Consider the following 60948-nt stretch of genomic DNA (forward strand, 5'->3'; position numbering starts at 1 on the left):
GAATTTCTGAACCTGTAATCCAGCCCCAAGTAAATGTTGTTTTTTTATAAGACTTGTCTTGGTCATGGTGTCCGTTCACAGCAGTAAAACCCTAACTGACAGACCATTTGCTTGGAAACTTGTTTTCTAGCCTTTTATTCTGAGGTGGTGTCCGTCATTGTCACTGAGGCAGGTTTCCTGTATGCAGCAAAATATTGGGTCCTTTTTACTTAACCAGTCTCTTAGTCTATGTCTTTTTACTGGGGAATTGAGTTCATTGATCTTAAGAGATATTAAGGAAGAAGCATTGATTTTTCCTGTTTTTTTTTTTTTGTTGTTGTTGTTGTTGTTAGAGTTGGAATTCTATTCATGTGGTTATCTTCTTTTAGGTTTGTTGAAAGATTACTTTCTTGCTTTTTCTAAGGTGTAGTTTCCCTCCTTGTGTTGGAGTTTTCCCTTTATTATCCTTTGCAGGGCTGGATTTGTGGAAAGATATTGTATACATTTTTGTTTTGTCATGGAATATCTTGGTCCAACTATGGTAATTGAGAGTTTTGCTGGGTTTAGTAGCCTGGGCTGGCATTTGTGTTCTTGTAGGTTCTGTATGACATCTGTCCAGGATCTTCTCGATTTCATAGTCTCTGGGGGCGGGGGGGGGGGAATCAGATGCAATTCTGATAGGTCTTTCTTTATACATTACTTAACCTTTTCCCCTTACTGCTTTTAATATTCTTTCTTTGTTTTGTGTACTTTGTGTTTTGATTTTTATGTGAGAAGAGGAATTTCATTTCTGGTCCAACCTATTTGGAGTTCTGTAGGCTTCTTGTATGTTCATGGACATTTCTTTCTTTAGGTTGGGGAAATTTTCTTCTATAATTTTGTTGAAGATATTTACTGACCCTTTATGTTGAAAATCTTCCTTCTAGTCTATACCTATTATCTTTAGGTTTGGTTTTCTCATTGTGTCCTGGATTTCCTGGATGTTTTGGGTTAGGATATTTTTGCATTTCACATTTTCTTTGATTGTTGTGTCAATGTTTTCTATAGTATCTTCTGGACCTAAGATTTACTCTTCTATCTCTTGCATTCTGTTTCTGATGCTTGCATCTATGGATCCTGACTTCTTTCCTAGATTTTCCATCTCCAGAGTTGTCTCCCTTTGTGATTTCTTTATTGTTTCTACTTCCACTTTTAGATGCTGGATGGTTTTGTTCAATTCTTTCACCTTTTTGTATGTGTTTTCCTGTAATTCTTTAAGGCATTTTTGTGTTTCCTCCTTAAGGGTTTCTACCTGTTTACCTGTGTTCTCCTGTATTTCTTTAAGGGAGTTATGTCCTTTTTATAGTCCTCCATCATCATCATGAGAAGTGACTTTAGATCCATATCTTGCTTTTCTGGTGTGATGGTGTATCCATCACTTGCTATGGTGGGAGAGTTGGGTTGTGATAATGCCAAGTAACCTTGTTTTCTGTTGCTTCTTTTATTACACTTGTCTCCAGCCATCTGATTTCCTCACGTGCTTCCTGCCCTTGGTATATCTGATTGGAGCCTGTCCTTCCTGTAATCCTGGTTGAGTCAGAACTCCTCAGCTGCCAGCTTTCTTTGTGATCCTGTCATTCCGGGATCCTTTGATCCTGAGATTCTGGGTGTGTCAAATTTCTTGGCAGTCAAGATTCCTCTGAGGTCCTGGTGTGACCAAGCCCCTGGGATCCTGGGGTCCTACAATCCTGGGTTTGTTAGAGTGCCTGGAAGTGGTACCTCCTCTGGGGACCATGGAGCTGACTCCTGAGTTCCAAACCAACGTAGTCCAGAGCTTTCCAGAAGGAACTCGAACCACTGGTTGGGGGAGAGGGGGGCTCCTGTGTCCCTGCTCCTGTTGGCTCCAGGCACTCCCAATTGTGTTGGAACAGATGTTGCATTCCACTCACCAGTGATCCTAAGATCCTGGGCATGCTAGGGTGCCTGGGGAATGGAGAGTCCTCTTGGGACCTTGGGACTTTTTGCCAAGCTTGAATCCAAGGTGGCCCTGCATTGGCTCTGACTGGAAGGATCCCCAAATGTATCATTTTCAAACTGCCATTCTACATATAACATTTCTAGTGCTGTGTGTCCTTTTGGGGAGTTACGAAAATCTTCAGAGAATTGGATCAGCTTAATGTGTGACTATTCTTTCACATTCACAATTTTAATATGGTATAACACACATGTGTAGATGACCTTGATTTCTGTTGCGATTTCTGGCCTGGATATGGGTTTTGACCTAGCTGCATCCAGGCCAGAAATTGCATTGGAAATCATTATTGATGCAGATCACTAGAAACCAAGCATAGTGATGACCTGTCCTATTTTTTCCAGTACAGCAAACTGATTAGTGTGTCATAGGGCAAGGTCAGGGATATTTACAGTAACATTTCCTTTCCCCCGTTCTTAAAATCACTTTAAATGTGTCAGCTTCTAACTGCTTTAGAATGGAAAGGCTAGACCAGTAACCAAAATCTACGAATGTGTTTCATACCAATCACATTGTGCCTAATGGCTGCTGCCTGGAGAACTTTATAAAGGAAAAATGGATGGGCTGCACATGGTTGTTCTCTCTCTCCATGTGCAAGGCGACCCCAACATGTTGGAAAGATAAATTTCTCTTGCTTTTTGCATCGATTTCCAGCTTTGCATTGTTCATTCAGTGAGTCCCCAGTAAGCTAAGGCTCAACAGAGTCTTACACTGGAACATGGCCTCCTCTTTATATCACATCTACATCAGATTTTACTACTTAAGAATTCCTCTTCACAAGTTGGAAGCTTAGCTGGGTGGGGTCTTGCCCTGAGGTCACTAGTCCTTTGATCCATCCGGGATCAGCTTTTTCTTTAAACTTCTTATCTCCTTGAGGATTTAGCTCTATTTCCTGAAAGTTCTTTTTCTTCTCAAACTGCACATTTTGTATTTTTTCTTGTTCAGCACATTCCTTTTCATTACTAATCAGTGAAAGGGTGACTATTACTAGCTATACAACAGAGTCAATTCTAGGCTGTTTTAAAATCTCCTCTGACACTGCTATTGTAAGAACTCGACCCTCAGTCAGTGGAACTTACTGTGAGATGTCCCCAAGTGAGACACCAAGAGCAGAGCAACAGATCGATGCAAAAGCAAGAGGTTTATTTTCTGGTGGTCGGAATCGACCTTCAATTAGTTCCCCAAGACAAGTGACTAGAAAGCGACCCCAAATGGCTAGTACAAGCAGTTTTTATACTTTTTAGGGGCACAGGTTACATCAGCAAGGTTTGGACTTATTGGCTAAGTATAGTGACCTTTAAATCTATTGGCAAGCAAGCATGGGCAAAACATGACATGCATTTGAACTCTACCTGGGACTTGCCAGAGGGTCAGGTGACTATCAGTCAGTACATTCTGCAGTTTTTCTCAAGAATATTCCAGCTCCTCCCAAGAACTGGGTGAAGAATGGAACTTGGCCTAGCCTTGATCCCAGGAGGGAAGAGAAGCTGTAGAGGTAGGGGAGTGTTAAGACTGGCAAATCCCTTAGGGCCCTTCATTCCCCTGTTTTTCTTTTCATACGAGAGATGACAAGATGCCAATATATAATATTTTTGGAATAGTCAGTAATGTCTTCTCTGTGTAAAATAAACTGTCTCAAATACACGGCCTTTTCACCTCTCTTCTTTTTTTTTTTTAACATCAATTGAAGATTAAATAATAAAAACCAAATTAAAAGGGGCAAAACATATCTCCCTGAAGTGGAAACTTCTAGTTTCTTTACACAGTTATGTCCAATGATGTTTTGCTGGGGCACACAGGTGAAATGATGTCTTGCTAAAAGCACAGGGTCCTGTGTCTGCTCCACCACCAAGCTCAGCCACCTGGGGAGGCAGGATGCACATGGGAGTTTTGACTGTGCTTACCCCACACTGTCTGGGGGTGACAGAGTGCAGTCTGAGGCACAGGACAGACAGAGATGGCACGGGTGCCCCTCAGGCCTGCAAGGAGGCTGGGGCCATCTGGTTCTCAGGCTCTGGGATACCCAGGCACTGGTAGATGCAGTGGAAGAGCTGAGGATGGAGTGACATCCCTCTCTCCTCTCCCCTCCCCCACTTGGGCTGGATCTAGAGAATCAAAAGAGGGGAGAGCTCAGGATGGTAGCTGGGAGCTGGCTGGATCCCTCCAGGAGTGTCTTTGGCTCATTGGCAGGCTGCTGGCTTGGCTTGGGCTTGGTGGCTGGCTGCTGTGGCTGGGAGTGCAGAGAGGCATTCTACTGGAGATTAGACAGCAGCTCTTGAAGCAAAGGCCTTCTCCATGGCTCACCATGGCAGATTTTGATGGAAACAGACAGACAGTCAGTGGTTTTAAGGCATTAATTGTCATGGAGGAAAGTGGATGAGTAAGACTGTACCCCACTTCTCAGGGCAAGCCTGAGGTTAAATATCTTTTGCAGGGAGGAATGTCTGGAAGGAGAGTTTATTGGCTAAGCCTCCAGGCCTTTAGGTACCTCATGAAAATGGAGATCTGTCTTGAGGCTATGGAGGGGCTCAGGATGTTGCCCTTATGACAGAAAGCCTTGTGCCAGGAGCCTGGTTCCCAGGGAGCTGGATGAAAATGCCTCTCATCCCTTTTAGGGTCACTGGGGTTTCTAGCCTTGGCTCAGACAGGCACCAGGCTGCCATTCGTGGTCCTACAGTCACAGGGAAGAATGTTTTCCTGAAGCAGACACAGGTGAAAGGATGTTTTCATATGGAAAACACATGATAGGACCTGGGACGAAGGAGTATAAATATGACCGCACAGATGGCGGGAGACGAGCACTGAGCATTGGTTTGGTTTTCTCCACCTGGCTATCTCCACTAATAACAAGCATGTGTCCATTCGCCTTACATAGAGTTGTTGATCCTCACTTGTGGTGACACCAGAGAGGAATCTCGCCCAGAAACTGCTTGTGAGGTTCCTGCAGCAGCTTCCAGTTTCTGTGGCCTTGCCTCAGTGTGGTTGTCGCTCCTGCCAGGTGTCTGCCTGCCAACAGTACTGGACTGTAGCTGCTGGTTCAGGCCTGGTGTCTGCTTGCAGAAAGGACTGGTCTGCAGCTGCTGGGTGATATTTATTGTTTGCTATAAGACTGAACTGCTGCCAAAGAAGATGGAGCTTGCCCCAAAGAAGTATTGCTAAACAGGTCCACTTCCCCCATAACCTAATGACTTTTCTCTTCCACTACTGCTGATGGAGGAGAACTTAGACCCTTATGAAAAGTAGGTTGCAAAAAACTTATGCCTACACCGCCCTATTCATTTTTGTACCGATTTCTTATTGAAATGACACATCAGATATATTGATTGGTGAGTCAAATAGAAAATGTATGAGTGGTGGTGCACACATTTAATCCTAGCACTTGAGAAAAAGAAGCAGGAGGATTTCTGAGTTTGAGGCCACCCTGGTCTACAGAGTGTGTTCCAGGACAGCATGGGCTACACAGAGAAACCCTGTCTCAAAAAACAAAACAAAACAAAACAAAACAAAGCAAAGCAAAACAAAACAAAACAAAAATAAGAAGGAGAAGAAGAAGAAGAAGAAGAAGAAGAAGAAGAAGAAGAAGAAGAAATGAAGAAGAAGAAGAAGAAGAAGAAGAAGAAGAAGAAGAAGAAATGAAGAAGAAGAAGAAGAAGAAGAAGAAGAAGAAGAAGAAGAAGAAGAAGAAGAAGAAATGTACGAAAATGTCTTTCACCATTTTTGTTAGGTTTCAATGTGCTTACTGGAAAATATACCATTATACTTAGTTTACATTTTCCTTCTATTAAATCACACTTTTAAAGAACGGAGACCTTTAATTAGGTTGATTGTTTCCAGAAGCAAACCTATTTATAACAGCATGCTTACAGAGAATTTCCCAAGAGCATTATGGAGTGGAATAGAAACTTGGCATCCTTTATCAATCAGAATTCTGTGCTTTTGTTAATTCAGAAATTATGCATTGCACTTGGAAAAGGGGACATGTACCAGCTAGTTGGTTAATTTTACATGGACATTAGTAAGTTTAATTCCAAATGGCAAAATGTCAGTTTCATATTAACCAAGGTGTACTGATCAGATTAATGTGAGCGCTACTCAGTCCTTTCTTAAAGACAGACCTAAATCCTAGCTGCTGATGTATAGAATTTCTACAGGTAGATAATCTGTATGCCATTACACCCAGTGAGATGTGGATCCAAGATGATTTTCTGAAGCTTACAAGAATTTTTTTTTAAGTTTATTGAAACCCACAGCTTAGAGAAGGCAATAGATTCAAACCTTTGTTGCATAGTAGCAGCTTGGGAAACAGTTTGGGGTTAACAGCAGGAACATTCTTTAGTTTGACTGCAATCCATGAAGGAAGGGCTTTTCTCTTCTCTATCCAGAAGACTGGGTGTATATACATTTAGAATAAAGAGAAGCATCATGGGTCTATACTTAAAAGGCAACCAAGGGAGCCTGTGAATAAGATATTATCAGAAATCCACTGATGGTGGATAAAGTCTCTGAACTTTATATAGTATGTTGTAGCAAATAATTCTGGATTTCTATCATTGTCAGGTAAAGTATTGAGACTTGTTGCTTTCTTAGTCTACAGGGATGTGTAATAAGAATTTTAAGCCATTGATTTTTAACTTTTCTAATGATATAAACTTTTTTAAATTTAAAGATGTTTAAAATCTCCTAAATGTGATATTGTAACATTAAGTACCCTTGTAAGAGTAAAGACAGAGAGCATAAACATAATTTTTTGCAGGGAAGAAAATCAAAATACAATTGATTTCTGGATCCACGTGACCCATCTGTGTCCTCTGTAATGTCTATTCCTCCAAAGACAATTCTTTTTTAGGCTCAGGTGATAACTTTCTTGGTGTTTTTGAGTGTGAATCCCCTAGTGAGGTTTGACATAAATTACTTGGCTTTCCAATGGTTAATCTGATTTTGGGCCGCAACCAGTAAGTCAATATGTGTCATAAGGAGACCATTGACAGTTGCTTGTTTCTGCTATTAGGGACAAACCAAAAAAACCATTTAAACACATCCATACAAAGGAACAAGAACACTAAGTTTTTGGCCAGCTGCATTGTTCTAAGCTATGTCATCTCGAGCTGCATCTCCATCAGCAAAACTCTGCCCATTATTCTTGTAATTCAGGTTTTGCAGTTGTGTGGCCCTTAGCTGAAAAGCTGCTAAGCAGCAAGTAGGCACACACTGACCAGCTCGGCCCTGGAGCTTTAACTTGATGACCAACTGCCACCCATGCCTGGCCTGGGGGATTGGCCCGCTCTGTGTTTTCAAGCCACTCACTTCACCTGTCAAATTTGGTGCCCCTGCCCCAGGCCAAGTCACATTTTTTGGGGGTGGGGGAGACTCAGGGCACATCCCTCTTGGGCCCAGGACTGTGTGTGCACTTGGGCTTTCTTGAGAGGACCTTTCTCCTCACTTTCCATGCCTTTTGGCAGTGTTCTGGCATTGCCTGTTTGGCAGAAGGGGACTTAGCAGCCTCTGGAGGAGGAGGGGGCCACATACCACTTCACCCCCACACCCTGGAAAGTAGACCAAGAGAGGATGGGTGACACATGTAGGGTGGTGGAAGTGTGCCACCAGGGCCCTGAGCAGAGTCTTGTGAGCCAGAGAGCAGGGAGACTCTGTCTCAAGCCTGTAGCCTGTGGAGGTGGGAGGTGTGTTCCTCTGCAACAACCTGCTGGCTGAGCTGTCAGGGTATGTGGGTAAGGGGGGGGAGAATAATTTTTAAAATGGCAATCTGATTTTGGGGCTATTCAGCCCCGGTGGGGTGGACATTAGTTGGAAATGCGTGGAATTCCTGACTCCTTGGCTGAGTCATGAATTAGGGGGGTTGGCTGAGTTAGCCATAAGATTAATTGGTTTTTTTCTCCACTTTTGACTAGGAGAGAAGTAGACAAGAGGTTAAAAGGCATTTCTTGTGAATTTTTTTTCAGGTGTCCTGGAGAGTATAGGACTGCTGGGGGCAGGGAGTTGTATAAAAGAGGCATGGGGAACCATGACCTGGCATGGAGGTTTGTCTAGCCTTGTATTGGAGTGGTGCAGAGAATGCTGTTGTGCCACTGGGGACTGGGGTGAGGAATCAGATGGGGATGAAGGCCCACTTGGCTTCTGGTGAGTTGCATTATAGGGGGTTTATAGAGGGTCCATATTTTTCCAATATGAGGTTTTTGTTTTTTCTTTTTGTTTCTCCCCCCCCTCCCCCGGTGATAAGATATTTCCCACGATAGAAAAGTAAAGAGAATACAGGTCCTTTGAAGAGCATTCCTGCATCCTCAAGGCTGTCACAGTATCCTGCAATGGACTAGAGGGCAGCATGAGTGCAGGTTTTAAGCTAATTCAGCCAGCATAGGTGGTATTAACTGGTTACTGTGTTAACCGGTTTTTATGTTTTAAGGAGAAATAGATAGCAGTTTTCTGCCAATGTGGGGGTGGGCCGTCAGGATTGAGGCAGAGGTTTAGGGACCTTTGTGGAATTTCCTCTACAGCTTCACCTGTGTGCTGGTTTGTATGAGATGTGTCCCATTGACTCGGACATTTGAATACTGTATCCCCTGTTGTGTAGATGTTAGAATGTCCTGGCTGTAGAAAACCAGAAGTCTCCCAATACTGTCTTGTTCTCATCGCCCCAACTTGTAGGGGTCAGCCACATCCTCGGAAAGGATGCACCTCTTTGGAAAGGCTGGGACTAAGTAGCTGTGACTGCTCTCTCAAGGGAAGGATGCAGTCAGTGGCTCAGTGGTGTGGTGGGTTTGGTTTGCCGAGGTGAAGTACTGGGTGAAAGGGCATCCTCAGCTAAGCTGAGTTAAGAAGAGTAATGCTGGGACCACAGTCTTTGGGAGAGGATGGTGTGGATCACAAGGAGACTTGCCTAAGAGGGCCTGTGATGTAATGTGCCTGAGTCTGGCTTTAGCCTCTGACTCGACTAGTAACCCCTGGAGACTCATTGCAGAAGTTGCAGAGATAGAGAGCCTGGGATGTCTGAGCCGGACACTGCGGTCAAGGTACGGGCTCATAGTATCCAACATCTGCCCGTTTTGTACTGTTTAGGGCCAGACTGAACACCCGAGGCCTCTGAGATACAGCCCAGGGCATTCTGCAATGGGAGCACCAATCAGAGAGAAAAGGACACAGGACCCTTCAGGCATGCACCCTAGTGTACACTTGGGACTGGTAGGTTTTCCTATCCCTGGAGCATTGGCTGTGCTCTGTTTGCGCAAGCTTACAGGAGCATCTCATCTTTGCACATGAAAATTCTTTTCCCTCACAGGACCCAATGGACCTCTCGCTGATGCACATTTAGGCCTCTTTCTGTTGCAGCGAATCAGAGATACTTACATAAGGAGATGGGCAAAATGGAGATGGATTGTAGCTGTGGCCCAATGAAATGAAGCCACGGGCCATCCATCACCAGGAAAGCAAATGTGAGTGGATGAGGCATGCTGGGCCCCTTGATTTATGCGCAGAGTGCTGGTACCCAGTGCGCGTGTGCAAGCTGGTACACCAGCCAATCAGAGAACATTATATCAGCCAAGGCCCGACCAAGTGGGATGAACCTCTGAGTGGAAGGAGGCTGCCTTGTGGAGAGGAGGGGACTAGGTGGGTGACGAGTTTTGCCGGGGGGTGGGGTGGGGGGGGGTGGGGACGTTCCACAGTGGGACTCCGCGGGTGGTTAGGAGGCACCCTTGTTGTCCTCGTCGTCATTGTAGTGGGACAGTGGGGTCACAGAATATGAGGGTCCCGGGAAGCCTGTGAGGTGACTTCCGGAGCTTTCTTTTACTGTAAGAGGCGCCAGAGCTGAGAATGAGAAGCCAGGAATGAGAAAAACTCCCAGTTTGGGGTTGTTTTTCGTTGTTCTTTGGTTTTGTTTGGTTTTTGTGGTGGTGGTGGTGGTTTTTTTTTTTTTTTTTTTTTTTGTTGTTGCTGGGTCTTGTTGTTGTTTGTTTGTTTGTTTTGGTTGTTTTTTTTTGTTTGTTTGTTTGGTTCCTGACTGCACACCTGGATCCTCCTGTGACACTTCCATAAGCAGTATCTGAGCAGGATAGTTAGTCTGAAGCGGAAGGGGGAAACCCTGGGCACTTTGCACAAACACATGGGCAACGACAGGGCCCAAGCTGGGAATGGGTACCTGATTGGCAGGCCTCACACCTTTGGGAGTACCTGTAGGCAGCCTCAGGCATGCCTGCACAGTAGTGTTTCTGATAATCAGAGACCTACTCCAGAATGTGGGGCCTCTATCTGAGGGGCGGGGGAAATAGCCTCTCAGAGGAATGTATTGAAGTGTGGTCACCTGGGTGAGTGACAGGGAATTAGCAGAGTCAGTCTTGAGCCTCTGATGGTGAGAAAGCTCTGTCAGCCTGGTGTATCTGGCCTTTTGGGGAGCAAAGTGGGGTCTTGAGGCAGAAGGGACCAGGTTTAGCTGTGATGAGATGTTTGGAAGACTTTGCACCTGGTAGTAAAATAGACCAGTGAGACCAGTTGATGAAAATGGTTCCAGGAGCGTTGCAGGTTTGAAGAGAGTTGGCTGGGACAGTGACTTGGAGAAAAGGAAGTAGTGACTCTCCCCTGTCCTCCAGGGGTCCTCAGTGGCCACATCTGGGTCCTGCTTCTTTGCAGCCATGGGCCTTGCCTCCCTCAACACAAATGCCTGTGTTTTTGTATGTTTTTCTCAAAGTGTCAAGATTTGGTCAAGATCTAGAATATTGGTGGGCCATAGGAGGTATTCCTAAAATCTGTGTTGAATGTTGAAGGGGATGGGCCAGGACTGGTCCCCTTCACCAAAGGACAGCATCTCCATCCAAATCCCACAAGTACTATACTAGCTGAAACCACTTAACCCTGGGTATACACACCTTCCCAGCCAGTCAGAGAGATGTGCACTGGGAGGTGGTTCCTACATAGGTATGACCAACCACCCTCTGAAAAGGAGGAGGCTCCAGGGGTAGAAGAGAACCCTGGGTGGATGATTGGCTATTGGGGAACTCTGTTTAGGGGCTCTCCAGTTGATACAGGGTTCAGAAAAGAGCCTTAGCTCGTGTGGTAGGGCAGTGGGATCACAAAGAGGCAGGTCCAAACCAAACCGGTGGGACCATCCTAGGACCTTCACTTTCCAAAGGAGGCCTGGCAAGGCCACAGAGGGCAAGGCAAGGGAGCAGTCATGGGGCTGCATGGATTGGGAGGGCTAAATGGGACAGCAAGTGGGCTGTGAGACATGGCCTCCCTGACTGATGAGTAGGACCTTAGTGAGTTGGAATTCCCAACCAGACATCATTAGGTCCTTGTATTATCAGGGTGAGGGTATAGGGGTAGGAGAGCAGCAGAGGGTACTGATCTAGAGAGGTAGTGTGTCTGGGAGCTCCAAGTCCCGATACAGAAAAGGGGCATGTCAGGACATTGGTGGCATGCTCTTGTCCTCATTTTGCTCCAGCACAAGTGCCAGGATACTCAGCCACACCCATGGTGTCCTGTTCCCTGTTCCTATTTCCTTCTTCCAATTCTTCCCGGTATCTCTACTTCCAGGACTCCTATCTAACACAAGAAGATTCTAGCTATGTCAAGCAGAAAAAGGAAGGCCACTGACACTGCTGGCAGGCACTCAAGGATGGATCCAAATCTCTCCTCAGATGACAGCCAGAACCCAGGTGCAGTCGCAGCAGGTAAAAAAACAGAAGACAACAACAAAACCAAAACAACATCATGAAAAAACCCACAAACAAACAAACCAGAGGGGCTGGCAGAGGGCTGTGTCCACCCCCAGCAGACATCCTAAAATCCCTTGGCAGGTGGCACACTGAGTGGATGTGGTGGTGTGTGGACATTTCCTTCTTGGACTAGTGGGGGGAGGTTCAGATGCAATTAACTGGTACTCAAGCTTGTTTGTGGCTTTAGCTTTCCCCACCTGAAATTCCCACCACACAAGAATCCTGCAAGGCTCATAAGACAGTTCTCTGCAGGCAATATGCAGTGTGCCTCTCTGGGAACACATGGGTCACATGTGGAAGGACAGTGCATATGCCTCCAACATCTGGTCCAAGAATCACTCAAGCCTAATGAATTTTGTGTGTGTCTGTACTTCTGTGTGATATTAATATTCTCTCTCTCTCTCTCTGTCTCTCCCCATGCTTTTTGTGCCCACTGTCACTCACTCTCTGCCTGCACGTGCTTGTGTGTGCTTGCATGCATGCATGCGTAAGAATGGGAGTGTGTGTGCATGACTTCTTTTAAAAGTGAAAGTTACTGTAGGTGGCTATTGGCTCTAGAAACCCCACCGTGAGTCAGTTTTCAATGGGAGATGATGGGAGAAGCTCACTTTGTCTCAAAACATTTTTCATCTTTGTCTTTAAATACAGCTAACAGAGAAGTCCTTGATGCTGGTAGGGAGGACATTATTTCCTCAGGAACAGAGAGGCAACAGGCCAGGTGATCACCTTTTTTGTTTGTTTGTTTCTTTCTCTCTCTATTTCTCTCTATTTCTCTTTCTCTCTTTTTCTTTTTCTCTCTATTTCTCTTTCTTTTCTTCCTTCCTTCTCTCTCCCTCCCTCCATCCCTCCCTCCCTCTTTCTCTCTCTCTCTCTCTCTCTCTCTCTCTCTCTCTCTTTCTTTCTTTCTTTCTTTCTTTCTTTCTTTCTTTCCTTTTGCCCACTCATAAACAATGTTTAGAAAAGTCAGGCTGGAAAGGTGGCTCAGTGAAAGGGTGCTCTATGTATAAACATGAGAATCTGAGGTCATATTCAGCCCCAACAGAAAAGGCCACACGTGGCCACTTAACACCTTTGAAGCCCAGAACTGAGGGCTGAGGTGTGGCAGAGAGCTTCTTTCTGCATGCCAACCTACCAAAAATAAACTGAGAGATAAACAAACAAACAAACAAACAAATGCAGTGGTGGGTAAGGTGTGTGAATCACAGGAATGTCCTGGATGCATTGAGTTTAAAGGCCACAACACATTTGTCCTGCAGTCCATCAGACGTTCAGTGTGTTACAAAATGAAAATCTCATGCTACCAGCAAACTACAAGTTCTGTCACAGAACTTGTCTGACAGGAATAAGGTGGAAATTGGTAGAGGAGGACCCCCTCCACACATACACACATATACATTACTACCTCTGATGGCTGCACACTTATACACATGCATTTCTGTTGCATACAGAGAAATCGAGAAGAATCAGTGTCTGCTCTTGAACTGTGAACTGTATTGAGGCTGTGTGGGGCACACTCTACTTCCCTGCTCATGCAACAAAGTTGGCCTTTGGTATACATTGAATTAAAGAGTTTATGTGATTTCTTTGCAGGAAGGAAAAACAGGATTTGGTCCAAGAATTCGAAGGTATGTTCTAGGAGACAATTCGAATTTGAGAAAATTGTTTGAGCCAAAGAAGTGCAAGGCAAGGGAGTTGTCACTTGGCAGAGAAGAGAAGTGGGCTTACTGCCTAGTTCTCAAACACACAGTGTGGAAATAGTGTTTATTACTCACCAAGTCTCTTACTTCACCTTAATTGTCCATGTGAAGATCCTGGCACCTGCAGTGGGACGATCCGTGCCTACTCTCTGTGAGATATTTACAAATTGGATGAACGTATCGGTCTCCCAGTTTTTGATTCACACAAGTGATGCATCTGTTTTTGATACCACATTTTACTTCTCTCATTTGTATTCTAGTCCTGTTCTTCTATATTTGGTTGGGGGCGGCAATGCTTGAAGAGGGCCAATCCTGGTTAAATAGCTGCCCACAATTTACAATGCAAAGAGATAGCACAGGAAGTGGAAAGCTGAAGTCAGTGCTGTTAGCCTGTGGCTCTAGTATGATCAGTTGAGTCCTGCATTAAATTGCTGTCAGAGGTTAGTCACATGAACTGTTAAACAAACTTATCAACCCGAGAAACAGCTGGGAGGTCTGCAGGCTTTTCTGATGTTGAGTTGCATCTAGAAACTATCCTGAACCTCAGGATAGGGCTGTAGTCATGTGGAGGCCATTGCCTCATATTGTTCAGGGCTCTGGGTTCCATCCCCAATACCACAGAGTTTTCCATGAGTCAAGTTTTCCCTTTCAATTATTCAGGATGTAGCCGGGCGTGGTGGCCCAAGCCTTTAATCATAGCACTCAGGAGGGAGAGACAGATGGATTTCTGAGTTCAACACCAGCACGGTCTACAGAGTGAGTTCCAGGACAGCCAGGGCTACACAGAGAAACCCTGTCTCAACCCCCCCCCCCAAAATTTTAGGATGTCTACCTTATCAAATTTGTCAAATAGCCTCAAGTGCTACAATGGTTACTGTATTTTTCATCTCACTGTCCAGTGATCTCTGAGCCGTTGGAGATTGTTGTAAATGGACATTTGTACTTTGCATCAAGCAGCCCAACAGTTCCTCCTAGCATGTTCTAGGACTGGAACACTCTTAGTACATTGATTACATTCATACTTTATAAATGACATCTAGTAAAGAAATTACACAGTGACTTGATACCCTTTTTGTAAGTCTTGTTAAGGCCCCTCTGTTATGTTTTGTATGTAATATCTAGACACTGAAGTCCAACTGTCCAATTTCATGGTCAGGTCAGAGCCACTGAAATTCTTAACGGAAAGAAAGGAGGCAAATAACCATTGCATTGTCAGATCATCTCCACCTATTGATAGCAAGTGTCTTTCCAGTACCCTTGAGGGACCTTCACAGTAATGCCTACAAGATTATGTCCCCTTACAGAGCCACCTAACAAAGTTCTTCAGGAAAACAGAGAAAGATTCTCAAGGATCATGACCTCATCTTTCAGTGCCATGGAGGTCAAAATTAAGGATGTTCTGAAAACCCACTGTGAAGAGAGGTAGGGTTGTTGCTTCTTGTCACTTTGATCCCAGAGCTGTTGACAGTTGGTTTGTGAGCACAATGAAGGGGGAATAGCCAGTGGCCCCACTGGCTAGAAGCTTTGTTGGCAAGTGAACTTGCCTTGATTTTTCTGTAGGACAGACTTTGTTTTGTCTTATACCCTCCCGTTGTACTGAAGTCAGTCAACTGCGTTTCCTAAGGATGAACTAAGATGTTTTGACACAGGGCAGTTGAATCAGTGTAACAGTAAGTAAGGTGTGCGCATTGTGTGAAAGTTCTGGGTACATTGAGCTTGAAATCCTCAAATCATCCATCCTGGAGTCCTTCATCTCTTCAGTGTGAAATGAAATGAAAATCTCTAGCCTCCAATGTTGTACAGGTTTCCGGAGGAGCCCAGTTCACCATACAGGTATGCTGAAATCCTCACAGGTACAGTGATGAAGAGTGGGTAGGCGTCCACAGAATTCTCTGATGGTTGTGGGTGTGCATCCTCATTGGACCTATCTTTATAATGGGAAAATTAAGCAGGGGTTGTGCTCGTCAGAGAGACTAATACTTGTGGAATGCTACTAAGACAATCCTGAGTTTTCTAGCACTAAGAGCTGTGAAGTGACTCCTGTCTCGGCCAAGGAGGAACACATGCTATTAGCCTGGTAGGAACTAATCCACCTCATTTTCCATTTCCCTGTCAGAATATTTTAGATCTCCTTTCCCAGTCTTGCATTTAGTGAAGGAAAGTCAGTCGTGCTGTGTTTGAATGGGCTTTCTTCATGTCGAGAAGGAATATCACAGTGTTCACGTTGTCTTTTACAGGCAGAAACTTTGTCAGGACTATTCTCTTCAGTTTACAAATTTGAATAGGAAGTTAACTTCGGATGCATACAAACTCAAGAAACATGCCGAAACACTCTCTGTGAGTATCAGGCTTAGATTTAAAGGAATCCATTTCCTCAGCATCAGAGGTAGCAACACAGGCTTCCTGCAGCAGGTCTGGAGGGAAGGGACAGGACATGAGCTCTGGGAGACAAGGAGGGTGGTTGATGTGGAGGGGAGAGACTGGTCATCCTCCCTGACTTGGTTTTTTATCCCCCTTCTGTGGGAAGATGACAAGGGTAATGATGGGTTAGGAGTCTGCATGGTACAGGCCTGGGGGGATGAGCAGGTACTGTCTGCAGAGTGCAGGAGGAGGTATGGGATTGTATCCTGAGGGGGGACCCTTCAGGATCGACACAGTGCAGATGCCAAAGAGTAGGAGGGCCCCACGTAGCCTTCTGACACAGTGATCAGGGATGCGGAGTGAGAGCAGTTCATGGGGCTGTGGAGAAGCAGGTGGAGACTTAGCTGCCAGTGTGGTTGGAGTTCAGACCGGCCCTGTCCCAGAGGAGAAGAGGGAAAGGTTCCCATGCAGTGATGGGTGGACCTGAGATGGTGACTGAGTCAACTTTAGCCTGGAGATGAGAATGGGCTTTGGGGGACTGGTAACTGGACTCAGTGCTGTCTCTGGGGGCTCTTTCTTCCTGGTGGAGGATGGAGCTGCTCCCTGGGGATTCTGACTTCCAAAGGTGGGGAAGCAGAAGGGGAACTACTGAGGGGTATGGAGATACTGTCCAGCCCAGCTCAGGTCAGGAGCGTGGACTCTGGAATCCCACCAAGTGGATCACAGTCACCGTCTTTCTTTTGCTAGTTATGCTAACTCAGAAAAATAATTTACATCTGTGCCTTAGTTTCTTGGGAGTGGAAGGAGAGAAGAAGTCCATACGTATCTGAAAGAATATTGTCAAAGATTTGTTTTAGATGTGTATCCTTATATTGGTACAGGGCAGTATCTGAAGTCAGTCTTAAAGAATATAACCCTGTTAGTGTGGCACTGTGTGCTCTACTCTTACTGGAAAGGCCAAAGTGGAGTGGGTCCCTATGTGGAGGAGTGACAAATGATGGGGATAACTCAAGGTAGGTTCTAAAAATACAGAGAGTCCAGCAGATTTGAAGGCCTCTAGTAGGTAGGTTTTCAAGACTACAGGAACTACTAGCAGTGTTTTGAGTACTGTTAAATAGGAACCCTCCCCATTCAATGAGTGAGCTTCACATAATGAAGGTTATTTTTCTACTATTAGGTTACTCCTGTAAATGTGGTCACTGTTTTAATTGAAAACAATTGTAAATGTTTTTCACTCCATCTCTTTTGCATAAATAAAATAAAAAATTGCCTTTTATGAGTTTCCTGTCCCCCCCCCCTCACTTGTTCTTACATCTTACACTGCCTTTGTTTGTAGAATATGTTTATGGAGCAACAGAAGTTTATTCATGAAAGTCTCACTCTTCAGAAGAACAGAATGAAGGAATTTAAATCACTGTGTGAAAAATACTTGGAGGTGTGTTGAACAACCTCTACAGGGGACACTGAATATCCTGGTATTCTTTCTGTGCTTTGGATAACAGCTTATGAAAGTTACCTGCAAACACCTCCCACCATTTCCTCATGCTCCATGTAATCCTAAGTACAAAGTCAGTTTAATTTTAGCATTCACTCATGGTTAGGAGAATCATTCAAAGCAGGACTTGCTGCCTTGGTCATTTCATCTGGAGCTGTTCATATTGTACAGGGCACTAATGCTCTTCAGCTCATCCCATCTTGACTCACAGTACATTTTTTCATTGGGTAAGTATGTGTACACATGCACACATGCGTACTTGTCTGTGCATGGGTGTGTAGATGTCGGAAGACAACTCTTACAGACACACTTCATCATATCCTTTTTTTCTTACCTCTAGCTTTTTGTTTGTTTGGTTTTAATTTTGACACAGAGTCTCACTGTGTAGCTCTGGCTGTCCTGAACTCACTATGTCGACCATTCTGGACTCAAACTCACAGAGATCTACCTGCCTGCCTCTGCTTCCTGAGTGCTGGGATTACAGGTGTGCACCACTGTGCGGGACTCCCATGATACCCTTTTGAAACAGGATGACTCCCTGGACCTGGAACTATGGCTAGGCTGGCTGGCTGCTCAGCAGTTCCTTTGCTGCCACAGGTCGATGTGTCACCATGCCTGACTTTTAGTATTTATGCTGAAGGGCTTACGTTGGCCTTTTATGCTTATGGAGCAAGCTCCTCCACTACTGCTGCATTCTTACCCCCCAAGAATTACTTTTACACACTGCAGCTGTCGTCCTAGACCCTCTCGTTCCATCTTTAAGCAGACTAGTTACAAGAATATTTGCACTTACTTCCCTTGCTCAGTCCATTTACATTTCCTATCATTGTAGGACTGAAACATGGCTTCATATGGCCAATTAGAACCATAAGACAGCTGCCAGGTATAGCCCTCAGTAAGAAAGTAAGTGGAAGACAGAGAGATTGTGAATTGAGAGTTGTCCTCCATAATAGTGTCTGTAAGTTCTTGCTAGGCATGTTGATTGTCCTATGCTGTCTTCAGGTTTGTAGCTCTCTACAAGACAATTAAATACTGGACGCTCTACTTTTGTTTCAGACTCAATGTGAATTGGCTTGTTCAAGTTGCAGTTAAAATTTTGTTCATCCAGAGTAATTCAGATGACCCAAAACAACCAAGTTGACAGAATTCATCCTTGCTTTCTTAATGCCTGTCTCCTACAAAAAAACCCTACCCCCGCACACACACACACACACACACACACACACACACACACACACACACACACACGGGGCAGGGGTTAGGGGCCAGTGTGTGTTCCTGATGAAAGATCATTCTTTAAGTACTCAGTAGCCTAGAAACTTGCTCAGCCATTCCAATGTTAAGATCTCTGTGTTGTTCCAGTTTCTGTGGTCACTGAACAAGATTATGGAAGAGGTCCTGCCAAGTTTTATAATGACTCCACAGTGTTTAGCAAGACTGTAGATGTAGTGTGTGCTGTTTCACTCAGTGCCAAAGGGAATGTGGAGGTGGAAACCTTGAGTTTTAAGTTCCTGGTGCACAGTGGTCATAGTACGGGACAAGCTATTCCATCTTGCTAAGAAGTGGGCGAGTGGCAATGAATGGGCTCATGCTTCATGCTCTGTTTGCATTTGGCTTCATGGGCTTTCATTTGTGCTGTGCATGGAGAGTTATCCCAGACTCTCAGACATGGTAGGCAAGCACCCTTCCCCTGGGCCACCCCTATAGCTGATCCCTCACAATTTGACCATTCAGCAGTGGGTTGAGAAGTGGCAAAGTCGGTGTCACTTTGGTGGATGTTTTGATCTTCTTCTTGTACAGGGTGCGTGCTCGCTGCTTTTGGAGTAATTTTTGGAGTAATTAAACCATGTTTTTTTTACCACACTTGCTCCCTTTGAAATGTTGATGTTCCCATTTGAAAGACAAGATGACCAGGGCTGATTTCCTCACATGTTTTTTGCTTCAGAAACTGGAGGTACTGAGGGATTCTCGGGGAAATTCCATCGCTGAAGAGCTGAGACGTCTCATAGCCACCTTGGAAATCAAACTTCTGATGCTGCATGTAAGTACCTAGCCTTTCCCATAGAAAATGGGGATAAGGCCAACCTTGAGTGCTATTTATTTTATGCCCATTTAATATTTTCATTACTTAACAGAACCAGCAAAAGACTGCTGCTCCTCCACAGTCTCTCCTGGATGTGTTATTCTCATAAAACTTTGGAGCACAAAAGCCGATATGAGGGGAGCAGTATAATCATCTGGGTGAAGCTGCTAGTGCTGATGATTGCAGCTTCGGTGCCTGGATCTTCTCCTGTCTTCCTCCTGTTCCTGAAGATGCCCCGTTCTGTTAAATCCAAATAAACCCTGGGATTTGTGTGACAGCAGTGCAAATATGTCTGTAGGGAACTCCAGCCCTCGGGTAGAGATGGCAGGCTTTCCTTGGTAGCATCGCAATTACTGGTTAGCACACATTGGTGTTGATACAGTAGATTATCATACCTGAACATCATCTCCCCAAATTGGAAGGCACACAAGTGGGCTATTGTTGTCGTGTCCAGATAAATAATTAGAGAAGATACAGGCTTTCTTTGACATTCTGCTCTGAAATGTGTTCAGTGATGGAGCCTATGAAACTGACCTTCAGCCTCCAAAGGCAGTGTGCTCTTAATAGTTAAAGTAGTAGAATTCATCAAACCTCCCGAGTAAGAAAGATGTGAGTAACGTGGCTTGAATCAGTGGAAATGCCATTTGCAGACAACATTTACAAGGTCTTTCAATTAAATGAATCTGTCACACTAAGAGGTGATTCTGAACATGAATACAGCTTAATTCACCATGGTTTATTAATCCCTCACTTGTATGGATAGGAGTAACTTAGAATGTTTTGTTTGTGGAATTTATCGCACATGTAGTATGGGATCATCAGGGATATTATATATGAGGTCTCGTGTACAGTTAAAGCTCGCGTCCTGTGATTTCCTGTATGGATACCCTGGGAAATCCTTACTTGGGAACGTTTGATTTAATAAACATGAAATAGTTTCAGACTTGTTGGCATGAGTCATTTAATTGCATTCTCTTTCTGACATCCCTGACGTTTCACCCCTTCTCAGACAGACATGGCCCCATGCCATGTGGAGGTGTGCTGTCACCTGTGTTCCTGCATGGGGCCAGTGTAGTCCAGGCCACTTGTCTCATTGTGTCCCGTTGTGTAGAAGCATTGAAAACAGGCTGTGTTCAGCCTCCCCCATTTTCTCCAAGTTGAATTGCATTCCTCCAGACTGAATGAGGGCTTCCCTGCTGGGATCATTTTACTGTCTAAAGTTTGCATTATCTAGAAGAACTTCCCCCTTTGTGCAAACTACCTGTAACCCTGTGGGCCTTTAGTATTATTTCTTTAATAATCATTAATCATAATAAAATGTTGTATTATTAGCAGCTTTGAATGTCTCCTACTTGAAATATTCTGCCTATCTTTACCATATATGGATACTGTCCATAGTGTTTCTCCAGTGTTGAATTCTATTTTATTTCTCTGTCTCTCTGTCTCTGTCTCTGTGTGTGTGTGTGTGTGTGTGTGTGTGTGTGTGTGTGTGTGTGTGTATAAATGTTCGTTTATGTGAGTTTTGATTTTACCTGATTACTGGGATTTGTGACAGCTAACCAGGGGGTGATGGCTGGGAATAGGAGCAGAATCCACAGCAAGAGATGTTGGGTGGTCGATGCAGGGGGACCATGGAGACCTTGGGGGCAGGGAAACGGTGTTACTAGAACACAACCAGCGCTAGTGTGGGTTGCTTTCACGCAACAGAACAACAACAACAACAACAACAACAACTAAGACTTCTCACCTCCCTGAGCACAGGACTTGGCTCTAACATTAAATTTCTTGGTGATCTTTTTCTCCTCAAACTGTACATTTTATGTCTCTTTTAGTCCCGCTTGTTCCCTTTCCTTGTAGATCTGTATACCAGTGATTATTAATGACATATCACAGTCAATACTAGGTTACCTTGAAATCTCCTCTGGCAAGAATGTTAGTCTAAAACCCCTCAATTTATCCTCTGGTACTTTTTTTTTGACAAGGGCAGAAAGCTGTGACACTCTTTGCCAACATATCAAGAATGGTCTCCACAGCATATGCTATTGTTCCTCTCTGAACCTCTTAAACTGATCCTGCATAGTCTATATTGCACTAAGCACTGCTGTATTCTGTGCTCCTACTAGGATAGCCTATTAAGCCTCACAAACTCATCCCCAAGCTATACCTGACTAAGACTATTCCTTTTACTTCCCTTGCTTCCAATGCTTCAGAATCAAAACACAGAGAGAACTAGCAGAGTTGAACATCCCTGTAAACTACTATTCTTTATTCTAAGCCACAATAAAAGCTCTCAGACTCTGATAAAAAAAATCCAAGAATCAGGTCAGTCATAGGTGTTGCAGGAGAGAGAGATGAGAGAGAGAGAGGGACAGAGAGAGAGGGAGGGAGGGAGAGAGAGAGAGAGAGAGAGAGAGAGAGAGAGAGAGAGAGGAGTTCATTAAGAGGACAAGCCTTCATTTTCTAAAGGGACAGAGGGGTTCAGTCTTCTTGAAAAGACTGACACCCAGCTAGCTCACTCTAGTCACTTTTTTCAAATATCATACAATGTTAATTGGGGCTAGGAATAGTTCTAGCTGCCAAAGTTTTCTTGCCCTTGCTGTCCATGAGAGCAGACAACAACACAATCTCAATACCCCTTGGCCATGGCAAGCCATAATCAAAAGTAAGAACTCCAGGTTTGCCAGGAGTGTTTTAGGAACAAGGTTAGTGCATTGCAAGATCTCAAGTAGCACCAAGTGCATATTCTCTATAAGGCAACACTTCATCGAGGTTCAAAAAGTCTCAAAATGATTTCTCAGCCTCTACTAATGGATCCAAACTTTTGCTGAAACATTGTACTCAAAACCAGGCACAAAGGCTTTAGGAACCATTTTCATTCAAAGCCAGACATAAAGGCTTACTATACATTATCACTACAAGACTCCTTAGTGATAAGTTATTTCTTTGCCAGTAAAATGAGTCCATTTAAGCCAGATTAGTGTACACATAAAGGCAGGTTTATTGGCAACCTGCTTGTGCTCACTGGTCTGAAGAAAAGAAGCCAGGAAAGTCACCATGAGGAGGGAGACAGATGAGAGGGGGAAGAGAGAGAGAGAGAGAGAGCATGCACACAGAGGGAGAGAAGAGAGAAGGGAAGAGAGACAAAAATGTCTGGCTTATATAGGAAAGTGCCTCTGGGGTAGGGGAATCGCAGCCCCTGGTCTAAAACATTCAGGGTAGAGAGCAGGGTATACCAGGTACGGACTGAGGGATGCTGCGAGAACTTGGAGGCCAGGTCCACTTTAGTATGCTAAATATGCACCTCAGCTGTTTGTCCAGGGTCTGAAACCCAACACTTAGCAGCAGGCAAACTCCAAAATAGGAGAAAGCTAGATCTCTAGACATCAGAAAAAGGGAATTTCAACTTTATTTGGAAAGGTAAATGTTGTTTCTGTGACAATCAGTACATTCTGGTCAAACACACAGCAAAGAAACTATTTGACTATGCCTCAAGAATTAGACAGCAGACATTATTAGAGTCAAGACAGATGGGTTTCAAGGTCCTTATAAGATCTCCTTGATCATATCTATTGTCACACCATTAACTATTTTGAGTCTTGCATCTTAGACCCTTTTCTAATCTGCCTCTAATTCAATTCAACCAGAACAATGTCCAGCATGCTCCACAGACTCGTGTGGATCACCTATTTTATGAATACAAAATACCAGCTCATGACTCAAGAATCAGCAACTGACCAATTTTCAGGAGATGAAGTGGGAAGAAGGCTTGAAAATGCTCCAATTCGGGAGGAAGCAGCAAAAAAAGAAAAGCCAGGTCACAGATGCTGCTGTTGCAGGGTGTGTTAGCTAAACCCCTCTGCAGCTTTTTTCTCCTACCAGGTATTGAAGATAAGCTCTCAGATAAGGTACGGCAACAAGATCAGCTTCCTGCCACCCAGTTTCAAGGTAATCAGATTAATGGCCATATATCCTATGTAATACCTTTGCTAAGCTCCTAGCATGTAACAGCCCCAAAACACATGCTCCTTCTAGTAAGGCCTTGTGCCTAGTCAGACACCATCCCTTTTAAAGTCTATAAAGGTAAGGACTTTCCTTTGTTCTAAAGGTTTTGTTGGATGGATATCCTATCCCAGCTTCTTCTGCTGTTGGTGGCCTATGTTGTTAATGGATATTTCGGCCTATGTTGTTAATTGATATTTCACCTAAACAAACAAGAAAAAAATAATAAATTACAGCATATGATGTTGAAAATGTAGGAAAGGAGGACCATATATACACTACTGTTCACCATTTAACCACTATGAAAGTTGGTAAGGAGGTTTTTAAAAAACGTACAAGTATCTCTGTCACAGGACCTAGCAATATGATACTTTATCTATATTCTGAATGATGTGGTTGATTGAAGAAAGAGGGTCACTTTAGGATGTAATTAAGCACCAGCGAGGAACAGTCTCAATGAACTGAACCTCAAACAGCCTCACAAAAGTATATTTATTGATTGTTGCCACGGGCCACCCCAGTCGGGTGTGTAGGGGGGTGTCTCTGGAATGAGGATCCTCGAAGCTAGGTGGGTAAGGATTTGGCGGTGACAAACAGAAACAAACACAGAGGCAATTTGAATCTGAGTTTATTTTGCAGCTCTCAAGCAGGGGTTTTTATACATAAAGGAAACAAATATTACAACTCTTAGAAGATGTGTTCAGTGAAACAGTCACAAATACCATCATTATCATTTGGCACAGTAGCACACAAAAGTCAAGCAAACATTACAACTCTGAGAAGATGTATTCAGTGAATCACAAACAGAACAGGTAACATCATTCATTATTAATAGGAATCATCCAAGCGTTACAACTCTAAAAGGATGTATTCAGTGGGGCAGTGTCTTAGTCAGAATTTCTATTCCTGCACAAACATCATGACCAAGAAGCAGTTTGGGGAGGAAAGGGTTTATTCGGCTTACACTTCCATACTGCTGTTCATCACCAGGGAAGTCAGGACTGGAACTCAAGCAGGGCAGGGAGCAGGAGCTGATGCAGAGGCCATGGAGGGATGTTCTTTACTGGCTTGCTTCCCCTGGCTTGCTCAGCCTGCTCTCTTATAGAACAAAGACTACCAGCCCAGAGATGGCACCACCTACAAGGAGCCTTTCCCCCTTGATCACTAATTGAGAAAATGGCTTACAGTTGGATCTCATGGAAGCATTTCCTCAACTGAAGCTCCTTTCTCTGTGATAACTCCAGCTGTGTCAAATTGACACAAAACTAGCCAGTACAGGCAGTCATCCAAGGCTAGTGGCATATTTCTGAGAGCAGGTTAGTAAATCTTTATGGTCAATTGTTGTTTAACATCTAATGCCTGACTTTTTAAAATAAATCTTCAACGCATAAATGTAAACTATTTTAATTCCTTCTAATTAAGGCTTTCTTTACCATATACCAAAGCCCACTTCCGATGACACACGTGTAGTCATATGAAATTTTATTGTTGGGAGAGTTTTTATCTAGCATAATACTATTATATAATTTTGTAAATGATTTATAAAGTAAAGCGTTGGTTTCCCCAGAGACAAGGTCATGTTAGTGACCCCATCTCAAGGGATGGTTTCTTACCCATTATTCTTGCTAAAGATCGTGGCCTAGGCTACCAGGAACATGTTGTAAAGAAGAAAAGGAATAAGAGAAAATAAAACAGATAGATTGCCATGAAAACTACGGCTCAATATTTTGCTCTGGCCAAGAGCTCCACAACCGGCTCCAGGAGGCCTCCTTCTTTTGTAATTCTCTCCTCAGTCTGTGGAACTTGTCACGCAGATTCTACTGGGGTTGGTGTGGCAGATTGTTACACAAAAGTTGTTTGGGGGCAGAGATAGAACAAGTTCTTCATACCAAAGCCCCTAATCTAAGCTACATGTTTCCCGAAGGAAAACATTACAGCCCAGCAACATTAGTCCTTATTGTGCACTGTTTGCAGTACCCAATAATGCAAGACATCCCAAATGTGCTAGGCCAGTCTTGTGACCAAAGTCATGCAAACTCTGTAAAGCCCCTTCAGAAAAACACCTCTATAGATAACAGAAAATAATCACTGTTTTCTAAAATGATTTCTTCACGGTCAAAGTACTTCTAGAAAGTAACTATCCATTCCAATGTTTATCCTAGACACAGTGAAAAACTATTTCATTCTAATGTTTACCCTAGATGTAATGATTCTACTAGAGTTCCACTATGACACCTGAATATACATCTAAGGACTCTAAGTCCTACCACCACAGAAATACTTGCACATAAATCTTTATTGCTACATTAATGATATTAGCCACAAGCTGGAACCAGCATAGATATCAACCAACAGTTTAATGGATAGAAATGTGTAAAAACACAATGGGATTTTAGTTATCCAGAAGGAAAATAAAGTAACATTTCCAGAAAAGTCGATAGAACTGGAAGTCATTCCTTACACAAAGTAAACCAGATTCAAAAGCCCCATTTACCATATGTAGAACTCATTTGCATTTGCATATATGTGTTTCTGTGCCTGTGTGTGTGCACACATGTACATGTGTGTAGGTCATTAAACTAGAAGGGGTGCATTTGAGGTAAAAGGAAAGTGTTAGGGGGAAAATAGGGGAAAGTAAGAGGTAATAGAATACATGGGAAAGACAATAAGAGACTCTTAGGGAAAAGGGAGGGAACAGCTTGAAGGAGATCAGGGTTTGATGAGGAGCAGCAAGGAAGGAGAGACGAATAAGAACAAAGAATTTTGAAAATACCTCAATGAAACTAATTACTTAATATACTTAATATAGTACGTCTTAGTCAATGTTCTATTGTTGTAAAGAGACAGACACCAAGACCATAGCAACTCTTATAAGATAAAACATTTAATGGGGGAGGTGTTGCTCATGGTTTGAAAGGCTTAGTCCATTATCAGCCTGGTGGGAGGCATGGCATCATGCAGGCAGACACTGAGCTGGGGAGGTAAGCTGAGAGTTCTGCATCTGGATCTGCAGGCATCAGAAGTAAATGCTACACAAGGCCTGTGTCGAGCTTCTGTGACCCTCAAAGCACACCCCAAGTGACACACTTTCTGTTCAAAGTAAACCTGAATGAATCTGGTTTGCTTGATCTAACAACAAAGCCATGTCTACTCCACCAAGGCCACACCTCCTTATCCTTTCAAATAGTGCCACTACCTAGGGACCAAATATTCAAATCTATGAGCATATGGAGGCCATTCTCATTCAAACCACTAGAGTATCTTGTTTTCTTTCTCAAGAAGCCATCACACTATACCCATAAACCTTCAGAATTTAATCTCTGTCTTTTCTGAAATGCACAAAGACAAACACAGGATAGCACGTGGGAAAAAAAATCTAGAAGTTGACTAAATGATACCAGTGACTCTAGGGTATTATAAGTTACATACTATTTCATATTATCAGGGAATTGTAAAAAACAGGAGGACTTTTAAAAAATAAACTAAACATGGGATGGGGACTTGGGCAAAGTGCTTGCTTCACAAACATGAAGATGAGCCCAGATACCCAAAACTCATGCAAAGCTGAGTATGGTTGCATGCACCTGCAATTGTATCACTCCTGTTGTAAGATGTAAGATGGAGAAAAGAGCTTCCCCAGAAGCTCATGGGCCATCTATTCTAACATATGCAGAAGTGAACAAGAAAGAGATGCTCTTAAATAAGATGGAAGGCAAAGTTGTGTTCTGACCACATGTGGTCCACCGTTCATATATGTTCTCCCACATGGCGCACACACAGTATATACACAGAGACATGCATACATATATATCATACACCCAAAATTGTCTCCGCAAACTAAATGTACTAATGATGTGGAAGTAATGAGGTTGGAAAACTGAATTTCCACATGGGAAGGAAAAAACAGGAATTGGGTCTCTACAAGACATCAGGAACACAGGTGTAGATTAGCAAAGAATTGAAAATTAAAAAAACAAACAAACAAGAGCTGAACACATTAATTACAAAACATAATTTAATGGCTTTATTACTTATTGAGAGACACACAACTTCATTTTGTAAATATTGTTTAATTTTAAGCATTTTCCAAGTAACCTGTTGATATGAAGGATCCATACGAACTCAGAACCAGATTATAAATCTTATCAAATTGGAGAGAGAGAGAGGGGGGGGGTAAAATATGGAGTATGTAAAATAACAAATCAAAAAGTGCTGTTAAAATAGTGGGAGTGGGTAATTAGAAGCTATGTTTAGGGGTGCTGACTTTTAAGCAATCTGTAGGCTGCCATTTTGTCCTAATAACAGTGTCCTTTGAGTTACAGAAGCTTTTCAGAGTTACTATAGGAAAATACCCTCTCTGTTAGATAATTGTATAAGATATGTATCCTTTCAATAACCCTGAGAATTAAATCCTATTTTCTTAATGTTGCAGAAAAAAGAACAGACTTATAAGAGTTTTGCATGTGCAATCATACAGACTAGAATGTAGGAAAACTTGGATTGGGACTCAAATATAAAATACCTCTTCAAACACAATGATGTTGAAATACATACACTTGGGAAGCTTTGGCTTCCTCTAATTCTATATTCCTGTAACTTAAATTGATCAATATGACCTGAAAAGAGCTAATAATTGTGGCCAGAAAAAAAATCTCTTCCTATAGACTAATGGACTAATTGCTAATTTCAAGATTTCTAACTATGACGGAGGGTATTAATTAATATGAATCAGAAACGTATCAAGTAGATATAGCTAATTATTATTTTCATTTGGACATGCCTTCACATGGTGAAGAATATTAATTTTTCCACTTCAGAAATGCTGGTGATTAAATAGCATAGTATAGTCAGAGCTACTTTGGTACCTAGGGAAAATATATATAATATATAGAGAGAAAACAAAAAAAATTATATAAGAATAGAAAACAAACAAACAGAAGAAAAAGAGCAGAAGAGAGGCACAAGAATCAGAGACCTACATGTTCCCACATTCAGGAATCCTATAAATACACTAAACTGGAAGCCATAATACACACACAGAAGACCTGGTGCAGCCCCTTGTGGCCCCTGTGCATGCTGCCTCCATCTTTGCAAGTTCATATGAGCTTCCATCACACTGATTTGGAGGGCCTTCTTTTATTGGTGTCCTTCATCCTGAGCCTCTGGCTTTTAAAGTTTTTCTGCCCCCTCTTCCACAAAATTCCCAAATCCCTGAGGGGAGGGAGTTGATGGAGACATTCCATTTAACTGAGAGTTCCAGGGGCTCTCAATCTCTGCATATTGTCTGGCTGGGGATGGGGGTGGGGTGGGGTGGTTCTCTGTATTTGTCCCCATCTGCTACAGGAGGAAGCTTCTCTGATGATGGCTGAGCAAGGCACTAATCTATGAGTAAGGCCTTTATTGGTGTGTTTTTGGTTTGTGTGTGTGTGTGTGTGTTATTTTTGTTTGTTTATTTTTAGAACAGTAGCATTGAGTTTTACCCTAGGTCTCTGGGCTATCTAGTCTCAAGTCTTTGGTCACCCAAGCAGTGTCAGGTATGGGTTCCATCTTGTGGAGTGGGCCTTAAGTCAAATCATATACTAGTTGGTCAGTCCCACAGGCTTTGTGCCACCATTGCCCTAGTGTATCTTGTAGGCAGGACCCACTGTAGATCAAAGGGTTTGTGGCTGGGTTGATATTTATATTTCTTTTAGTAGTGTGCAGGGGTGGCGTTTACATTTCTCCTTTGGTAGTGTGCAAGTACCTTTCTGTACTGAAGACACTAGAACGTAGGAATGATGAAGACACCAGGTAGGCACCAACTCGGCTTCTCCATGTTCAGTGAGTTGTGTAGGTATTGCCTCCAGCAGAGGAGTCTTGCCATCAGTTTGTGGAAAGCAAACTATATAGTCTTGGCAGTATCTTGGGTTTTTTTTTAGGGATTTCTGTGGGACTCCTTTGTCCAACAACTCACTTAGATGTGACATAATTTTGGGATTGGAACCTTCATTTGGAGACAAGAGGTGTTCAGTTGGGGCTCTGTCTCAAACATTATTTCATTTAGATTTCCTCCATAGATGTATATATTTTAGGAAGCTTCAACTCTATTAGTTCTCCATACTACCCCTCAAATGGCCCTTAATTAGAGTTCTCTCTTCCCACATCCCCTTCTACATCCCCTCTCCTACTCCTCCCCACTTGATCCCCTAATTCCAGCCCCTGCATCTATGTATAACTATTAATTTTATTTTCTTTTCCTATTGAGATCTATCCATACTCCCCAAGTCCCTTACTCTATATGTAAACTCTGTGGTTCTATGAATTGTGGCTTGGTTGTCATTCATTTAGCAGCTGATATCCACATGTAACTAAATATGTATCATATTTGTCTTTCTGGGTCTGGGATACCTCCCACAGGATCACTTTTTTTTTTCTAGATCCATCAATTTACCTGTGAATTTCATGATTTCATTATTTAAAGACTGAGTAATAATCAATTGTATAAATGTATCATATTTTATTTATCCATTCTTATACTGAGAAACATCACTAGGCTCTTTCCAAGTTTTCACTATTATATAGAGAGCAGCAATAAACATGGATGGGCAATTATCTCTGTGGTAGAATGGAGCATCCTGTGGGTATATGCCAAGAAGTGGTATAGTTGGATCTTGAGATAGATTTATTCCCAATTCTCTGAGAAACCCTCATATTGGGTTCCAAGGTGGTTGAACAAGTTTGCACTCCCACCATCAATGGAGGAGTGTTCCATGTGTTCCAGTCTCACCAGCATGAGCGGTCACTTATGTTTTTGGTCTTAGCCATTCTGATGAGTATAAAATGGAATCTCGGGGTCGTTTTGACTTGCATTTCCCTGATGGTTAAGGATATTGAACATTTAATCATTTCTCAGCCATTTGAATTTCCTTTAGTGAGAATTCTCTGGTTAGATCTGTACCATTGAGTTGTCTGTTTTCTTGATATCTACTTTTTTTATTCTTTATATATTTTGAAAATTAGCCATTGGGTGGGCACATAGCTTCTTAAATTGAAGACGATTCAATTCATCCACATTGGCCTTTTAATATAAAGGAAGAACAAGTGGGTAACAATCATAACAGAAGATATCAACTCAATATTATTAGAGGTTACAGAAAGGATGCAATCTGATATACTGACTCAGGCAAGTCTGTTTGAACCTTCCCACAAGTAACCAGTGTTAGCATTCTGTGCAAGCTCTGCCCCCAGTTACCTGGCAACATCCAGGTGTGCTCTGCCCCACAGTTACCTGGCAACATCCAGGTGTGCTCTGCTCCACAGTTAGCTGGCACCAGCCAGGTAGGCCTGACCCATTATAAAAGGGACTGCTTGCCTCCTTTTTGTTCTCTTGCTCTTGCTACTCTCTTTCTCTTGCTCTTCCCTTCCTGCTCCCTCGTCCCCATTTCCTTACCTGCTCTCTCTGCGTGTGCTCATGGCCAGCCTCCACTTCCCTCCTCCTCCCCCCCCACCCTCCTTCTTCTTCCTCTCTCTCTCACTCTCTCTCTCTCTCTCACATTCTCTCTCTCTCTCTCTTTCTCTCTCTCTCTCCCTCCCTCCCTCTCTCTCACACTCTCCCTTCCCCATGTCCTGAATAAACTGTATTCTATACTATACCATCCTGTGGCTGGTCCCTCCAGGGGTAAGGGATGCCTCAGCATGGACCCACTGAAGCACCATTTTCCCCAGATACCTTGCCAAGCCTCCATAGAACATCCACCCCTTTACCTTTTTATAAACACACAGACCAGTGCTTTGTCTTTCTTACTTTTTAAAAAGTATTTATTTTATGTAAACCTGAGCAAATGTGTGTGCACCACATGTATGCAGAAGCCTGAATAGGCTAGAAGGGGCGTGGAGCTCCTGCAACTGGAGTTACAGATGGTTGTGAGCTGCTATGTGGGTTCTGGGAACTGAATTCACAACCTATATAAGAACTACAAGTGCTCTTTACTACTGGGTCATCTCTCCAGCTCAGGAAAGGGACTTTTAAGACAGGAGGACTAAGCGGTAAAGCGATTCCTGTGGCAGGAAGTGTGGTTTAAAGGAGAATGCAGGAGACAGGTACTGTCCCATTTATCAATAGAGAAGGAAGCGTGGGCCGTGGGCTAGTCTTGTTGTATTCCTTGTCCTTGGATCATGTGCCAAACTGAGAGTCTGTGAAGACTCGTTACAGAAAATCTGGTGGGCAATAGGCATGTAAGACTACAGCAATAGCGCCTAATACCTCAACTGGGGGCTGGGGTTGAGCAGGCGAAGTCAAGTCAGCCTCAAGGGCATGCGCACTGTCCCAGCCAATCAGAGAGGCATATGCGCCGGAAGGCAGGGCCTAACCAAGAAGGGGCTTTTTTCCTGGGAGGTAAAGGGTTCTGAGGAGATTGTGGTGAGGCAGTGTCAGAGGAAGGTGACGCGGAAGGGAAGTACTAACCCGAACGAAGGAACGAAGGGACGCTGTGGTAAAGGACCCTGTGTTCATCAAAGTGAGGAGGCTAAGGGTTGATTCAAGGCCGTTGTAAAGGTTCTAAAGGAACCCCCGGGTAATCCAAGTGAGGCTAGAGTTGATTCAAGGCTGTTGAGGGAGGAGGTGAGAACCAGGCTAACCTGTGAAGTGATGATCTGGACTCTCACTTCCACCTAGGACTGGACAAGCCCCCGAGGGTGGTTGGGAAAGGTACCCGAGGGCCAACGGTCCCGGGAGGACTGAGCAGGACAGTGTGGAGGGTGGTAGGTGAAGTGTGTACCTACAATTCGTAACCCTTTGCCTGTCACTAGCTTTCATGGATCGCTGGGTGCCCTGAGGTGCACCTGGAATCTACTTGGTGAGTACAGCTCTCAAACGGAAGTGCCGCCTACAGGTAAGAACAGGTCATTTTCATACAGTGACCCTGTTTCTGACCAGAAATATCTGGAAAGAGAGGGTGGGACCCTGGCCTGTGTCACCTGAGCAGTGAGGAGCAGAGGCGACTAGGGTTTGGGGGTGGGGGAATAGAGTAAGCCCCAATTTTAAGCTTGGCACGGGAAGGATGGAACATAAGGGGTGGGACTGGAGGCACTTGGGGAGGGGTGTTGTTTGTTTGTTTTTCTTTTTTGATCCCTTCCAGTTCGTTCCTCCAGGACAAGTAGAAAGGGACACTCAGGCCCAACCCTGTGGAAACCTGATGCCTGTTCCTGTGGCTTTCATTAGCTTCTTGTATCTTTAATATGTCTTTGCACATACAATGTTCAGGATTCCTGTCTAGTGCAGGGAGACTATAGTCATGGCTTCCAAAATCAAGGGCAGACCTCCCAAGCAACCAAAGGTGACTCCTGCTCTGCCATCTAATGATTCACAGCAGCTTCATGAAAATAACCCAGGTAAAACACCACAGGGTGAGGTTGGGGGTGAGGGAGTAGGCCCCAAGAGTGGAGATCAGTTCCCTAATATGCAAGAAGCTCCCAGCATTGTATAAGACCACATGTGGTAGTCTAAGCCTCTAATCCTCAGGAGGTGGAATCAAGAAGATCAGAATCCCAGGGTCATTTTCACCTACATGGCAATTTCAAGACCAACCTAGACTATGTGAGACCTTGTCACAAAACACAAAACGTCAAGATGCTTGCAAGATCATTTCTGCCCTGTCCCCAAAGTATAGTCTGATGCATTTAGGTGGAGCACAGGTAATTTCTTGAGAATCACATGACATTTCAAACATGAAAACTATTTTCAGAATGTGTTTGTGGGACTTATGGTTCCCAAGTGGTGTTCTTACCATTAGTGGAGCTGCAAGGATCATAGAGCCTCTCCTGGCCTGTGCCAACATGTCTCATAGTAAGGGCATGGTTTATAATGATTAGAAACTGGAGGTCTTTTCCATAGTTATCCCCAGTGTCTCATTGTTTCTCACATACACAAACATGATTCAGTTTATATGTGTTCTAAAAACTTTGATGTATATATACATTTAGCACAAATCCCTTAGTGCACATAATTTCTTCATGTACGATGATCAAATTGGCAGACATAACGTGAAAGTTATTTGTTTTTTTCTATTCAATGCAGGAAACAATCTGGCCCTTGAAACTTGTGGGGAAAGCAGTTCTTCCCATGGAACAGGTGGACCAAAGCCAGGTGATGTGAAGGGAATTTTCATTGTTGGTAACGTACTTCAGAAAAGCACACTTCTGCTCCTGTAACACATATTCCGTGTAAATTCTGAGACAGAGGACACTCCTTTCCACAAGAAACATGGTGTTTTATCTACATTGAATTCAAAGCCAGTAGGAATGCTTTCAGGCTAAAAATAAAGAAAATGATGGCAAAAAAAAATATCCTGGTGTATCTTTAAGGGCCATTAGTAGTTTTAGAAAGTTGTTTAAAACTAAAGTGCTTCGATACCAGGAAGCATTATTCATCAGTAGGTAATAGGAGTGAGTTTCATAACTTGTTCTTATATACGCCCTGTTTCAGTGCTCTTTACTAATTCATTTGAGAGATTTTGATTGAGCATGCAAGGTGAGGAGTATTGTGCTTACAAATGGTGGCAGTTGCTTTGTTTTGCTTTGCTTTGCTTTGCTTTGCTTTGGAGACAGGGTCTCACCATGTAGCCCTGGCTAACTCAGTATCAGACCAGGCTGGCCTATTGATTCACAGGGATCCATCTGCCTCTGCCCTGTAAGTGCTGGGTTAAAGTCATGTATCATCATGGCCAAAAGTGGTGCGGTTTGTTTTGTTTTGTTTATTTATATACTGTAAAATCTTAGAAAACTGGGTGAAATTATCTATATTCCAGATTTTGTCAAAAGTAAGTGACAAAATCTGTTTGTTTGTTTGTTTGTTTGTTTGTTTTTTTACTTTTAAAATGTCAGTTATTGTAAGTGCTAATCTCATTTCTTTGTTGTGTGGTGGGGTAGTGAGGACCAAGGACTCTGAAACAGCTCACTACTGTTTGCTTACATTGTATAAATAGCACACACAGTGCATGCAGAGTTAAAGTCAAATGTTAATATGTGAGCACTGTATAATCAGAATGAGTTTGGCTCTGACCTGCTATGTCAGATGATCTGTGGTAAAGGTCAAACTCAGAACTAATCTAGAGTTTTTGATATGATAGACCTCAATTTAGAAATTGTCCAGGATTTATACAGGGTTTTAGCTAAGTAGGAAAGCACTTGCCTACTATACTCAAGGTTCTGGTTTCTGTCTTCAGGTTGGCAATAGAGTTATCCATGAGTCAGTTCATTTTGTTCCTTAAACAGTTCAAATGTCTAGATTTCTGTTATGTTTTTCTAAAAACCTCAATGACTACGTTAAATACATCATTTCTTTTCACCCTGCAATAATCTGTGAACATTTGAAGACTATGTAAATGGAATGCTCTCACATTTTTCATAAATCAGCCCAACAGTTCTGTTTAATGTGTCCTTGAACTGGAGGATACTTTGTGCATTGATTAAATTGAGGCTTTAAATGATTTCTTGTAGAGAAATTAAGCAATACTTTTGAAAATATTTTTGTACATTTTGGAAAATCTCTCTAACTGTGTTATACATTTAAAGTACAAGTATCAGGTTTTCAAATTACAGTGGTAGCTGCTATAAATTTCCACTAACAAGAAGGAGTGGAATACCCTTGGTTTTTTAAAGGGTGGCTATATGTTGGTACCAAAGATTTTTCTAACAGGAGTGCAGTAGTATTTACCTTATTAACTGAACAATAAATATTTATAAGGATTTTCAATACAGGGCCCAGTAAGAAAACTCTAAATGAAAGGAAGAGAAAGTATGGGGTGAGTGTAAATAAAACTGTCCAAAACATTGAGTGGAATGTTGACCACTTCTTGAAAGTCCAGCATGAGCGAAGGTAAGACTCTGGGCTTTCCTATTTTATACATTTCTTAGTACTTGGGAATAAACCAGTTGCTAAGGACTAGCTGATATTTTCTGTTTGTTGGAGCCTCTGGTCAAAACTTCGTACGGCTTGGGTACTCCTTTTAGCTTATACTGCCACATTATAGCCAGAGTAAGCTGTATTGCTTAGCTGTCAGTAAAGATGACCTTTTTTTTTTTTTTGGTCTAGTCAATGTAATATATTTGAATTTATTCACCATAAAGAATTTGTGTGCCACTCTTGAATGTGATACCCGGGTTAACACTGAGTATCTCAAAACACATTCCATATAGCAGATACTCAATCATATGGAAAAAAGAGATGAATCTTGTAGAAGAATAATCTATACATTTATGGAACAGAGTTGACCCTTTTGTAAATTACAAATATGCAAAAGTATGCTCTGCCTTAAAGTGAGGAAGAGTGGGTAAACCTCTGCAGAATTCTCTGATGGTCATGGGTATGCATCCTCACAGAACCAATTCTTCAGCAGGAGAAAATAAAGGAGAAGCTGTGCTTCTCAGGAAGATGAATACTTGTGGAATGTTACTCAGATACTAATTAATTACACTTCTCCCTAAGATTTATAAACCTAAGGTATTTGAAGTGACTTCCTTCTAATCCAACAGGAAACAGAAACTGTTAGTGTAAAACCACAAAATCCACCTATTTTCCATTTCCCTGTCAGAATATTTTAGGTGCCCTTTCCTAGTCTTCCCTCTGAAGCTTTAGTGAGGGCAAGTCAGTTATGCTTGGTTTGGATGGGCTTTCTTCATGTCGAGAAGGAATATCACAGTGTTCACCGTTGTCTTCTACAGGCAGGAACTTTATAAGGACTATTCTCATCAGTTTTTGACTTTGGTTATGATGTGGAATATAGATGTAGACCAAATCAAGAAACAGGCTGGAAAACTCTCTGTGAGTATCAGGCTTAGCTTTAAAGGAGTCCATTTTGTCAGCATCAGAGGTAGCAACACAGGCTTCCTGCAGCAGGTCTGGAGGGAAGGGACAGGACATGAGCTCTGGGACATAAGGAGGGTGGTTGATGTGGAGGGGAGAGACTGGCCATCCTCCCTGACTTGGTTTTTTATCCCCCTTCTGTGGGAAGATGACAAGGGTAATGATGGGTTAGGAGTCTGCATGGTACAGGCCTGGGGGGATGAGCAGGTACTGTCTGCAGAGTGAAGGAGGAGGTATGGGATTGTATCCTGAGAGGGGACCCTTCAGGATCGACACAGTGCAGATGCCAAAGAGTAGGAGGGCTCCACGTAGCCTTCTGACACAGTGATCAGGGATGCGGAGTGAGAGCAGTTCATGGGGCTGTGGAGAAGCAGGTGGAGACTTAGCTGCCAGTGTGGTTGGAGTTCAGACAGGCCCTGTCCCAGAGGAGAAGAGGGAAAGGTTCCCATGCAGTGATGGATGGACCTGCGATGGTGACTGAGTCACCTTTAGCCTGGAGATGAGAATGGGCTTTGGGGGACTGGTAACTGGACTCAATGCTGTCTCTGGGGGCACTTTCTTCCTGGTGGAAGATGAGGCTGCTCCCTGGGGATTCTGACTTCCAAAGGTAGGGAAGGAGAAGGGGAACTACTGAGGGGTATGGAGATGCTGTCCAGCCCAGCTCAGGTCAGGAGCGTGGACTCTGGAATCCCACCAAGTGGATCGCAGTCACCGTCCAGTCTTTTGCTAGTTATGCTCACTCAGAAAAATAATTTACATCTGTGCCTTAGTTTCTTGGAAGTAGAAGGAGAGAAGAAGTCCATATGTATCGGAAAGAATTTTGTCAAAGATTTGTTTTAGATGTGTATCCTTATATTGGTACAGGGCAGTATCTGATGTCAGTCTTAAAGAATATAACCCTGTTAGTGTGGCACTGTGTGCTCTAGTCTTTCTGGAAAGGCCAAAATGCCCCCCCTGCTTCTATGATAGTGCTCACCCACTCACCCACTCCTGCCTCACTGCCCTAGCATTCCCTCATATGAAGCGAATCAAATGTCAAAATGTCAAAAATACTTGTTTCAAACTATCGTGTCTAGATGAAATATGGAATTATTTTTGCTAAGCTGCCATTTTCATGAAATGTCCTGTATTGCTTTATGTTTGTAGGATATACTTGATGAGCAACAGAAGCTTTTTCAACAATTTCAAAGTATTCATATGCAGAAAATAGAAGAATTTAAGGAGTTATGTGATCGACACTTGAAGGTGTGTTGGTCATCTTCTTGTGAGAGCAAATAAAAACACTGGCTCTCTTTCCTTCCATACTGGGGTTCATTGATAGTGTTCATACCTTTAAACGTCTTCTTTCTTTTCTTAGTGTTACCATGTCAGGTAAACCTAACTACTAAATGAGCGTCTCCTTTAAGGATTCATTCATGGTTGTGGGTTCCTTTCAAAGCAGGAGTTGGTACATTGGTAACATTGCCCAAAGTTATACTTACTGTTTTGGGGGAAGTTCTGATTTTTATAGCATGGCTTTCTCCCATAATCAGATTTCTTTTGGACAGTGACAAATCAATGTAGGAAGTCTATACGCCCTTTGTTTCTTGACTCCTTGTGCTTTCTGCATTATTGAACTGTAATTATTCTTTTCCCCTGTGGACAATTACAATGGTAAGACAAGGCCCATCAGCATGATGAGGCAAAACTGTAAGTGAAGATAACAGTATATTGAGAATTAGCTACTGTTTTCAATGCATCCTATCCAATTCTTCTCAGCCTCTTTGAACTTGGCCAAGTACATTTATATAGTTATTCTGGAATTAATTAACTGTTGTACGCTCAGATTCATTTTCTGGGTTGTTGTTTAATGCCTTGTGTTCCTGTTGAATTTCCTTCATCCAGGCTAATTGATATAGGTCCAAACAGCCGCGTGGAAAGAATTTATTCCATGTTCTGTAATACTTGGTGTACACTGGGATACATGTATGCAGAGCAGCCAATTTGAAGTGCTTCTGAGTCGTGGGTATCAGGCTGTAGTCCTTGTGGGGGGAAGCTTTTCAAAATCACACTGCAGGTTTGAGGTAGCTGTTAGTCTAATCCTCAGTCAGGGCTGCACTTCCTGAGTACTCTCCATTCTCTGTGTATGGTAATACTGCAGACTGCTCAGACATCTCCCCCGCCCCTGTCTTCCTCCAACTTTCTGTTCCTCCCTCCTCTTCCTTTCTCTTCCTTCTCCTCTGTCATCATCTTTAACTTCTTCATATTTTCTTCCTTTTCCCCTTCCTCCCCACACCCACTCCAATGTGTACGCATTTCCTATTCTGCCTATAAGATTTTGTTATTATATCCAGATTGCACAGTATAGCATCACCATACAGTCATGCTTCTCCAGTCTCTTCTTTTGTTTTCCTACCAAAATATTAGTCTTTCTACTGAGCCATAGGCATTAAGATTCATTTCACTTGCATAGCTCAGCAAGTTGGTCATCAGTTCTAATGCTAAAGTTTTGGGCTGTTTCTGGTTCTGCATTCACTTAAAGTTATTGAAATATGAAAGAAATAATTAAATAGTTTTATCATTTTTCTATACCACATGTCACAAGAGTTTGTTTATAGCAAGTATCTCTCTCTCTGTGGCCCTGGCTAGCCTGGAGCTCACTATGCAGTGGCTTTACTTGAACTTGCACTGATCCTCCTGCCACTATTTTGGAGTGATGGAATTACAGGTACATTTCACCAAGGTACTCTGCTTAGTGCAACAGGTTTGATGTAGTGTGTCCTAATCCATTCATTGTTGAACCTTCCGTCATGGTCATAAACATTTCTCATCATGATCACACAAATTTCTGTATCTCCATTTGTAGCAATATTGTACTCAGCAATGCAGTTCCATATTTCTGTGGTGGATGCTCTGATTTTCATATAGTATACAGTGTACTTTTACTTTAGATTAATTACTGACCATTCCATTTATTGTAATACATACTGATTTTGAACTGTAACTGTTCACAATTGTGAACCAAGATGGCTTCTAATTAAACATGGCTTTTGGTTTTAGAATCTACAGGCTATTAAGTGTTGTCGCCGAAAAGCTATTATTGAGGAAGCCAGAAAGCTAATGGACTACTTGGAAAAGAGAGTTACTGAAGAAACTGTAAGTAGAATATTTTTAAATGGAGTATTAGGATTAATTTGAGCATTAAATTTCTTTCCTAAAATATATGTCGTATATATACACACAAATATTAATTAGATGTTTAATACCACCAAGGTTCACGTAAACAAGCAGGAAGCAAAGGATGGTGTTCAATCATCACTTCTATCCCTGCTAATCTCGTAACACCTGGAAGAAAGAAGCTCAACCACCATGAAATGACTTCATGATATTTCTAAATCTATGGTGACATGACACTGCTATTGTAGTGATTATCAATTCCTTGTTCACATCTCTGAGGGGTCAGAAAAACTTTACTGAGAATGTTTTGTTTGTGGAATTTATCGCACATGTAGTATGGGATCATCAGGGATATTATATATGAGGTCTCGTGTACAGTTAAAGCTTGCGTCCTGTGATTTCCTGTATGGATACCCTGGGAAATCCTTACTTGGGAACGTTTGATTTAATAAACATGAAATAGTTTCAGACTTGTTGGCATGAGTCATTTAATTGCATTCTCTTTCTGACATCCCTGACGTTTCACCCCTTCTCAGACAGACATGGCCCCATGCCATGTGGAGGTGTGCTGTCACCTGTGTTCCTGCATGGGGCCAGTGTAGTCCAGGCCACTTGTCTCATTGTGTCCCGTTGTGTAGAAGCATTGAAAACAGGCTGTGTTCAGCCTCCCCCATTTTCTCCAAGTGGAATTGCATTCCTCCAGACTGAATGAGGGCTTCCCTGCTGGGATCATTTTACTGTCTAAAGTTTGCATTATCTAGAAGAACTTCCCCCTTTGTGCAAACTACCTGTAACCCTGTGGGCCTTTAGTATTATTTCTTTAATAATCATTAATAATCATAATAAAATGTTGTATTATTAGCAGCTTTGAATGTCTCCTACTTGAAATATTCTGCCTATCTTTACCATATATGGATACTGTCCATAGTGTTTCTCCAGTGTTGAATTCTATTTTATTTCTCTGTCTCTCTCTGTCTCTCTGTGTCTGTATCTGTCTCTCTCTCTGTGTATATATAAATATTGCTTTTTGTGTGTGGTACTTATGTATATGCCTTCATGTGTATAGGCAGAGCTGTGTGTGTGTGTGATTGCACACATGTACCTTTGCATGTAGGGGCCAGAGATACTTCTGATATCTGGTTTATTTTATGAAACAGTCTCTCTCTCTCTCTCTCTCTCTCTCTCTCTCTCTCTCTCTCTCTCTCTCTCTGTCTGTCTCTCTTTCTCTCTCCCCTTCCCCCTCTCCCTCCCTCTCTCTCTCTGTCTCTCGACACAGTGCTCATCAACTGGGCTAGGGTCTTAGATCACTGGGTTCTAGGGATCCACCTGTCTCTGCCTCCTAGTGCTGCTGGTACACACACTCACTGCTGTGCTGAGATTTTTCTTTAAAGTTTTATTTTGGTTATTATATATATGTGGATCTGCATGTGTCTGTCTGTGTTTCTGTCTGTGCCCATGCATTCAGATGCCCACAGAGGGTGTCAGACCCTTAGAGGTAGAGTTCCTGTGGGCCACCTGATGGGTACAGCGATTTGAACTCAGGTCTTCTGCAAGAGCACCAAGTGCTCTTAACTACTGACCCGTGTCTAAAGCCCCTGTGCTGAGGGTTTTAAAAGGTTTCTGGGCATCTGTACTCAGAGTCTCAGGGCTGTTCAGCAAGCTTTTCACCTGCTGAGTCATATCTCCCTGGTGCATATTTGTTTCTTACGAGTTTGAGCTCAAATATTTGTTGTTGTAGTAGTAGTTGTTGTTGTTGTTCACTATCCACCCTGATGATGCATAGGAACATACCCTGTGACCCTTACTAATACATTGTGCAGAGTCTAAATGTGTACATAGATGTGTGTCTGCCTCCCTGGGCGCACCACCACTCCTATCACAGTGTCCCACTCTGCTGGCAGCACCAAGGTACTTCACCCACAGGTCTCCAGGGAAACCAGGAATATTAAGCAAGCAGGGTTATGGTTTCAGTGGAAAAGATGTAAAAACCTGTCCTTGGGTCCGAAAAGCTGGAAACCGGAAGTGATAAAAAAGCCTGCTCATCTGAGTTATGTGTTGGGCCTCCACATCTCCCACAACCAGGACTGGAAATACCTAGTATTCTAAATGACCCTTTTGCTATCTGTACAACCAGGGGCTCCCCCCCCTAGCTCCCACAACCAGGACTGGAGATACCTAATTGTCTAAATGACTGTTATACTACCTGCAGAGGCACAGGCTCACCCATGCTGCCACAACCAGGACTGTATATAAGTAATAGCATAAATGACCTCTAAGCTATCTGTGTGGCTCAGACCATGAGGGATCCTTCCTGAAGCCCTAAAGCTAGCACAGACAGCCTAGCCTCAGAACCCATCTTCTTGGAAGAAATGACATGTGCCCTGGGTGGCATTTTGGTGTAATTATGCTTCCTTGTGCACTGGAGATTGCGGTACACCAGGAAACACTTTTCCTACTTATACCGTGTTGAATGTGCTGGCAACAAGCGCCTGGCCTCTGGTCCACTGAAGTTTGATCCCAACTGACAAAGTGGATCTCAAAAAGGTGAGTTTTTATTCTCACCTCTTTGCTGAGCATTTCCCTGCTTGTGGTGACACCTACAGAGACCACACACACACACACACACACACACACACACACACACACACACTCTGCTGTACAAACCAGTCATGCTGCATATCCAGAGGTGTAGTCATAGGCAGTAGGTGAAGGGCATGTGAGTTCGTGAGTTTTCCAGCTCACAAATGACAGAAAAATAATTACTAGGTCATGAAGGTTGAGTTGCCAGGGTGCTTCCTGGGAAACATGAAAGTTGTGGAGTCGGCAGGAAGGAAGTGTCAATTCTGCCCTTGTAAGTGACATGAGATGTAACATGGTCATGGGGTCGCGACATTTTTTTTTTTCTGGAAGCACAATTGGATTGTTTCTGGGTTCCTCCAAAATATACTACAACCCTACAGGTTTTTAAGGCTTCTAACCCCTATCATTTCCAGTGCATGTGCCTAAAAGCAGGATTGCCGTCACATGTCAAAACCAGAAGTGAAGACATCCTGTAGGACACAGGGGCATTCTGAATGTGGGAGATGATGGGCAATGGGAAACACAGGCCCATATAAAGTGGGGATAATATTGGCTCTGTTTTCCTGCAATCTTGCCTTTCTCATATGCACCAAGGCATGGGGTATGAGTCAGCTGAGTTTGTGCACTTTGGTGGGGCAACTCAGTGTCTGGTTCTTGTATGGTGGCCTCTTTTCCAGACCATGACTAGATGACCTGAGCCTTCTGGGCACTAACTTCATTTGAAGCCCTGAGGATTATAGGAAATTGGTAAATAAAATCAGTTTTGCCTATGAAATGTTTGGTGTGTGTGATTTCATAAGGTCAGAAACCACTGTTTATGCAATAATTAGAAATTTGATATAGTTTTTCTCCATCTTTCTTTTTTTAAAAGATTTATTCATTTATTATATACAAGTACACTGTAGCTGTCTTCAGACACAATTACAGTTGGTTGTGAGCCACTATGTTGTTGCTGGGATTTGAACTCATGACCTCTGGATGAACAGTCAGTGCTCTTAACCTCTGAGCCATCTCTCCAGCCCCTTTACCACCTTTCTGTTCACAATAGAATGTACTTCATCAGAAAGTACAAATTCACCTGTGTTTTTATTATGCTGAGTGGTTAATGATACTGTGTTGGCATGATATTCAGGTCTCTCCGTGGTGATTTTCAAATCATCTAATGAATATATGTGTTTTTAATACTGGTTAAAAGAAAATTTTCTTTTAAATGACAGTATCTGAAATGATATTAGAATTTTAATAGTACTGAGGAATACAAGGACTTAATCGTGGTCACACTGTTTATTAGATTCATTTTAGTATTCATTTTTGTTGACTGTCTCTGTGTGTAAGTATGTGCATTGGATTCATGTGCATGACAGAGAATGGCCTTGCATTAACCTGGAATTGTAGTTGCAGGTTATTGTGAACACATGAAGTGGGTGCTGAGAACTGAACTCGTGTCTCCTGCACTCTTGTAAGCACTCTTAACTAAGGAGCCATCTCCCTGGTTCCCAAACTATCACCTGTTTTGTATACAATGGTATAAAAGCTTTGGTAAGCCTTCCATTCTCTCTGAATTTTTATTACATATTTTTCTTTCTATATTTGTCACCTGTATTTTTAGGATGATTTTCAATTTGAGATTGTTCAGCAAAACTTTGTTGACAGAATTGCGGGTTGGTGGATGAATTTATAAAATTGCCACAAGATTAAATTTTTTGAAAAGTAATTCCTTAAGATTTTTATAATGAGGTTTTACAGTGTGATTGAGAAATATCTATGTGCTTATGGTATTTGTCAACACAAAGAAAGCATGTTTAGAAAATCTATTGTGGATAGGGAAGATGGAAATATTTGTGTTTCAAACATTTGGCTCACATCTCCAACCTATTCTCATATTGCTAATATGTGTAATACAAATTATATAGTTATATTGCATTGGGATGCTTGTGCTTGTTGAGATCTCGCACTGAGAACAAGAGAGGCCCTCTTATCTCAGACTTAAGCATGTTTATGTCAAGTGTCATCTGAGACCCTTTATTTAGACAGGTTAACCCCTGCCTTTTTGACAGCGAGGGAGGAGAACAACAAACAGCAAAGGCTGTTTAAAAGAGCACATCTTTAAGACAGCTAGAAGAGGGATCATTTCCGACAAAGGTTATTATTATTACAATAGTTGACCCCATGCTATAAAACTGCTTGATGGAAATGAGAAACTGGAAAGTGGTCTGTGAAGAAGTTGTTCTGCCCAGGACTGGAACTCCAGCCCATCTCAGTAGGTCTTTCCAGTCATTACACTGGATGTTTTAAGTGCCCAATTTAATGATGTTCCCTTTGTTCTCTTAACTAATTAAGCTATCTTAAGTCTTTTTGGCTAAAGGTTGTAAGTGCCTGGTTTGATAATACTTTGCTGCCTGCCTCTTCTATTTATGTGCTGTATTATGTTGTTTATTGTTTTACATTTGCTTGCAATATACATAAATGCACTCATTTGAAACCTAAAGTACATATGTGATATATCACTGTTCTATGGGATAGGTTGTCATTTAAGAGAGAAATTGGTATACTGGCTTTTTTCAGAGGGAGGGAGGGCAGGAGGGCAGGAGGGATGGAGGGAGAGAGAGACAGAGAGAGATTGATCAAGACATTGATGGTTTTTAAAAATTATTTCTTTATGTGTCTGTGTGTTTTACTGGGAAATGAACTCAGGTCCTCTGCAAGAGCAACAAATGCTCTTAAGCAGTAAGCTTTCTCTCAGGCCTCCATTGATGCTTTTAAATGATAGGTCTGCTATGCACAATTCTATTTTTTGGTTCACGATAAGAGTAGAAAATTAACACATCCTTTATTTGCTGAGTTCATTTGACTTTTGGATCAATGGATTGCTTTTTTAGAATTTGGAGGATAGGATCCAAGTGTATCACACCATGAAAAACTAAGGAGAAGACAAGAGAATTTGCGAAATGAAAATTAGCTTCTGTTGTACATCTTGACAAATTATTTTCAGGCACGTAATTCTCTACTAGGTGCAAGTATATAATCCTTTATATATAAATTTAATAATGTACACTCCCCCCTTTTGTTCAAGTTCTGGTAGGTAATCATTTGGACTAATTGAGATAGTTCAAAATAAAGTAAAAGGAATCCCTTCTTTGTTTTTAAATACTTGGTATAAATTGAAACACATGCATGTACAATAGCTAATTTAAAGTGCCTTTGGTAGTGCATGTCCTGCTAAAAATCCTTCATGAAAACTCTTTCAAAATCAATGTGTATATGATTGCAGGTGATATGTATATCAATGTGTATATGATTGTAAATAAGCTGTAAACTAGCAAAGGCTCCCACCATGGCAGGACCTGTACTAGCTTGCTCAGTCAGGTCTCATGTTTGTTGAGGAAGTGAGGGGTACGATGCTAATCCTGGCAGCAGAGAAATCCTTTGCATATTTGACTGGCACTGGACCCGCCCCCTCCATTTGCGTCACTCAAGCCCCACCCCCGCAGAATTTAATTCCATACGGGGACTGTTTGGGTAGGCACCCAGCCCTTCTTCCTTGATTGGCTTTTATAGTCCTCCATATCCCTCCTTCAACAGCACTTTGCACATCACTGTGGCTACAGCAGAGCGCTGGGGCGCCTGAGGCGGAAGCGGAGGTGATGAATTGTGATCCCATTGTGGGCTAGGCGCAGCGTAGCGTTAGTCATAGCTGTTCCCCCTCAGCCCTCCCTCAACCGGAAGTAAGGCGGCGCGGCTAGCCGGTCAACATGGCTGCGGGCTCTGCGTCCTCCTTGGGCGGCGGTGCCTGGCCAGGCTCAGAGGCTGGGGACTTCTTGGCACGCTATCGGCAGGTGTCCAACAAGCTCAAGAAGCGCTTCTTGAGGAAGCCGAACGTGGCCGAGGCCGGGGAGCAGTTCGCCCAGCTAGCCCGGGAGCTGCGCGCCCAGGAGTGCCTGCCTTATGCTGCCTGGTGCCAGCTGGCTGTGGCGCGCTGCCAGCAGGCGCTCTTCCATGGGCCCGGGGAAGCGCTGGCCCTCACAGAGGCGGCCCGACTTTTCCTGCGGCAGGAGTGCGACGCGCGCCAACGCTTGGGCTGTCCCGCCGCCTACGGGGAGCCTCTGCAGGCGGCCGCCAGCGCCCTCGGCGCCGCTGTGCGCTTGCACCTCGAGCTCGGCCAGCCTGCCGCCGCTGCTGCACTGTGCCTGGAACTAGCTGCTGCCCTTCGCGCAGTGGGCCAGCCGGCCGCTGCTGCCGGTCACTTTCAGCGGGCTGCCCAGCTGCACCTGCCCCTGATGCCACTGGCCGCACTGCAAGCGCTTGGTGATGCTGCCTCCTGCCAGCTGTTGGCGCGCGACTACACAGGCGCCCTGGCGCTATTTACACGCATGCAACGCCTGGCACGGGAGCATGGGGGCCACCCGGTACAGCAACTCGAGCTGCTGCCGCAGCCGCCTTCTGGGCCCCAGCCACCCCTGTCGGGACCCCAGCCGAGACCTGTCTTGGGCTCGACCTTGCCCCTCCCGCAGCCCCCGGACCACGCCCCAGGCTCTGTTGCGCCTTCACCTGGCACACTCGGTGCCTTTGCTGACGTCCTAGTCAGGTGTGAGGTGTCCCGTGTACTGCTGCTGCTGCTCCTGCAACCACCACCTGCCAAGCTGCTGCCCGAGCATGCCCAGACCCTGGAGAAGTACTCCTGGGAGGCTTTCGATGGCCATGGCCAGGATACCAGCGGCCAGCTTCCTGAGGAGCTGTTTCTGTTATTGCAGTCTCTGGTCATGGCTGCCCAAGAAAAGGACACTGAAGGCATCAAGAAGCTGCAGGTGGAGATGTGGCCACTGCTAACCGCTGAGCAGAACCACCTCCTCCACCTCGTTCTGCAGGAAACCATCTCTCCCTCTGGACAGGGTGTCTGATAAGTCACCTTCTTACCAACTTGTTTTATCTTTGGGGACAGGTGATGAAACATGTGATCTAGCTTCTGTTTTTTTTGTCTGTTTTTGTCTTGTTTTTCTTTTCATTTCTATTGCTGCCATGTTAATTTGGCTTTGTGTGCCTAGCAAGTTACTTAAATTAGTGCCCTCCAATTCCATCCATTATTGCCTCGAATGAGAAAACTTCATCCTTAAGGCTGGAGGAGATTCTACGGAGTAATCTTTCTTTATGCATCTGTCAGTTGCTAGATAATGTTGATTCATTTTCCTGGCTGTTCTAGGTATAGTGCCAATAAACTCAGGAGGACAGATGTTCCTTTGGCGTATTGATTTCCTTTTCTTTTGTTCCTGGTGGGGTGTGGCATCACCAAGAAGTATTTAGAAAAGATTAGAAATATTTGTGTCTTGAAAATTGTGAGGATTTGACAATTTGGGCATAATCTCTCTTTTAATACATTATTGCTTCGTTTCTATATAAACTAGCACAGCAGTCTGGGGAGTGGGAAAAGCACCAGATGACATAAAATGTAACTGTTGTTACATACAAATACTCTGTGTATCTGAACATGAGGACTATGTTAATAAGCAGAACTGACATGTTCTGTCATACATTCCAGATTTATTTTATCTTCTGTACACTCTGCTAGCCCAGGTTCTTCCTGATGGAATGACCAAAACCTTTCTCCTGAGTAGCATCTGTGATCTTTTGGTGATCCTGCCTTTATTGGGTTGCAGCAAATTTCTGTTATCCAGAAGTTTTTGGCAAGAGATGAGTCAAAGTTTTTAGAATTGGTCCTCTGTTTCCAAACCAGGGTTTTGATTGCTCTCACTGTGTACCACAACACAATTACCCCTGTACAATCGAGATCTGTCTTCACAGCCAATACCTAAGTTCTATTCTGCCTTTCAGGACCATGTTCTGAGAAATCTAATTGCATAAAACTGTAATGGTATTCCCTTAAATATTCTGACCTTGAAAACTAGAGGTACTAAACTATGTAACCCAGTGTTGCTGGGGCAAATAGCAAAGAAATGTTTCTGACTGAGTATTAAGTGATACAAAGCCAGTTCTACTTTTCTCTGTAGTTCCTGGATCAATGCATCTTTGCTTTCAGAAATATGGTGTCATATATTGAATCTTGGTTTAAGGCACCCAGCACACCTGCAAGGGTAGCATTCCAACTTTCCTAAATGTTTTCCCACTACATTGTCACCCTATTTAACCCCAAGTTAGAACACCATTCTATAAGGCCAGCTGGTAATTGGCCTATGGGGTATATGTACAAAACCAATGAATTCCATAAATTTAATGCCTTACTGATTCTTATTGCTAATAACAAAACACACAAAGGTGGTGCTAGCTATAAAGAACAGGTTTATTTTGGCATATCCTTCAAGTTCAAGGTCGGCTGGCGACTTTCTTGCTGTCAGTATCTGAAAGTGTTACAAGATGATGATGGCAAAAGCCTGGGAAATTCAAAAGACCTAGGCAGAGCAACTTTCCCATCGGATACACTTTCAGAATAATGTATCCTAAAGGTCCCACCTCAAACTAACCATACACTGTCCTTTCTGCTATCTGCCTGAAATGAGAGTGAACAATGCAGTCAGTGGTTCTTAGGGAATTCCTAGAGATAGATTTTTCCCAATGCTGAGGGCCAAACCCAAGGTATAGTACTTGCTAAACAAAGGCTCTGCCATTAAGCTAAAACCTTAATTCCAAAGATAATCTTGAAGAGAATATATGAACATGCTATTGAGAATAAGGATTCTTCTTGGATCCAAACTCTTATTTCCCTCGGAAACAGATTCTCAGTACCACTGATACCAAGTGTCACCAGATAAGGATGGGGGGAAATGACCAAATATGAGCATGGGAGATTGATTCTGAGAAAGAAATCTTGATGTGCAAGCATGAGGACATGGGTGAGAATTCTCAGTACATTAAAAAAAAATAACAGGGAATAGATGTGCATAGCTATAACCTCAACATTGGAGAAAGAAGACAAGTGAATCAAGAGAGCTGTGTGGGCAACCGCCGTAAATAAAATGTGGAACTTGAGTTCAGTGAAAGATCCTGCCTAAAGACAACTAGGAGGATAGTGATTGCCCCTTCTCAAGGCAGTAAGTCCAAGAGTTTGATTTTCTAAAAGGGCAGGTGCTGTAGCCCTACTTCTTGTGGTCCACCCTGTGTACTATGACAGGTGTAGTGTCACTACATGGGGACGATTTTCTGCTGAGTGCCCACCCAGCCCAGCACCAGGGCAACTCAACCTTCATGACCAAGTAATTATTTTTCTGTCATTTCTGAGCTGTAAAACTCACCAACTCACACACCCTTCACTTACTGCCTATGACTTCACCTCTGGATATGCAGCATGACTGGTTTGTACAGCAGAGTGTGTGTGTGTGTGTGTGTGTGTGTGTGTGTGTGGTCTCTGTAGGTGTCACCACAAGCAGGGAAATGCTCAGCAAAGAGGTGAGAATAAAAACTCACCTTTTTGAGATCCACTTTGTCAGTTGGGATCAAACTTCAGTGGACCAGAGGCCAGGCGCTTGTTGCCAGCACATTCAACACGGTATAAGTAGGAAAAGTGTTTCCTGGTGTACCGCAATCTCCAGTGCACAAGGAAGCATAATTACACCAAAATGCCACCCAGGGCACATGTCATTTCTTCCAAGAAGATGGGTTCTGAGGCTAGGCTGTCTGTGCTAGCTTTAGGGCTTCAGGAAGGATCCCTCATGGTCTGAGCCACACAGATAGCTTAGAGGTCATTTATGCTATTACTTATATACAGTCCTGGTTGTGGCAGCATGGGTGAGCCTGTGCCTCTGCAGGTAGTATAACAGTCATTTAGACAATTAGGTATCTCCAGTCCTGGTTGTGGGAGCTAGGGGGGGGGAGCCCCTGGTTGTACAGATAGCAAAAGGGTCATTTAGAATACTAGGTATTTCCAGTCCTGGTTGTGGGAGATGTGGAGGCCCAACACATAACTCAGATGAGCAGGCTTTTTTATCACTTCCGGTTTCCAGCTTTTCGGACCCAAGGACAGGTTTTTACATCTTTTCCACTGAAACCATAACCCTGCTTGCTTAATATTCCTGGTTTCCCTGGAGACCTGTGGGTGAAGTACCTTGGTGCTGCCAGCAGAGTGGGACACTGTGATAGGAGTGGTGGTGCGCCCAGGGAGGCAGACACACATCTATGTACACATTTAGACTCTGCACAATGTATTAGTAAGGGTCACAGGGTATGTTCCTATGCATCATCAGGGTGGATAGTGAACAACAACAACAACTACTACTACAACAACAAATATTTGAGCTCAAACTCGTAAGAAACAAATATGCACCAGGGAGATATGACTCAGCAGGTGAAAAGCTTGCTGAACAGCCCTGAGACTCTGAGTACAGATGCCCAGAAACCTTTTAAAACCCTCAGCATAGGGGCTTTAGACACGGGTCAGTAGTTAAGAGCACTTGGTGCTCTTGCAGAAGACCTGAGTTCAAATCGCTGTACCCATCAGGTGGCCCACAGGAACTCTACCTCTAAGGGTCTGACACCCTCTGTGGGCATCTGAATGCATGGGCACAGACAGAAACACAGACAGACACATGCAGATCCACATATATATAATAACCAAAATAAAACTTTAAAGAAAAATCTCAGCACAGCAGTGAGTGTGTGTACCAGCAGCACTAGGAGGCAGAGACAGGTGGATCCCTAGAACCCAGTGATCTAAGACCCTAGCCCAGTTGATGAGCACTGTGTCGAGAGACAGAGAGAGAGAGGGAGGGAGAGGGGGAAGGGGAGAGAGAAAGAGAGACAGACAGACAGAGAGAGAGAGAGAGAGAGAGAGAGAGAGAGAGAGAGAGAGAGAGAGAGACTGTTTCATAAAATAAACCAGATATCAGAAGTATCTCTGGCCCCTACATGCAAAGGTACATGTGTGCAATCACACACACACACACAGCTGTGCCTATACATATGAAGGCACATACATAAGTACCACACACAAAAAGGAATATTTATACACACACACACGTACACACACACAGAGAGACACACAGAGAGACAGAGACAGAGACACAGACAGAGAGACAGAGAAAGAAAATAGAATTCAACACTGGAGAAACAATATGAACAGCATTCATATACGGTAAAGATAGGCAGAATATTTCAAGTAGGAGACATTCAAAGCTGGTAATATTACTACATTTTATTATGATTATTAATGATTATTAAAGAAATAATACTAAAGGCCCACAGGGTTACAGGTAGTTTGCACAAAGGGGGAAGTTCTTCCAGATAATGCAAACTTTAGACAGTAAAATGATCACAGCAGGGAAGCCCTCATTCAGTCTGGAGGAATGCAATTCCACTTGGAGAAAATGGGGGAGGCTGAACACAGCCTGTTTTCAATGCTTCTACACAACGGGACACAATGAGACAAGTGGCCTGGACTACACTGGCCCCATGCAGGGACACAGGTGACAGCACACCTCCACATGGAATGGGGCCATGTCTGTCTGAGAAGGGGTGAAACGTCAGGGATGTCAGAAAGAGAATGCAATTAAATGACTCATGCCAACAAGTCTGAAACTATTTCATGTTTATTAAATCAAACGTTCCCAAGTATGGATTTCCCAGGGTATACATACAGGAAATCACAGGACGCGAGCTTTAACTGTACACGAGACCTCATATATAATATCCCTGATGATCCCATACTACATGTGCGATAAATTCCACAAACAAAACATTCTCAGTAAAGTTTTTCTGATGCCTCAGAGATGTGAACAAGGAATTGATAATCACTACAATAGCAGTGTCATGTCACCATAGATTTAGAAGATATCATGAAGTCATTTCATGGTGGTTGAGCTTCTTTCTTCCAGGTGTTACGAGAATAGCAGGGATAGAAGTGATGATTGAACACCATCCTTTGCTTCCTGCTTGTTTACGTGAACCTTGGTGGTATTAAACATCTAATTAATATTTGTGTGTATATATACGACATATAGTTTAGGAAAGAAATTTAATGCTCAAATTAATCCTAATACTCCATTTAAAAAATATTCTACTTACAGTTTCTTCAGTGACTCTCTTTTCCAAGTAGTCCATTAGTTTTCTGGCTTCCTCAATAATAGCTTTTCGGCGACAACACTTAATAGCCTGTAGATTCTAAAACCAAAAGCCATGTTTAATTAGAAGCCATCTTGGTTCACAATTTTGAACAGTTACAGTTCAAAATCAGTATGTATTACAATAAATGGAATGGTCAGTAATTAATCCAAAGTAAAAGTACACTGTATACTATATGAAAATCAGAGCATCCACCACAGAAGTATGGAACTGCATTGCTGAGTACAATATTACTACAAATGGAGATACAGAAATTTGTGTGATCATGATGAGAAATGTTTATGACCATGATGGAAGGTTCAACAATGAAAGGATTAGGACACACTACATCAAACCTGTTGCACTAAGCAGAGTACCTTGGTGAAATGTACCTGTAATTCCATCACTCCAAAATAGTGGCAGGAGGATCAGTGCAAGTTCAAGTAAAGCCACTGCATAGTGAGCTCCAGGCTAGCCAGGGCCACAGAGAGAGATACTTGCTATAAACAAACTCTTGTGACATGTGGTATAGAAAAATGATAAAACTATTTAATTATTTCTTTCATATTTCAATAACTTTAAGTGAATGCAGAACCAGAAACAGCCCAAAACTTTAGCATTAGAACTGATGACCAACTTGCTGAGCTATGCAAGTGAAATGAATCTTAATGCCTATGGCTCAGTAGAAGGACTAATATTTTGGTAGGAAAACAAAAGAAGAGACTGGAGAAGCATGACTGTATGGTGATGCTATACTGTGCAATCTGGATATAATAACAAAATCTTATAGGCAGAATAGGAAATGCGTACACATTGGAGTGGGTGTGGGGAGGAAGGGGAAAAGGAAGAAAATATGAAGAAGTTAAAGATGATGACAGAGGAGAAGGAAGAGAAAGGAAGAGGAGGGAGGAACAGAAAGTTGGAGGAAGACAGGGGCGGGGGAGATGTCTGAGCAGTCTGCAGTATTACCATACACAGAGAATGGAGAGTACTCAGGAAGTGCAGCCCTGACTGAGGATTAGACTAACAGCTACCTCAAACCTGCAGTGTGAATTTGTAAAGCTTCCCCCCACAAGGACTACAGCCTGATACCCACGACTCAGAAGCACTTCAAATTGGCTGCTCTGCATACATGTATCCCAGTGTACACCAAGTATTACAGAACATGGAATAAATTCTTTCCACGCGGCTGTTTGGACCTATATCAATTAGCCTGGATGAAGGAAATTCAACAGGAACACAAGGCATTAAACAACAACCCAGAAAATGAATCTGAGCGTACAACAGTTAATTAATTCCAGAATAACTATATAAATGTACTTGGCCAAGTTCAATGAGGCTGAGAAGAATTGGATAGGATGCATTGAAAACAGTAGCTAATTCTCAATATACTGTTATCTTCACTTACAGTTTTGCCTCATCATGCTGATGGGCCTTGTCTTACCATTGTAATTGTCCACAGGAAAAAATATAATTACAGTTCAATAATGCAGAAAGCACAAGGAGTCAAGAAACAAAGGGTGTATAGACTTCCTACATTGATTTGTCACTGTCCAAAAGAAATCTGATTATGGGAGAAAGCCATGCTATAAAAATCAGAACTTCCCCCAAAACAGTAAGTATAACTTTGGGCAATGTTACCAATGTATCAACTCCTGCTTTGAAAGGAACCCACAACCATGAATGAATCCTTAAAGGAGACACTCAGTTAGTAGTTAGATTTACCTGACATGGTAACACTAAAAAAAGAATGAAGACGTCCACTATGTTCATAGCAGCCTTATTTATAATAGCCAGAAGCTGAAAAGAACCCAGATGCCCCTCAACAGAGGAATGGATACAGAAAATGTGGTACATCTACACAATGGAGTACTACTCAGCTATTAAAAAGAATGAATTTATGAAATTCCTAGCCAAATGGATGGACCTGGAGGGCATCATCCTGAGTGAGGTAACACATTCACAAAGGAACTCACACAATATGTACTCACTGATAAGTGGATATTAGCCCCAAACCTAGGATACCCAAGATATAAGATACAATTTGCTAAACACATGAAACTCAAGAAGAATGAAGACTGAAGTGTGGACACTATGCCCCTCCTTAGAATTGGGAACAAAACACCCATGGAAGGAGCTAAAGAGACAAAGTTTGGAGCTGAGATGAAAGGATGGACCATGTAGAGATTGCCATATCCAGGGATCCACCCCATAATCAGCATCCAAACGCTGACACCATTGCATATACTAGCAAGATTTTATCGAAAGGACCCAGATGTAGCTGTCTCTTGTGAGACTATGCTGGGGCCTAGCAAACACAGAAGTGGATGCTCACAGTCAGCTAATGGATGGATCACAGGGCTCCCAATGGAGGAGCTAGAGAAAGTACCCAAGGAGCTAAAGGGATCTGCAACCCTATAGGTGGAACAATATTATGAACTAACCAGTACCCCGGAGCTCTTGACTCTAGCTGCATATGTATCAAAAGATGGCCTAGTCAGCCATCACTGGAAAGAGAGGCCCATTGGACACGCAAACTTTATATGCCCCAGTACAGGGGAACGCCAGGGCCAAAAAGGGGGAGTGGGTGGGTAGGAAAGTGGGGGTGGGTGGGTATGGGGGACTTTTGGTATAGCATTGGAAATGTAAATAAGCTAAATACCTAATAAAAAATGGAAAAAAAGGTATGAACACTATCAATGAACCCCAGTATGGAAGGAAAGAGAGCCAGTGTTTTTATTTGCCCTCAAAAGAAGATGACCAACACACCTTCAAGTGTCGATCACATAACTCCTTAAATTCTTCTATTTTCTGCATATGAATACTTTGAAATTGTTGAAAAAGCTTCTGTTGCTCATCAAGTATATCCTACAAACATAAAGCAATTAATGACATTTCATTAAAATGGCAGCTTAGCAAAAATAATTCCATATTTCATCTAGACACGATAGTTTGAAACAAGTATTTTTGACATTTTGACATTTGATTCGCTTCATATGACTGGAATGCTAGGGCAGTGAGGCAGGAGTGGGTGGGTGGGTGAGCACTATCATAGAAGCAGGGGGGGCATTTTGGCCTTTCCAGAAAGACTAGAGCACACAGTGCCACACTAACAGGGTTATATTCTTTAAGACTGACTTCAGATACTGCCCTGTACCAATATAAGGATACACATCTAAAACAAATCTTTGACAAAATTCTTTCCGATACATATGGACTTCTTCTCTCCTTCCACTCCCAAGAAACTAAGGCACAGATGTAAATTATTTTTCTGAGTGAGCATAACTAGCAAGAGACTGGACGGTGACTGCGATCCACTTGGTGGGATTCCAGAGTCCACGCTCCTGACCTGAGCTGGGCTGGACAGCATCTCCATACCCCTTAGTAGTTCCCCTTCTGCTTCCCCACCTTTGGAAGTCAGAATCCCCAGGGAGCAGCTCCATCCTCCACCAGGAAGAAAGAGCCCCCAGAGACAGCACTGAGTCCAGTTACCAGTCCCCCAAAGCCCATTCTCATCTCCAGGCTAAAGGTGACTCAGTCACCATCGCAGGTCCATCCATCACTGCATGGGAACCTTTCCCTCTTCTCCTCTGGGACAGGGCCTGTCTGAACTCCAACCACACTGGCAGCTAAGTCTCCACCTGCTTCTCCACAGCCCCATGAACTGCTCTCACTCCGCATCCCTGATCACTGTGTCAGAAGGCTACGTGGGGCCCTCCTACTCTTTGGCATCTCCACTGTGTCGATCCTGAAGGGTCCCCTCTCAGGATACAATCCCATACCTCCTCCTGCACTCTGCAGACAGTACCTGCTCATCCCCCCATGCCTGTACCATGCGGGCTCCTAACCCATCATTACCCTTGTCATCTTCCCACAGAAGGGAGATAAAAAACCAAGTCAGGGAGGATGGCCAGTTTCTCCCCTCCACATCAACCACCCTCCTTGTCTCCCAGAGCTCATGTGCTGCCCCTTCCCTCCAGACCTGCTGCAGGAAGCCTGTGTTGCTACCTCTGATGCTGAGGAAATGGACTCCTTTAAAGGTAAGCCTGATACTCACAGAGAGTTTTCCAGCCTGTTTCTTGATTTGGTCTACATCTATATTCCACATCATAACCAAAGTCAAAAACTGATGAGAATAGTCCTTATAAAGTTCCTGCCTGTAGAAGACAACGGTGAACACTGTGATATTCCTTCTCGACATGAAGAAAGCCCATCCAAACCAAGCATGACTGACGTGCCCTCACTAAAGCTTCAGAGGGAAGACTGGGAAAGGGCATCTAAAATATTCTGACAGGGAAATGGAAAATAGGTGGATTTTGTGGTTTTACACTAACAGTTTCTGTTTCCTGTTGGATTAGAAGGAAGTCACTTCAAATACCTTAGGTTTATAAATCTTAGGGAGAAGTGTAATTAATTAGTATCTGAGTAACATTCCACAAGTATTCATCTTCCTGAGAAGCACAGCTTCTCCTTTATTTTCTCCTGCTGAAGAATTGGTTCTGTGAGGATGCATACCCATGACCATCAGAGAATTCTGCAGAGGTTTACCCACTCTTCCTCACTTTAAGGCAGGGCATACTTTTGCATATTTGTAATTTACTAAAGGGTCAACTCTGTTCCATAAATGTATAGATTATTCTTCTACAAGATTCATCTCTTTTTTTCCATATGATTGAGTATCTGCTATATGGAATGTGTTTTGAGATACTCAATGTTAACCTGGACATCACATTCAAGGGTCAGACACAAATTCTTTATGGTGAATAAGTTCAAATATATTAAATTGACTAGACCAAAAAAAAAAAAAAGGTCATCCTTACTGACAGCTAAGCAATACAGCTTACTCTGGCTATAATGTGGCAGTATAAGCTAAAAGGAGTACCCAAGCCGTACTAAGTTTTGACCAGAGGCTCCAACAAACAGAAAATATCAGCTAGTCCTTAGCAACTGGTTTATTCCCAAGTACTAAGAAATGTATAAAATAGGAAAGCCCAGAGTCTTACCTTCGCTCATGCTGGACTTTCAAGAAGTGGTCAACATTCCACTCAATGTTTTGGACAGTTTTATTTACACTCACCCCATACTTTCTCTTCCTTTCATTTAGAGTTTTCTTACTGGGCCCTGTATTGAAAATCCTTATAAATATTTATTGTTCAGTTAATAAGGTAAATACTACTGCACTCCTGTTAGAAAAATCTTTGGTACCAACATATAGCCACCCTTTAAAAAACCAAGGGTATTCCACTCCTTCTTGTTAGTGGAAATTTATAGCAGCTACCACTGTAATTTGAAAACCTGATACTTGTACTTTAAATGTATAACACAGTTAGAGAGATTTTCCAAAATGTACAAAAATATTTTCAAAAGTATTGCTTGATTTCTCTACAAGAAATCATTTAAAGCCTCAATTTAATCAATGCACAAAGTATCCTCCAGTTCAAGGACACATTAAGCAGAACTGTTGGGCTGATTTATGAAAAATGTGAGAGCATTCCATTTACATAGTCTTCAAATGTTCACAGATTATTGCAGGGTGAAAAGAAATGCTGTATTGAACGTAGTCATTGAGGTTTTTAGAAAAACATAACAGAAATCTAGACAGTTGAACTGTTTAAGGAACAAAATGAACTGACTCATGGATAACTCTATTGCCAACCTGAGGACGGAAACCAGAACCTTGAGTATAGTAGGCAAGTGCTTTCCTACTTAGCTAAAACCCTGTATAAATCCTGGACAATTTCTAAATTGAGGTCTATCATATCAAAAACTCTAGATTAGTTCTGAGTTTGACCTTTACCACAGATCATCTGACATAGCAGGTCAGAGCCAGACTCATTCTGATTATACAGTGCTCACATATTAACATTTGACTTTAATTCTGCATGCACTGTGTGTGTGCTATTTATACAATGTAAGCAAACAGTAGTGAGCTGTTTCAGAGTCCTTGGTCCTCACTACCCCACCACACAACAAAGAAATGAGATAAGCACTTACAATAACTGACATTTTAAAAGTAAAAAAACAAACAAACAAACAAACAGATTTTGTCACTTACTTGTGACAAAATCTGGAATATAGATAATTTCACCCAGTTTTCTAAGATTTCACAGTATATAAATAAACAAAACAAAACAAACCCCACACTTTTGGCCATGATGATACATGACTTTAACCCAGCACTTACAGGGCAGAGGCAGATGGATCCCTGTGAATCAATAGGCCAGCCTGGTCTGATACTGAGTTAGCCAGGGCTACATGGTTAGACCCTGTCTCAAAAGCAAAGCAAAGCAAAGCAACTGCCACCATTTGTAAGCACAATACTCCTCACCTTGCATGCTCAATCAAAATCTCTCAAATGAATTAGTAAAGAGCACTGAAACAGGGCGTATATAAGAACAAGTTATGAAACTCCCTCCTATTACCTACTGATGAATAATGCTTCCTGGTATCGAAGCACTTTAGTTTTAAACAACTTTCTAAAACTACTAATGGCCCTTAAAGATACACCAGGATATTTTTTTTGCCATCATTTTCTGTATTTTTAGCCTGAAAGCATTCCTACTGGCTTTGAATTCAATGTAGATAATATACCATGTTTCTTGTGGAAAGGAGTGTCCTCTGTCTCAGAATTTACACGGAATATGTGTTACAGGAGCATTAGTGTGCTTTTCTGAAGTACGTTACCAACAATGAAAATTCCCTTCACATCACCTGGCTTTGGTCCACCTGTTCCATGGGAAGAACTGCTTTCCCCACAAGTTTCAAGGGCCAGATTGTTTCCTGCATTGAATAGAAAAAAACAAATAACTTTCAAGTTATGTCTGCCATTTTGATCATCGTACATGAAGAAATTATGTGCACTAAGGGGTTTGTGCTAAATGTATATATACATCAAAGTTTTTAGAACACATATAAACTGAATCATGTTTGTGTATGTGAGAAACAATGAGACACTGGGGATAACTATGGAAAAGACCTCCAGTTTCTAATCATTATAAACCATGCCCTTACTATGAGACATGTTGGCACAGGCCAGGAGAGGCTCTATGATCCTTGCAGCTCCACTAATGGTAAGAACACCACTTGGGAACCATAAGTCCCACAAACACATTCTGAAAATAGTTTTCATGTTTGAAATGTCATGTGATTCTCAAGAAATTACCTGTGCTCCACCTAAATGCATCAGACTATACTTTGGGAACAGGGCAGAAATGATCTTGCAAGCATCCTGACGTTTTGTGTTTTGTGACAAGGTCCACATAGTCTAGGTTGGTCTTGAAATTGCCATGTAGGTGAAAATGACCCTGGGCTTCTGATCTTCTTAATTCCACCTCCTGAGGATTAGAGGCTTAGACTACCACATGTGGTCTTATACAGTGCTGGGACCTTCTTGCATATTAGGGAACTTATCTCCACTTTGGGGCCTACTCCCTCACCCCCACCCTCACCCTGTGGTGTTTTACCTGGGTTATTTTCATGAAGCTGCTGTGAATCATTAGATGGCAGAGCAGGAGTCACCTTTGGTTGCTTGGGAGGTCTGCCCTTGATTTTGGAAGCCATGACTATAGTCTCCCTGCACTAGACAGGAATCCTGAACATTGTATGTGCAAAGACACATTAAAGATACAAGAAGCTAATGAAAGCCACAGGAACAGGCATCAGGTTTCCACAGGGTTGGGCCTGAGTGTCCCTTTCTATTTGTCCTGGAGGAACGAACTGGAAGGGATTGAAAAAGAAAAACAAACAAACAACACCCCCCCCAAGTGCCTCCAGTCCCACCCCCTATATTCCATCCTTCCCGTGCCAAGCTTAAAATTGGGGCTTACTCTACTCCCCCACCCCCAAACCCTAGTTGCCTCTGCTCCTCACTGCTCAGGTGACACAGGCCAGGGCCCCACCCCCTCTCTCCAGATATTTGTTGCTAGTACCTGGTCAGAAACAGGGTCACTGTATGAAAAATGACCTGTTCTTACCTGTAGGCGGCACTTCCGTTTGAGAGCTGTACTCACCAAGTAGATTCCAGGTGCACCTCAGGGCACCCAGCGATCCATGAAAGCTAGTGACAGGCAAAGGGTTACGAATTGTAGGTACACACTTCACCTACCACCCTCCACACTGTCCTGCTCAGTCCTCCCGGGACCGTTGGCCCTCGGGTCCTTTCGCAACCACCCTCGGGAGCTTGTCCAGTCCTAGGTTGAAGTGAGAGTCCAGATCATCACTTCACAGGTTAGCCTGGTTCTCACCTCCTCCCTCAACAGCCTTGAATCAACTCTAGCCTCACTTGGATTACCCGGGGGTTCCTTTAGAACCTTTACAACGGCCTTGAATCAACCCTTAGCCTCCTCACTTTGATGAACACAGGGTGCTTTACCACAGCGTCCCTTCGTCCCTTCGTTCCTTCGTTCGGGTTAGTACTTCCCTTCCGCGTCACCTTCCTCTGACACTGCCTCACCACAATCTCCTCAGAACCCTTTACCTCCCAGGAAAAAGCCCCTACTTGGTTAGGCCCTGCCTTCCGGCGCATATGCCTCTCTGATTGGCTGGGACAGTGCGCATGCCCTTGAGGCTGACTTGACTTCGCCTGCTCAACCCCAGCCCCCAGTTGAGGTATTAGGCGCTATTGCTGTAGTCTTACATGCCTATTGCCCACCAGATTTTCTGTAACAATTCTTCACAGACTCTCAGTTTGGCACATGATCCAAGGACAAGGAATACAACAAGACTAGCCCACGGCCCACGCTTCCTTCTCTATTGATAAATGGGACAGTACCTGTCTCCTGCATCCTCCTTTAAACCACACTTCCTGCCAGAGGAATAGCTTTACCGCTTAGCCCTCCTGTCTTAAAAGTCCCTTTCCTGAGCTGGAGAGATGACCCAGTAGTTAAGAGCACTTGTAGTTCTTATATAGGTTGCGAATTCAGTTCCCAGAACCCACATAGCAGCTCACAACCATCTGTAACTCCAGTTGCAGGAGCTCCACGCC

The 60948-nt window shown here is 43.0% G+C and overlaps 4 protein-coding genes across 17 annotated transcripts; 3 read left to right on the top strand and 1 right to left on the bottom strand.

Moving 5' to 3' along the window:
• The first annotated feature begins 9510 nt into the window (after window positions 1–9510).
• Xlr3b (X-linked lymphocyte-regulated 3B) lies at window positions 9511–20291 on the top strand. 3 transcript variants are annotated; one of them, XM_006528202.3, is made up of 9 exons: window positions 9511–9610; window positions 11531–11652; window positions 12361–12430; window positions 13303–13337; window positions 14714–14831; window positions 15647–15746; window positions 17107–17205; window positions 19211–19306; window positions 19401–20291. In XM_006528202.3, exons 2-9 carry the CDS (start codon window positions 11562–11564, stop codon window positions 19455–19457), a joined length of 666 nt encoding a protein of 221 aa, XP_006528265.1. In that variant the 5' UTR covers window positions 9511–9610; window positions 11531–11561; the 3' UTR covers window positions 19458–20291. The 3 variants fall into 3 exon arrangements, with proteins under 3 accessions (XP_006528265.1, NP_001075112.1, XP_006528264.1); NM_001081643.1 differs by having other exon boundaries at window positions 9540–9610; window positions 11531–11667; XM_006528201.3 differs by lacking the exon at window positions 9511–9610 and adding an exon at window positions 9647–9792 and having other exon boundaries at window positions 11531–11667.
• An 11390-nt stretch (window positions 20292–31681) lies between these two features.
• Xlr4b (X-linked lymphocyte-regulated 4B) lies at window positions 31682–39814 on the top strand. 10 transcript variants are annotated; one of them, XM_011247605.2, is made up of 9 exons: window positions 31682–31842; window positions 32135–32181; window positions 32602–32716; window positions 33402–33470; window positions 35084–35201; window positions 36047–36146; window positions 37335–37433; window positions 39228–39323; window positions 39441–39814. In XM_011247605.2, exons 3-9 carry the CDS (start codon window positions 32620–32622, stop codon window positions 39507–39509), a joined length of 648 nt encoding a protein of 215 aa, XP_011245907.1. In that variant the 5' UTR covers window positions 31682–31842; window positions 32135–32181; window positions 32602–32619; the 3' UTR covers window positions 39510–39814. The 10 variants fall into 10 exon arrangements, with proteins under 10 accessions (XP_011245907.1, XP_006528124.1, XP_011245908.1 ...); XM_006528061.3 differs by having other exon boundaries at window positions 31682–31818; window positions 32135–32217; XM_011247606.2 differs by having other exon boundaries at window positions 31682–31818.
• Window positions 39815–45666: 5852 nt separating this feature from the next.
• F8a (factor 8-associated gene A) lies at window positions 45667–48156 on the top strand. Its single transcript, NM_007978.3, has one exon. It carries the CDS (start codon window positions 45677–45679, stop codon window positions 46820–46822), a length of 1146 nt encoding a protein of 381 aa, NP_032004.2. The 5' UTR covers window positions 45667–45676; the 3' UTR covers window positions 46823–48156.
• Window positions 48157–51436: 3280 nt separating this feature from the next.
• On the bottom strand, window positions 51437–60491 carry Xlr4c (X-linked lymphocyte-regulated 4C). Of its 3 annotated transcripts, none has more exons than NM_183094.3 (9): window positions 60337–60491; window positions 59939–60021; window positions 59429–59556; window positions 58677–58745; window positions 56969–57086; window positions 56023–56122; window positions 54735–54833; window positions 51930–52025; window positions 51437–51811 (listed from the first exon to the last, which is right to left on the bottom strand). In NM_183094.3, the coding sequence occupies exons 3-9, from the start codon at window positions 59523–59525 to the stop codon at window positions 51743–51745; spliced, it is 648 nt and encodes a 215-aa protein (NP_898917.2). In that variant the 5' UTR covers window positions 59526–59556; window positions 59939–60021; window positions 60337–60491; the 3' UTR covers window positions 51437–51742. The 3 variants fall into 3 exon arrangements, with proteins under 3 accessions (NP_898917.2, XP_030107367.1, XP_030107366.1); XM_030251507.1 differs by having other exon boundaries at window positions 59975–60021; window positions 60337–60471; XM_030251506.1 differs by having other exon boundaries at window positions 60313–60470.
• Window positions 60492–60948: the final 457 nt, after the last annotated feature.

The sequence above is a fragment of the Mus musculus genome, chromosome X (genome assembly GCF_000001635.26).
Source record: "Mus musculus strain C57BL/6J chromosome X, GRCm38.p6 C57BL/6J".
Taxonomy (NCBI): Eukaryota; Metazoa; Chordata; class Mammalia; order Rodentia; family Muridae; genus Mus; species Mus musculus.

Bases quoted from the DNA above. Each gene is read 5' to 3' on its own strand.
- F8a (NM_007978.3), top strand. From the start codon at position 45,677: ATGGCTGCGGGCTCTGCGTCCTCCTTGGGCGGCGGTGCCTGGCCAGGC.
- Xlr4b (XM_011247605.2), top strand. From the start codon at position 32,620: ATGGCTTCCAAAATCAAGGGCAGACCTCCCAAGCAACCAAAGGTGACT. The intron at 35,202-36,046 runs GTAAGACTCTGG...TGTCTTCTACAG, and splicing joins AAAGTCCAGCATGAGCGAAG to GCAGGAACTTTATAAGGACT. The intron at 36,147-37,334 runs GTGAGTATCAGG...TTATGTTTGTAG, and splicing joins AACAGGCTGGAAAACTCTCT to GATATACTTGATGAGCAACA.
- Xlr4c (NM_183094.3), bottom strand. From the start codon at position 59,525: ATGGCTTCCAAAATCAAGGGCAGACCTCCCAAGCAACCAAAGGTGACT. The intron at 56,123-56,968 runs GTAAGACTCTGG...TGTCTTCTACAG, and splicing joins AAAGTCCAGCATGAGCGAAG to GCAGGAACTTTATAAGGACT. The intron at 51,812-51,929 runs GTAAGTAGAATA...AATACCACCAAG, and splicing joins AGAGAGTCACTGAAGAAACT to GTTCACGTAAACAAGCAGGA.
- Xlr3b (NM_001081643.1), top strand. From the start codon at position 11,562: ATGTCAAGCAGAAAAAGGAAGGCCACTGACACTGCTGGCAGGCACTCA. The intron at 11,668-12,360 runs GTAAAAAAACAG...CTTTAAATACAG, and splicing joins CCCAGGTGCAGTCGCAGCAG to CTAACAGAGAAGTCCTTGAT. The intron at 15,747-17,106 runs GTGAGTATCAGG...CTTTGTTTGTAG, and splicing joins AACATGCCGAAACACTCTCT to AATATGTTTATGGAGCAACA.